Genomic DNA, 72,089 nt, shown 5'->3' with positions numbered 1-72,089 from the left:
TAATAACAAGTAGGAATGTGAACAATGCATTTAAATTAACCTTTAGCAAGACAGATAGAAAACACCAGAGGATATGAATTTTGGGAAAGATAGCACTCAAGTTAGAATTTCCCCCTGCCATATTCCTCAACCCACAAATAATCAATTCTAAATAGATTTAAGGAAGCATCAGGTAATCAGAATGAGGAATAAGAAACAGAATTCATATCCAACCTTCCCTCCCCAAACAAGAAAGAAAAACGGATTTGAACCCTTGCAATGTAAAAGTGACACTTGGAAATAGCTGAATAAAACAATGAATGTGTGCAGAAATCTTTAAGTACAATCCTCTATGGGAGCAACTCTGGAAAGTTACAAGCAATCATAAGCAATAGATTGAGCAAAGCAAGCAATTCGAACATAAATGGAAGGTTTAAAACAATTGATAGTAAAAATAACACGTGTAAAACGTAACAAAATTGCTCATTTCCACCTGAAATTAACGAAACGGTTTTTAATAAAAATGGGTGAAATATTGTAATGGATGTGGTTTTTTGGTTGCGGGTAGCTATGGATCCTAGGTACCATATGAAAGTGAAATGAGGTCTATAACTGTTAAATTGAGTGAGTTATGCAGGATCTCGTGAGGTGCGTTTTTGGAAAATAAAGGCGCGAAAAAGGAACAGAAATCAATTTTTACAAAGACGGTTTTACTTTACACTAGGGCATTCAGGCTAGGCTACCAGCTTGAGACACAGTGAGCTCTGGAGTTGATCCGCGGAATCAACCCCAGCACCACCACGCCCGCCCTGGCGGATTTCACAAGACAAAATTATTAAAGAAGTTAGCTCTAGCACTAGGAATCAAAGCAGGGTTTCAAGAATTATTGTGACAATATTGCAGTTATCAGGATGAGTATTGGAAGACTGAGAGATTGGGATGGAACAACGCAAGGCAAGGTTTACTATGTTTCTATGGTTCCTATTGATACTCACAGTCCACTTTTAGTTTGGGTTTTGGACAGTCAGCGCTCTGGATCACCACATGGATCTGGTCTAACATAGGGTAGCCGAACAAACTCAGCGGGTCATAGTCATCTGGGCAGGGACGGGATACCAAAGGATAGTTCTTCTGGACTGGAAGTTCTGGTTACTGGATACTATAGGGCATCAGGTTGGCAGGATAGCGGGATAGTAGTGAGTGGCAGCAGCCAGGTAAATTCAGGATGCTTCCCCAAAACACCACAGCGCTTCCCTTGGTTATGGGGATTATTTTAGAATGGAGGCCTAGCTGAAGCATGATCAGCAATTGCTTGGTCTTGTGGTTGGGATCTGGAGTTAGATGGATAGATGCAAGATGAGGACAGGAACAGACAGGAACAGACAGGAACAGGACGCCGGTTTAGGAATCAGGAATCACTGTGGGTGTTTGAGTGCTAGTCAGGGGCCCTTATTTATAATACCAGATGACATCATTACTGTATATGAAAGTGACAGGATTCACTACCCACACCTGTAACAATAGGATTGGGCAAGGGCATAGTCTCCGCCTTGCTCACAATTGGTTGGATATCAGAAAAGTGATGTCATGTTTATGAGGTTATTTTTTCGGTATCTAGAAACTCCCACATTTCCTTTACTGCAAATCTGATTTTGCCAAAAACAGATATTTATGCAGTTGCAACCTCTTAGTAAGTCAGATACACAGGTGACATATTTTGCACTGCACAGGACAGTCCAAACCTCTAGTCTGTGGGACCTTGTTTCACCCTTCTGGCGCATTTTGGTTATTTTAAATATGAAAGATTTGGCCCCCAATTCCCCAATTTTATACACAGATGCAAATTGTCCCCAGGGATGTATGTACAAAATTTGACATTTGCAACATGGATTCCTCTCTGGTAGTACAACATATATATCACTGTTTCCTTCCAGCGTGTGTCAGGACATTCTACCAAGTTTTCAAACACAGCCCACAATTCGACTTTTACAGTGTGAAAATTCCACATTTTTGCCAATTTTGACAGCTGAGATATAAGTTTTTTTAAAGTTCTTTCTACAATAGTCTTAAGGCAAATGGGAGTCATTGGGCCTCATTACGAGTTTGGAGGTAGCCATGCCCTTAATGACCAGGCGTCCAGAGCGGCACCCACGAGCAAACTCAGAATGTTGCGGCGAGATAACAATGGTGCCGGTAGCACTACCGGCGCTGTTGTTGCCTTACCGCAACACTCTGAGGCCCATTGTCAGTCATTTTTTTCTTCCCAGTTAACACCAACTAGCAGTTTCTTTCAAGCAGGATGGGGGTCTCTCTCTTAATTGAAGGTTTTATTGCCCTTTACATTTGACAGGTGAGAGTCCCAGGACTTCTATTGTCCTAGCCTGGAGCAAAGACGAATGTCTGATGAGCATTTGAAGTCCCTTTGTCCTGGTCCATTCAAAGTCTTTCAAGTTGGCAATTAGTGCTTTCCTGTGCCAGGAGTTTATGGTGTGCCTATCTTCCTGAAGGAAGTTACAGGGCTGTAACTTGAAGAGCAGGTTTTTATTTTTTTTATAGCTTACTAACTTAGCCTATGAATTTTAGCCTACATTCTCTCATTTTAAATCTTGACTTAAACAAAATCTGTGGAATCAAAACAGCTCATAGGTGTACTTTTAGTAGCAACACATCCTTTACATTGCTAAGTAAGCAGGCCTTCATCCAACAATTTACTTTTAAATAGGCACATTTTTCGTCAGTAAGCAAAAGCACATTTTACCACATGTGTTAACAACTAATAACATTTCTTTCTCTTTAAATTCGACTTGGAAGCCCCATCTACCTTTGAAACACTGCCTTTGCAATCAAAGTAATTTTCCTGGAAGCATGAGTTTTATCAGCACAATAATACATGAAACTAACCAGGCTCAGATAGTTAGAAGACAGCTGATGTTTGATACATTGTAGAAAAATACACATGCTTTTCCGTGCAAGTGAAAGCAGAGTCTTTGGTTGTTTTTTTCAAAGTTGCTTTTGACTGGAGCTGTCATTCAAATGAGGCCTGGTTCCTCTGAGACTTAATGAACGATCCTGGACATGGCAGGGCTTTTTCAATCACAGTAGTTTCATGAAAAATTGATAAACTTAGCACCAAGCAGCCCTTTTAATGTTGAAAAAGGTGTCATTTTTAAATGGGAATTTTGAGATTTCAGCAAGGCAATGCTGCTTCTTTTACTTAATTTGTAGAAACATATTGCAGAGTACACTGGCACACTCCTGCAGTGTGTACTGTGTTCCTCCCTGCCTGAAATGTGTGTGGCAGGGTGATGCAGCCATTATTTTGGTGGTTGTAAAAATGCAATTTTGAGATCCTGGCGCGCACAGGAGTTAGCGCAGCCATTTTGCTGTTTCTTGCACCAATGAGCAAGTGATGCGGTAAGACACATATGAGTGGGTCAATATATCCCACAGATATTTCCCACTTCGTCTAGACTTCCAGTCGTGGTAAATCAGGCAAGTGGGATTTTTTTTCTTGAAAAATCAGGTTCAGTCGGGTATGAGTCCTTCCATCAGCGAATGATGTGACAAGGTCCCTTCGCTGCCTCTGGTTGAAATGTGGAACGATACTCCCAGCCTTCTCTCAGGTTTTCTTTTCTGGTGTGGAGCGACACCCCGGATTTGCTTGGGTTTCTCCTTCCGGGTCCCAGAGGTGGTCCTCCTTGGTAAGGACGGTGCAACCAGTACAAATCTATAAAAGAGAATGCAAACCGGTTACGACAATTTCCCACTAATTCTCCTCCAATCGGGATGACAGCAGTGGGATACGTATGCATTCAGTGACAAAATATTCCTATGCTTCCGATGTATCCCCCATTGGTTTTTCAGTAGGCTCCTCTATTTGTCGCACAATGTGCCTGGGGTGGTAACTCTTTAGCTGATTGATGTGGACCCACTTCACTTCTGTAAAGTCACCTTTGGGGATACGGATTCTTCAGGCAACAGGTGATATTTTGTCTACAATTTCAAAAGGTCCCTGCCAGCTAGGCAAAAACTTGCACTCTTTGGTCTGATTCCTTTGGAAATTGTACAAGTAGGCAATGTCTCCTACTTGGTATTCCTTTTCTTTTTTGTAGCTTTTAGATCATACTGAGTCTTCATGCCCTCTGCAGATCTTTCTAGATTCCGCTGAGCATACGCGCAAGCATGTTGAAGGTGTTTTCTTAGGTTCTCAACATACTTGTGAGTTGTGGAGGCGTTAATCAGTGTCTACTCCTGTGTTCTATAGAGCAGGTGCTGAGGTAGCACCAACCTTCATCCAGTCATCAGCTCAAAAGGAGACATCTTAGTTGCAAAAGAAGGTGTAGATCTGATAGCCATCAGGACAAGCGGTAATCGGATGTCCCAACTTGGCCAGAATCTGCCACAAACTTTCTAAAAAATGCTCACAATGGTTTTATTGTACCTCTCGACTCCACTACTAGAGGATAGTGGTATGCAATGTGAAGTTTCCTTTTCCCCCCCCAAGTATCTCCCACATCTTTGTCATCACCTCGCTGGTGAAGCGACTACCTCGGTCTGACTCAATCGTTTGTAGTAAGCCTAAACGCGAGAAGATGTGATTGATCATCAGGGCAGCTGCTGTTTCTACCTTGCAATGTGGGGCCAGGAGACATTCCACCCATTTGCTAAACAGGCATGTTACGGTTAACATGTACTTGTTTCCCCTAGAGGAGCGAATCACGGACCCGATGAAATCTACTTGTAAATCTGACCATGGCAGTGTCATCCCCTCTTCTGGAGGAGAACTTGGTGTGTGAGTGAAGTTGGCTGAAATTGTGTACACACAAGACACCCCTTCAAGTATTGGTCAATGTCCTGCCCCATGTGTGGCCAGTATGCAACCTCTTGCAAGATTTCTAAAGTAGTGTGAAACCCCCGATGACCGGCTGTGGCCGCATCATGGCCGTGACTTAGCATCAGGCTTCGGAATGAGGTAGGGACCTCCCACTGGTCACAGTCAGTTATGGATCTCCTTACCAACAATCCATCTTGGATTCAGAACATTTTTGGACATTTCATCAACACCCTGAGGGCCTCTTTCCTGTAATTGGTATCCGTCAGGGGAAAGTTCTCAGGGTCCTCAATGTGTTGATAAAACTTCACAATAATCAGATCCCCTTTTTGTGCCATGATTAAATCAGCATCTGGGGTCTCCTTACTCCATTGGGTAGTTGAGAGTTAATTGTGAGCATTTGTCTGGGACCTAGTGATAGCAGTAAGCTGGATTTCCCCCAACAGGGACTCATTCTCGAGGAGAACACCCTGGATGGCTCCGGTTTTGGCCAGCTGATCGGCTAGGTCATTTCCAGTTTTGTCTGGCCCCTCTATTCTGGAATGACCCTTGATCTTCTTCCAATAGATGGTCATCCCACTAGAGGTGACCAGATCAACAGTATTTTGGATGAGTTTCCCATGTTTGAGCGGTTTGTTGTTAGCACATAGCATGCCTCTGGTTTTCCAATTTACCAGGTGCTCCACGAACCTGTTCCGGACATAATCTGAATTGGTGATTATGACCAGTTCCTGGAGTTGGAGTTGGACAGCAGTGAGGATGGCTTGATGAACTGCCATCAGTTCTGCCACCTGACTACTATAGGGACTGATTTTGTACCCAGCGGAGGGTTGCAGGGCATCATTTACCCAGGCATTCCCAACGCCGGCCACCAGTTCCTTTTCCCTGTTGTTGTCAACATTGTAGGAGCACCCGTCCACATAAACAGTGGGCATTCCCTCGCACTTGTCTTCTTCATAGACTTTGTGCGGGGAATTTAGTTACGCCTCCATGTTGTCCTGGGTTTCAAGACTTTCGTCCTTGAGACAGTTTTCTCTGGGACAATCATGCAAGGCAGCCAGACCTTGCGCGAGGGGATTCGTCTTGTTTTGGCCATATCTGACCTCCACAGGAAAACCTTGCATTGACAGAATCCAGGAAGTAATTCTGGAATTACTCACATTTCCAGCCCGGATTCTGTCACTTTGGAGATATTGCAAAGGCTGGTGGGGAGTCTCTACTATGATGTGTTCCCCCTGGATGAAGAACGGGTGGTAATTTTTCAATGCCCACACCGTTGCCAGGAGTGCCTTCTCACAATCGTTGAATTTTTCCTCCACAGAGGATAAAGTCTTGCTTGCATAGGACATGACTTTATTGACCTTGTCGTGCTTTTGATATAATACTGTGGTCAAGCATCTATTCGAGAACCCTGTCTCCAAGAAGAACTCCTTGTTTTTGACAGGGTAAGCTAGACAAGGCGCTTGTGAGAGGCTTCTTTTGAGTTGCTTTACTGCCTCAGCTTGTTCTGGACCCCACTCCCACTTGACTCCCCCCTTCAACAGATGGATCAGGGTCTTGTGATCTCTGCGTAGTCCTCAATGAACTTCCTACCGTAATTAGTCAGTCCAAGAAGGCTTCTTAGCTCACGCAGAGTTGTGGGGTCTTTAAGTTTTAGGAGTGCTTCCACTTTCTTTACCTGCGGACAGAGACCCTCCGGGGTTAACTCATGCCCAGGAAGTTGACACAGGTTCTGCACCACCTTGCCTTTTGAAAGGAGAGTTTTGCTCCGGCAACCCTCAACTGTGTCAGAACATAACGGATTTCCACTATGTGTTCCTCCATAGTTGAGCTTTTGATCAGGACATCATCTACATAGGCCAGGTTACCCCTTTCACCCAAGTCGGGCATGGCCTTATGCAAGAAGATGGTAAATTTGTTGCTTGAGTTGATGTATCTGAAGGGAGTCCAGGTCCATGTGTACTGCTGCCCCCGAAGGTAAAGGCCAGCTTGTATTGGTCCTCCCTACTGACAGGCCCAGTCCAGTACCCATTGGTCAGGTCAATGGCAGTGTATACCCTTGACCCCTGGATCTGGGCCAGCCCCTGGTCAATGTAGGGGAGACGCCACCGGCACACATGGACCGGTTTGTTCAGCTCCCTCAGATCAGCACAGAGTCTCCACTGGCCGTTGGGTTTTAAAATCCCCAGCACCGGATTATTAAAGGTGCTGTGGACTGGACGAATTATCCCACTGGACTCAAGGTTTTTGATTATTTCTGTGAGGGACTCCATGGATGCGAGAGGCAAGCGGTATTGCTTCACAAACACTGGAGTCATACCAGGGTCCGTGGAAATTGTTGTTGTATGGATTTCGGTGCGATCACAGTCATATGAGTCCACCGCAAACAGATCTTGAAAATCTAAGAAAACTTGTTTCAACTTCTGTTTTTGCTCCGGAGTCTCACAGGTATCAGCTAGGTTGACTCGCTCTTCAACCATTTGCCTGAAGCCTGGAAAGGCTTCCATTTTTGCTATCTCAGCGGCCTCCTCCAGCTGGGTGGAGAGGTCCCTGGTTAAAGTATTGACCTGGACAGAGGGTTTAGGCAAGGGAGGTAGTCCTTGTGAACCTGGAAGTTCTCCTCATCCCGCCTGATGTCACAGGTCACTTCTGCCTCACTGTAAGGACAGGAAGAGTACACCAGGAAATTCCCCCTTGCCGGGTGAAGGTCTTGTCTGGTGTTGTGTCATTGTCACTATCACTGTCAAAACAGTCATTGGGGATTGGTCCAATCAGTTCATTACCTAGATCCATGGAAAAATGTTGGTCATCAACCGCCATTCCAATAATGGTGCCTGCGCCCAGAGTGATACTCCTATGGTCACTGTTATCCATCAATATTGGAATGCTGTTGTGTTCTACACTGAATAATGGTGTTGGGTTTAACCCCAACCCTTGCTGTTGAAGATGGGCGTTGAGGCGAACATATGTGTCCGAATTTTGCAGTTTCTGTCCTCTTTCAATTTCTAATTCAAGTGGGAATAGTTGTGTCCGTCCTGGGATGGTGACCTCCTCTCCAATTTGAACTTCAACTGCATACGGCAGCAATTGGGTTGACCGAAATGCTTTCTCTGAATCATCAAAGTCCATGGGATTGCCCCGTAGTTGGGACCAGGCTTTGTAATTGATCATGTCCAAATTAATGGCAAACAGATTCAGAATGTCACTGCCTAAATAGAGCAGGGACATCTCGCACGACCCAACAATTTTGCACTATGCTTTTGTTTCCGATAGAGATTTTGAGCATACACCCGCCAGGCTGGAGATGTTTGGAATTGGGAGTTTCCAGGCCCATTTCCCACTTATTGATCAATTTAAATGTGGGAATGGCTGGATCTTTTGGGAGCTGTCAGAACATGGCTTCGCAGATACAGCTCTTACCGTTGTCCATGCACACTCGGGCGAGAACAGATTCCTTCCCCTCATTTAACTGAATAGGGATGAATAGCTGTTCTCTAATTTTCTGATTGTCAGCTAAACTTTCAGCTGGTTTTTCATCACTCTTGACTATGGAATTGGGACTTTCAGATTGTGAATTGGTATAGAATTTCAAAGTATTTCATTGTGGAATGCCACTTGAAACTGGAAGGAAGGTTGACTGTCAGAAGTGGAGAGGAGTTCCCATCACCAGTTTCTTGTCCTATAGCAATTAGTGTCACGTGAGGTACTTGGTTATTCTGGAAATGAAACTCAATATGATCAAGTTTTTGTTCAACCATGTGGCATGTGCCATTTAAACTAACATGGTTGACACTATGTTTTAATTTTATTGGCCTTTTAGTCTGGGTCCAGAGGACCTTGTTCACACAGTCTATCAAGGGGGACAACCTTCGCAGGATGTCATTCCCTAGTAGACAGGGTGTGCCGTCTGGAGTTACGACTGTGACAGAGTGTTTCACCTTATGTCGCCCAATTTTTATTTCCAAATCCGCAGTCCCCTCGACAGGAATTTAATTCCCATCAAAGTTCTGAAGCTGTCCACGAAGAGGGGTGAGAGGGATCTGGTATCTCTCCCCCCTTCATGAATTCAGCTGATCAAAGGCCCTCTTTGACAGAAGAGTGGCATGGGATCCCTTGTCCACCAGTGCCGATAATGTAGATTCCCCTTGCACTTGGACTGGGGCATAAAATCTACTCCAATGGCAAAGGTAATGGGCATTCTGGGCAAGTTTAGTGGTCAATTTCCTTATGTTTGACTCTGATACAGGGGTGGTTTGATCATGATTCGGTGTTGGAGTTTGGGGATCTGAAAGGAGAACTTAACATTGGGATATGTGGGGAGTTTTGGGCTCCCCTTCCTCTGATTCTGGGCCGCCCCCCCAACTTTTTGGTGGCAGTCCCCAGACTTGGTTTGGACAGTGTGGTTTCCTTGATGCTCATTCTGGGGTTCAATGATGCGTGATTCTGACTCAGTCCCCACATTCACCCAGTCTTCATTTGGATCTCTTGAGACCCATTCTTCTTTGGGAGGAGTTCCCCCGTCCCTGAAGGAGAAGATTATTTTCCCAGAATCCTCTGAGGATTCCTCTCATTCAAATTGGAGGGCACTAACCTCCTCCACAAAATGCTTTTTTTTGGGTTCTTTATTTCTCCTACCCGCCCTCTGTTCCTTGGGTGGCAGGTTTTTGGTGGCAGGAAATGTTGGTTCCGGTTCCTGGGTCTCCAGGGGCTTATCACGGGTAAGGAAGGAAGCTTCCTCTAGGGCTTTACACCCCCTTGCCCTCGTGCCTCCTCCTCTGGAACCGGTGAGTTGTCGGGGTGTTCCCCCCGTCATTGTTCTGGAGTACACAACCCTTGGTTTGTGGGGTTCTGAGCCACCATGTTCATCTGAGGGTTCTGTTGTTCAACATGCGAGCCGGATCCTTGGACAGGTCTCTGATCAACCCTATCCCTTCACCCATAGTGCCTTGGGTATGGACAATTTTAGTAACCCTCCACCATTGGCCTCCCCTCTCCCGGGTTGGGCTGTCTGGGCTCCTGAAAGCAGGGTTTTGTAGGAACCGGGGAAAGAAACTCAACCCGGCATTTGGGGGATTACTGCCCTCGAGGGAAAGTTAGGAGGGAAGTTTCCTGGGGCGGTACCTACCTGGTTGTATCGCCCCCTTGGGCTGGGGGAGTCCATACATACCCCAGGATGGCCCTTGTATCGGGGGCTAATGTAATCAGGGGAGTTAGGGGTCCCATTTGTGGGATTACCTCCCTGACTACCACCTGTCTGGGATTGGCCCAAGGGCCTTCTGGGTCTTTGATTGGATGGATTTGGTACAGGTATATTTTTATGCCCCCCATGTCCAGATCTAGAATGGGGGCAACCTTCACTTTTGCCACCTTAGCAGCAACAGGAGTGTTGGCTGGTTTGGGGTTTTTGTTTGTGTTTTTGTTATCTGCCGGTTTTTGTACCTCGTAAATGCGGGTCGCCTGTTCTATGACCCAGTCCAGTGATATTTTCTCAGGAAAGTCCCTCACCAGCTGGGTCATTATCTATTTTGGGAGGGCATGAAAGAAGGTGGTGATGAATTCCCAACTATCTGTGCGCACTCTCCTGGTGGTCTGGGGCCTGATCTTCCCCGCACTGCAGATTGTAGGCCGCCTTGAGGGCCTCTTGGGGGTTTCTGTGGGCAGAGAAATGTTTTAAGATGGCCGCCCTGTAGGTGGACCTTCTTGAGTGGTTCTGGTTCTCCAGTCCCGCAAGGAAACTGAAGTACTCAGGGGAGAATGTCCATTTCACACACTCTATGCGATTCTGGCTGTCCTTCATATGAAAAGTATCCATCATTTGCTCATATAATTCTAGGTGGTCCCAGACAGAATACTTTGCATTTTTATGATATGGAGTTATCACACTTCTAATGGCCTTGATCTGCCTAATGGGATCTTTTTGCATAGCTCTCTTAATTTTGTTTGCCTTCTTGCTTTTAGTCACCCGAGTCCACTCACCCTCAGACTCAGAGGCACTGATACTGGAGGTGGCTTCTTGATCCTCTAGGCACTCCCTGATTCTGCGAGCTTGGGAAGGGCTTGCAGAATGTTGGGGCCTAGTTTCTCTACTCCTGTGGTGCTCAGAAGAGTCTTCTGACTCTCCCCTGCTCCCAGGGTTAGTAAAGTATCCCCCCCACGGCCCTAACTGGGTAGAGGTTTTTAGGATGCTCTTCTTGGGCCTTTGTCATGATTCCTGCCCCTCATGTCCCCAGCCCTCCAAGATGTCCTGCTGGAGCCAGGCCACGATCACCTACATGGCCCTCAAGGGCCTCTCCATCCCTCCAAAGACCCACTTGGAGTCAGACTTGGCGCTTGTGGCACCAGACTCACTCACTCCCATAGGATAACTTTGGGGATTGGACTTGTAGTGCATTGATGGGGGCAAGATGGATGCCCCCACATATTTCGGTTGCCAGGACTGCATGTGCAGTCTCGTCTTTTGGGTGTGGTTCAGCCCAGAGAAACCTGGGAAACCCAGAGACTATTTAAGCCACGCCCAGTCTGAGAAACATGCTTTGTGTTTTCTGCACCTGCGGCGTGACACTCACCGTGTTCAGATTGGTCTCCAGTAGGCCTGCATCTTTATTCTGCGCTCAGCTCCTGCAAGAACAAAAACACCGTTAGGAACAGCCTTACCTTGTGGCGCTTCTGCCCCAAATTCATCGCTTCTTCTGTTCTGCGGGCATCTTCGGCGGTGTCATTCCCATACCGGCATGCCGCTTCCTAAGGAAAAGGGAAAAGAACAGAAAAAAGGCATTAGTAAGCATTCAGCAAATCTTCGCTTATTTTTAAAGTCTGTACGAGCTTGCGCTTACCTGAATCCCAGCCGATCTGAGGGAACTCTGTCTCTGGAACTTTTCATCCATCTGCAAGAGGGAAAAGACACTCCAGGTTAGCGTGGAAACATCTAAAGGCGCCACATACCGCGCTTACTCACTGCATTTCTTCTTCATAACCGGCATCCACGCTGAAAACGTTGCAGCACCTAAAAGACATAGAAAAAGAACTCAGTTCAATGCAAATACGAAAGGGTTGAATCGCGCTCTCACTCACCTTCAGCGCTACTCATCTCATCAGCACGTCGCCATCCCCAGACACCTACCATCATCTTAGGAAGGAAAGGAACGAAGTTAGAGAACTGTTCAGGAGACTCATTATACTTACCTGTCGGACTCTTGCCAGTGAAGTAACTAGGCAGCAACAAGCCTGCATCAATCAACGCGCCCCTGCGCTGAAAGCAGGACGGAGAGCACACTTTCCAAGAAAACAAGGCCCAGTCTCCAGTTGAGTGGACTCCAGGGAAGGGTTTGAGGTCGTAAGAGGTCAGAACAGGCTGAGTGATGTCCCCGTGGATACCAGGTGAGCGTTACAGCCTTATTTCATTTAGTTCCCAATCAAATTTCACAAGCTGGTCCCTTGGAAGTCAGTATTTTAATGGATCTGATTCCCTGACCCTCCCCTCATAGGAGTCTTCCTGGTCAGGCATATCAGCCCTAACATTTGGGTATCTGTACAGGGACAGCCGTCCATCAATTTCTGGGGGGCGCTGATCTGTCAGTCCCATTTAGCCAACCCTATTGAATTCTGCCATCCCCATGGCCCCTGGTTCATATGAGCCAGTAGAAATGAAGCTGACAGTGTTCATGGTATTGAAGGGGGTTGAGTCCCTTAGTACAGGGGTTCTTATGTTATGATCAGGGGTTGCTCTGTCCCTCTCTATCGGTTCAGGGTCCCTTCAGTTATAATTCAGTCTATCACCCTCTTTCTCCAATCTTGCTACCTTTTCTTTTTCAGCCCCTATTTCCTGGTGATAAGCACAAATCTGAGCCTTTTGTTCATCTATCAAGGCCTTACTAGTCTCAATGATCCGCTCTTGCACTGCTTCTTGTTGTTGGAGTCCATCAATCTTTTCACAGAGGGCCTCATTGTCCCTCTGCGCTTACTGCATGTTTTGGGAGTACTGGGACATTCTCTGTTGCAAGTGATTAATCTCCTGGGTGTCTTTGGCTTGGGTGTTCTCTTTCAGAGCACCTTCTATCCGTCTGATTTGCTCTAGCAGCTTCCCATGCTCAGTTCTTAGTTATTTCACCTCCTGGAGGGCCAATTTACTTTCTTGTGACTTGGTTTGTAACTCACTTATTTCCTGGCCTAGGGCGTCTTTCTCTTGATTTAGGGTTCACCTTTGCTCCGCCAGGTCATCTCTCTGTTTTTTAATAGTGTAGGATTTCTGGCACTCCTGATCTTGAGAGTGGAGGTCTTTCACAATTTATTTATTATTTTCCTCTTTCAATGTTTCTATCTGGTTTTGCAGGGTAACTATCTGTTCTGCGCAGACTCTATTATAATTTAATTGTTGCACCAGTTTGTGTTGACTCTCTTGCAGAGAGTTAAACCTTTCCTGACACTCCTCTTTTAGTGCCTATAATTGGGTGTTTTGGTCTGCATTATCCTGCTGTTGGCGAGCCAAATTCTCTTTTAATTTGGTGACATAATCTCTAGATTCTGCCTCACATTCTTCGCTCTTCTGTAGCCTTTGTTCTGCTGAGTCTAGATCAGTCTGGATTTTTTCTAATAATTCAATTCGGTTCTGTGCCAGAACTGTGTTTTCAGCATGCTTTTCCCGTATCACTTTTATGTGGAGGTATAGGTAGGCCGCAATTCCTGCAATTTTGCTTTGCTCCCCTTTGATTTTTGGGGCCATGTACAATTCACTAAGAGCTTGTTGTAATGGGCCATTGTCCTGCCATATATCTAGGTCCATGGCGGTGACCTGTTGTGTGATTTCCTGTAGCCAGACATGCTCATCCTGTTCTGATCACTCATCTCTGACAAAAAGCTTGTGCAGCAGGTGCTCCCTAGCCATACTGATTTCTACTGGAACAGCCATTTTGGAGATGTTCTTTCTTTATTAATTATTTCGGTGTTGATTTAATTTTACTTTTACAGACATGCCTGGTTTTGGAGTATTTGTTTTGGGAGGCACTTGTACAGTGTAGCACAGTATTCCAACCACCCAAAGTATTACTACTCTGCAGGTTAGACTGCTGTGTTAGACTGTCATGGGTGGTAACCAAACTCAATCCCAGATGAGCCCCCGAACTTGTTTAAGGATTTCAATCAGGCGATACACCCTGGTCTCAGACTAGTATGCAGCGCACAACTGAAATGCTTATTTTGTTATATATAGGTTCAATATTTGAGAGATACACCATCATAGCACACCCCCTTTTCAAATATCCCGGGTCACAACGGACCAGGAACCAGGCAGGTAGCTAAAGGTAATATTTATTTAGAAATTCAAGAAAATCACACACTTTTTAATATATGGGGCAGCAATCACCAATGGGGTAAAAATAACAAATAGGAATGTAAACAATGCATTTAAATTAACCATTTAGCAAGACAGATAGAAAACACCAGAGAATAGAGATACTTTTGAATTTTGGGAAAGATAGCACTCAAGTTAGGATTTCCCCCTACAATATTCCTCAACCCACAAATAATCAATTCTAAATAGAAATAAGAAACATAATTCAAATCCAAACTTCTCTCCCCAAACAAGAGAGAAAAACGTATTTGAATCCTTGCAATGTTAAAGGGACACTCGGAAATGTCTGAATAAAACAATGAATGTGTGCAAAAATCCTTAAATAAGTACAATCCTCTATGGGAGCAACAATGGAAAGTTGCAAGCTCATCATAAGCAATAGATTGAGCAAAAGCATGCAATTTGAACATAAATGGAAGGTTTAAACAATTGATAGTAAAAATAACACATGTAAAACTTTGCAAAACTTTGCAAAAATACTCATTCTTGCCGGAAATTAACCAAACGGTTTTTAATAAATACGGGTGAAATATTGTATGCGGTCTTTGGGTTGGAGGGTAGCTGTGGATCCTAGGTACCATATGAAAGTGAGGTCACTAGCTGTTAAATTGATTGAGTTATGCAGGATCTCGTGAGGTGCGTTTTCGGAAAATAAAGGCACGAAAAAGGAACAGAAATCAATTTTTACAAGGACGGTTTTACTTTACACTAGGGCATTCACGCTAGGCTACCAGTTTGAGACACAGGAAGCTCTGGAGTTGAACTTCGCAGAATCAACCCCAGCACCACCGCGCCCACCCTGGTGGACCCAGTCCGATTACCCGAGGGAGGATTAAGGGCTTAGAATTTCACAAGACAAAATTATTAAAGAGGTTAGCGCTAGCACAAGGAATCAAAGCAGGGTTTCAAGAATGATTGTGACAATATTACAGTTATCAGGATGAGCATTGGAAGACTTAGAGATTGGGATGGAACAAAGCAAGGCAAGGTTTACTATGTTTCTATGGTTCCTATTGATACTCACTGACAGTCAGCACTCTGGATCACCACACGGATCTGGTCTAACACAGGGCAGCCGGACAAGCTCAGCGGGCAAGCTAGGAATCAGGAATCAATGTATGTGTCCTGAGTGCTAGTCAGGGGCCCTTATTTATAATGCCAGATGAGATCATTACTGTATATGACAAGGGGAGGATTCACTACAGACGTCCCTAAAAATAGGATTGGGCAAGGGCATAGTCTCCACCTTGCTCACAATTGGTTGGATATCGGAAAAGTGATGTAATGTTTATGAGATGATGTTTACTGTATCTAGATGCTCACACATTTCCTTTACTGCAAATCCGATTTTGACAAAAACAGATATTTATGCAGTTGCAACCTCTTAGTAAGTCAGATACACAGGTTACATATTTTGCGTTGCACAGGTCAGTCCAAACCTCAAGTCTGTGGCACCTGGTTTCGCCCATCTTATGCATTTTGGTAATTTTAAACATGAAAGATTTGGCCCACAATTCCCCAACTTTATACACAGATGCAAATTGTCCCCAGGGATGTATGTACACAAATTGACATTTGAAACATGGATGCTTTTCTGGTAATACAACATATATCACCGTTTCTGACCAGAGTGTGGCACGACATTCTACCAAGTTTTCAAACACAGCCCACAATTCCACTTTTACGGTGTGAAAATTCCACATTTTTAACAATTTTGACAGCTGAGATATAAGTCTTTTTAAAGTTCTTTGTACAATAGTCTTAAGCCAAATGGAGTCATTGGGCCTCATTACGACATTCGCGGTAATGGAAAAACAATGCCGGCAAGGGAATACCGGCACCGCATACCGCTCCGGCCTATTACAAGTCAACAACCCGGGATTAGCGCCACTGCTGAGACCGTGCACCCCTGTACCGGCATGCCGCGTGCACGCGGCCCTTCAGGCCTGCAATACTGGGATGGCGTTAACCGGAGGACATCACAAGTCATGCGGACATGCAACTACCGGCATCACAAAGGCGGTAATAAGGGATACCGGAATAGCGGCAACACCGGCATCGCGAATCACCCGTTAACAGCAATGTGCAGTGTTCCCAGCTTCCACAGGTGGACACAATCAGCACAGGTGGAGGCAGTGGAGTCTGGCCCAGCACAAAAGGAGCACACCCACACACCACACCCCTTTCCACACCAAAATTATCCCACTTGTAGTTGCGATATTGGGGCTGGAGGACATGCTTGCATTGCTACACCAGCAACAACAACAACAGGCACCACAGAGGAGACCCAGGAGGAGAAGAAGGTTGAGACCGGCCCAGCAGGTCCCACCAGTGCAGCCAGTGGTACCACACAGGCAGCCTCCAACCACTTGCATCAGAGCCAGTCCATTCAACTTAAGCCCTGATTAGATCCACACCCTGTACCGCCAGTCCGGGACACCATCACCACCATTGTGGACATGATACACAGCAACATTGCCAGCCTGACTGAAATCCGCACCACCACCCTCCCTCTACTGAAGGTAGTGTCTGTGCTCTACTTCCTGGCCACAGGCACCTACCAGCACACAGTGGGGCAGATGCATGGTATATCACAACCCTCATTTTCACACATGCTGAACCAAGTGCTGGATGCCCTACTGAAGCACTCAAGCGACTAAATATCCCTACCACAGACTGCCCAGGAGATCTTTGATGCAAAAGTTGGCTTCCATGCACTGGAGGCATGCCAAATTGTATTGGTGCTCTTGACTGCACCCATGAGGAATTGGTTGTTCCGCATGCCATGGAGGTGGTGTACCGCAATCGTAAGCTATATCACTCCATCAGTGTACAGATGGTACGTGACTCCAGCAAGATCATCACACATTGTTGTGCCCGATTTCCCAGATCAACTCATGACTCAATGGTCCCGTGGAACTCCACGCTACCACGCTACATGGAGCGACATGCAGGATGACGTGCCTGGCTGCTTAGTAAGTTGCATGAAAGGCACATGGCAGTGTAATGGGGGGGGGAGATGCACACACCACCCTGGTGTCATTGGTGTGGTGACTGCACAATGTCCATACTGCAAAACACTGTGACCCAAAGCATCCCAAACTGAACATGACACCCAAACCCCATAGTAATGACGGAAGCTGCACACCAATGACAATATGCCTGACTTTCAACCAGCCCACTTCCCACAACACGTCCACTGCACATCATCAAACCTCACCCTCTGTAACACAATCCAGAAACATGCTGTGAGTATGCACAATGTAAATGTCTGCAGCAAAACACAACACAGGACAAACATCCATGAGTGCGCACAAATCAAGCCAACCAAGGGAATACACCGCTTGTCACTGGGACACCACCACAGTAGCACTGCATGTCACCATGGGAATAATAAGTGCTGAATAAGAAATCATACTGAGATTTGTGCCAATGCTGCTAGTAATTAAATCATTCTAATCACTACACATCACATTATCATACCAAACACAGCGGTATGCATCCACAGTGCATGAACACCAGCAAGGGAGTGGACACCCTGTATCATCTGGGCGATGCAACTCACACCATTAGACCATGGGACAGCACACATTGTGACAAGGTAAAATGTGTTCATACATCCAGGGACATGTGCATGTGTACACAAATATCTGCAGGCATGTGTGATAAGTACAGGTGTCTTTCAGGAATTGACTTAAACATACCTTATTTTGCACCCATGCAGGTGATAGTGGCTATCCCTTGAAGCCGTGGCTCCTCACCCCTGTTTGGAACCCACAGAACAGGCACGATGAGGACTACAATCATGCCCATACCCATACCCGTGTGGTGATCGAGCAGACATTTGGCCTGTTGAAGGCATGTTTTCGCTGCCTTAGCAGGTCGGGTGGGGCCCTCCTGTACAGGCATGAGAAGGTGGCCAAGATAATCATGGCATGTGTCATGCTGCACAACATGTGCATCCGACGGAACGTGCCTCCGCCCCCTGACATTGAACAGCAACCACCAGGTGAGGATGAAGAAGATGGGGTTGCACATCATCCAGGTGGCGATGCACAGGAGGGACGTGCTGTGTGCCAGTCTGTGATAGGCCAATATTTCTAAGACTCATGGATGCAGAGGGTGCCATGAATGTGGGACTCAGGGCACTGGGTGTGGGGGTACATGTACACTATGCACTGTAAACCAATAAAGCACACATACACAAAAAGGAATGTCCAGTCATGTGATTTTTTGGTAGACAATGGGTTTAACACCAAATAAGTAAAAAGTGCTCAGACCCTCCCCCTCACACACCCTCTCCCCCTCACAGCCCCTCTCCCCTCCTCTTCCCCCCACAACTCCCCCACACACCCCCTCCCCCACAACACCCCAGCACATGGTGTGCAATGCTATGCTACTCGATTCTGCATAAGTCTGCACATGCAAGCTGACCCTGCTACTTATGTCCTGTGTCGGACTCCGGGGGTGGCATGTTGGGGCGCCACATGGTGCGCACCGACCTGTGCAGGGGGCTCATCTGTGTGGAGCTTAACGATGAACCTGTGGGTGCTTGCTCTACTGTCAGGGCAGGACGCAGAACCTCCAAGGCATCCGCAATCCTGGCAAGGACTGCCGACAGCACCTCACAGATTTTTAAGGTGCTCGACTCTATGGCCCCTTTCATGGCTGCAGTGTTCTCTCAGGCCTCCTTCCTCGTCACAATCAGAGACATATTGTTTTACAAGCCTGGTCAGCTACTGCTGCCGTGCCTCCATTTGTGTCATTCCGAACTTCCCGTCCTGGACCCTGTGGAGGTGGATGGTACGTGTGGCAAGGGGCCCAATTCAGGTGGGTCCTCTGTGGGGCTCCAGGCCTCTGGTTCTGCCTCTCCTCCAGACTGGACGTGCAAGGTGCCATCAGGTGTGATTATTGGGGTGTACTGGGGTGTTTGGGCTGGTGTGTTCCATTGAGCGGTTGTCCTCCTCAGGGACACATACCACGCCTTGGGATTGTTCTTCATCACCACTCTGTGGCACTGTGGCAGCTGTCTCCTCTACCGAGCTGTTAGCTGCAGACAGGGTCCCATCAGCCACTGGCTCAACTACAGTGGATTCCACAGGTGTTGGCACTGTTGGTGTAGTGGCTGTCCTTTGACGCCCCTGTTCCCTGCCATCCTGTGTTGCCTTTGCCCTCGTAGGCTGATGTGCCTTGCCTGTGCCCTTGGACGTGGAATGCCTGTTAATGTCTTCCCTGTACCTGGCCCTCTTCAATGGAGTGGTGGCCTGTGCAGCAGAGTCCTGTGCATCGCTGTCGGTATCAGGGCCTGTGGGGGACTGAAAGAGGGACGGCATTAGTGATGGTTGTACATGCATCATGCATATAATGGTATTAGTGCAGTTGTACACATTTGATGACTTGCTGTCTTACAGTTGTTGCATACAGGTTGCTTTCCATATTGTGGGGTTATTCAGGCATACGTTAGGTTCACACATGTGTGAGGTGGTGTATGCTGTGTGACATGCCTTTGTGTTGTGGACTGCGTGCAGTGTGAAACATGCCGTTTCCCTGTTTGTGGTGTGTGTCTCAGCTATGGCATGCTGCATGCATCTGAAGGTGATGGTGCTGGGGACAGCATCTAGGCAGGGGTGTGTCCATGTGTGTGTGATGGCCCATGCATTGCCTCATGGCACGGTCACATTGGTGGACCATTATCATACTTTGCATTACAGTGTTTTCTTTGGACACTCACCTCCATCTGCCGATGATGACGCTCCACGTTCCATATCTCCCACTCCCTCTATGGACTCCATTCCAATGATGCTGGTGCAGGTTTCTTCCCAGCGGGTGAGTTTAATGGGTGAGTTGGACGCACTGCCAGTAGCCAGGCCCTGGCTCCGATTAGCATACAAGATATTGCGCACTCAGAGGTGCAGGTTGTCCCAGCATTTTTTAACATCCTTTACGGTGCGGAGGTGGTGCCAACCACACTGACCTTCTGGGCCACAAGCTCCCATACATCTTTCTTTTTCAGCTGTGCAGCTCTCTTGAGGTCTGAGGCAAAGACCACGTCTGCATTCTCTGCCAGTGTGTCGGCCAGCATGTTAAGTTCATCCTCTGAGAATCTCTCCTTTCTCTGGCGTGATGAGCCTTTTTTTATGGCCTTTGGCATTGTGCCGAGGTGTGGGTGCAGATATGGCTGGTGGTGTGTGGCTCCAGGTCCTATATCTCTAGGATTGCAATGGATTGTGTTTTTTAAGATGGCCACAGTGCCATTTCCCATTCCAGCGCAATGACGTTACTTCCGGTTCCGGTAATAACGGGCTCGGTATTGCCGGGCCCGTTATTGCTGGGCCTGTTATTTAGGGGTGGACGGAGGCAGAGAGGGTGTCAGCGCTTTCCATGATGCTGCTAACAGGGGTTTTGGGGTCATTTACGGCATGCCGGTACAGACGATACCGGCATGCCGCAATGCGCATGCATGCATTCTTGTAATCAGCCACAGTTAGAGGCATCATTGCTAACCGGATGCAGTATTACCTCCAGTGCAGTAAAGTTTGTCAGGATGGGGGCCTCTCTCTTAATTGAAGGTTTTATTGCCCTTCACACTTGACAGGTGAGGATCCCAGGACTGTTATTGTCCTAGCCTGGAGCAAAGACGAATGTCTGATGAGCATGTGAAGTTCCTTTGTCCTGGTCCATTCAAAGTCTTTCAAACTGGCAATTAGTACTTTCCTGTACCAGTAATTTATGGTGTGCCTCTCTTTCTGAAGGAAGTTACAGGGCTGTAACTTGAAGAGCAGGTTGTTTTTTTATAGCTTGCCAACTTAGCCTATGAGTTTTAGCCTTCATTCTCTCATTTTAAATCTTGACTTAAACACAATCTGTGGAATCAAAACATCTCATAGGTGTACTTTTACCAGCAACAAATCCTTTACATTGCTAAGTAAGCAGGGCTTCACCCAACAATTTACTTTTAAACATGCACATTTTTCCTCAATCAGCAAAAGCACATTTTACCACGTGTTAACAACTAATAACATTTCTTTCTTTTTAAATTCGACTTGGCAGCCCCATCTGCCTTTTCAAACACTGCCTGCCTTTGCAACCAATGTCATTTTCCTGGAAGCATGAGTTTTATCACCACAATGATACGTGAAACTATCCAGGCGCAGATAGTTAGAAGTTCTTTGAAGACATCTGATGTTTGATACATTGTAGAAATATATGCACGCTTTTCCGTGCGAGTGAAAGCAGAGTCTTTGGTTGATTTTTCAAAGTTGCTTTTGACTGGAGCTGTCATTCAAATGAGGCCCGGTTCCTCTGAGACATAATGAATGATCCTGGACATGGCAGAGCTTTTTCAATCACAGTAGTTTCATGAGAAATTGATGAATTTAGCACCAACCAGCACTTTTAAGGTTGAAAAAGATGTAATTTTTAAATGGGAATTTTGAGATTTCCAGCAAGGCAATGCTGCCTCTTTCACTGAATTTGTAGAAACATATTGCAGAGCACACTGACACACTCCTGCGGTGTGTACTCTGTTCCTCCCCGCCTGAAATGTGTGTGGCAGGGTGATGCAGCCATTATTTTGGTGGTTGTAAAAACGCAATTTTTAGATCCTGGCGTGCACAGAAGTTAGCACAGCCATTTTGCTGTTTCTTGCACCAATGCAGCAAGTGATGTGTGTTAAGTATTTCAATCAGGCAATACACCCAGGTCTCAGCCTAGCATGCAATGCACAAATGAAATACTTATTTATTGTCTCTATAGGTTCAATATTCTGAGTGATATACCACTCATATCACACCCCTTCTCAAAATACCCCCAGGTCACAATGGACCAGGAATCAGACTGGTTGGTAAAGGTAATATGTATTTATTTATTTAAAATTCAAATCAAACATATGTTTTAATATATGGGGCAGCAATCACCAATGTGGTGACAATAAAAATAAGAAAGTAAGTAAGGCAATTGAATTCACTTTTTAGCAAAACAGAATATAAAACACAGGGGAAAGAACAGTTTTGGTGTGTTGAAAAGATAGCGCTTAAGTGAAGATTTCCCCCTGCAAATTTCTCAACTCACAAAGAAGCAATTCTACACAGATGTAAATACGTAGCAGGGATTCAGGAATGTAGAACAGTGTACAGGGTTTGAATACAATCTTCCCTCCCCAAACAAGAGAGGAAAATGTTTTTGGAAATTTTACACTTTTAAAATGACGTTTGAAAATGGCTGAGCAAAACAATAAAAAGTGAGAAAAAGTCCTCAAATCAATATAAATCTCTATGGGAGCAACACTGAAAAGATCCTGACAAACATAGCTATAGTATGAGCAACAGTACATACTTTGAATCAGAATGGAATTTGGAAATACTTTGAATTGGAAATCACACGTGTAAAACTTTGCAGAAATGCACATTCCCGCCTAATTTTCACAAAACGGTTTTTAAGACAAACGGGTCAATTGGGGTGGGATGTAGCTAAAGGTCTTAGGTTTAAGTCAAAGTGGAAATGAAGTCTCTAGCTGTTAAATTGAGGAAGTTATGCAAGTTTGAATGAGAGGTGTATTTAGAAAAATCGAACAGAGAAAAATCGAAAATCGTTTTAAAATGACAGATTGATTTTACTTGAACTAGATTAATGGCTAAGAAAAAGAGAATGCCACTCGTGAATCTCCACAGTTACACACGGCTGTTTGTAACCCTTCAAGTGGTGGATACCTCATTTTCTTTATGGGAATTACTTTAGTTAATCCAAATCACAAATGGCTTATGGTCTTGCAAAACAAAATGAAGATAATATATCGGCGCTAACACTAGGAATCACAGACAAGTTGCAAGAATGGTGCTGACAATATTATAGGCTCTTAAGTTAAAGGTAGCATCGGTTGTAGATGGGATTGAACAAGGCAAGGCAAATATACTATGGTTTACTATGAGTCTATTGATACTTACAGTCCACTTTAATTTAAGATTTTGGACCGTAAAGGGCTCTGGTCATCACAGATCGGGTCTAACAACGGACAGTAGGGCACATCTGATGGGAGAGTTTAGCTGGGCGGTTCTGGTCAACGGGACTGGCACCTCAGCCTGGACTGGATTGGATTGGATTGGACCTTCTGGTTGCTGGACACTTTAGATCAGTGGGATGGCGAGCTTCAACAGGCAAGCATGAATGGTAGCAAGTCCAACTGGATCAAAATTGCTTCCCTTAAGTTTTGGGATGGTTTCAGGGTTTGGGCCTAGCTGAAAAGGAGTTCAGCAATGCTGAAGCCTTGGCTTTGCAAAGAAATCTAGAATCAGGAACAAGATGGAGAATTCAGGAACAGGGCATCACGCAGAAATCAGGATGGAGTCAGGAATCAGTGTGTCCCTGTGTGTTATGAGGTTCCCTTATTTATCATGCCAAATGACATCACTAAGTTTATGGTAGGGGCAGACTTACAACCCACACCCAAAAGACTATGATTGGTCAAAGGCACAGTTCCCGCCTTGCTCTTTGCTGGTTGGATGACAGAAAGGGTTGTCATGTTTTATGATCTGATCTGGAAATCTCCCATAGTTATTGGGACCAAAATCTAACTTTCCCACAAATACATATTTATGTACTTATGCCCTCTAAGAAAATCAGATATATAAATTACATATTTCGTGGGTCGGATTTACATCCAACTCCCAAATCGGTGGGACCTGGTGTTGCCTTTCTGTTGAATTTTGGCAATTTTAATCATAACGGTTTGGCCTAACATTTCCTAATTTGGCACATATATGTGCAATCACCCCTAGACATGGGTACACAATATTAGATTTGTAGCATTAATAGTTTCTGCACAATTAGTCATTTTTCATAACTTCAGTTCCTTATGCAGTAAGAAATCCTATCAAGTTTTCAAATGGCTAGCATAATTTCAGATTTATATGTATATATGTGTCACTTGTTTCCTTATTCTTTCTGCCAAGTTAAATGTCTTGATGTTCAGTGGCAAATAAGCATTTTAAATAAAAAAAATCACTTGTCAGTTTGTTTTTACTTTCTTTCCAAGGGTGAGCAAATGGAAAGTCCTTTGAAGTTCATTGAGAAGCCTCTTCCTTGAGAGTGGAGCATCCTGCCCCTCCCCTGGAAGGATGAGTGTCAAGCCTTCTATTGTCTTTGTCTGGGGCCCAGACAAATGTCTAATGAGGTCCTTTGTTATGAGTATGCGAGGCCTCCCCACAGCAATTAGCCTTTCTTGCCAGCAGTGAAGTGTCAACCTTTCCTAGGCTAAGGACTGTCAGAGCAGAATTGTTTTTTTTTTTAAATAGTTAATTAGCTCAAGACTGGGTTTAACTTTAAGTTTCACCTAAATCTTTCATTTAAACATATAAAATGAACACAGTTTATAGGTGGATTTTTACCTTTAGCAGTCCTTTGACATTCTTAAAGAATTAAGCCTTTAAACAAAAACATGCTTTGACAACAGGCGATTTTGCACTTCATTCATGAAAAAGCACATGAAACTGAGTTCTGTAAATCCGATTTTCCTCTGTAGAACATACCCCTTTCAGTCAGCACCAGCTCTTCCCTTGAGTGCTGGGATTGTTTGCAGTCTGGATACATGTATCCTGCCTTTGTTTAGTGTTTCTCTCTGCACAGCTGATTCTGTTACTTGTTGCAATTTTAGCCTCCCCTGGAAGATGAAAACAAGGGTTCCTGGGCTGCTTTTTCATAAGCTACATTTTATAGAGCTGTCAGTCAAAGAGGCCCGGTTCCTCTGAGCCACAATGGATGATCCTGGGCATTCCAGTTCCCTTTTAATCCCAATAATTCAATGGAAATGAATGGATCTAGTGCCAACACCAGCACTTTTTAATGTTGCAAAGCTAACATTTGAAAAGGCATTTTCAGTTTTCAGCACAATTCTGCTGCTTTGCTCCATGTTGAATGTATCAGAGCCCACTGGCATGCTCCTGTAATGAGAACTCTGTTTTCACCCCAACCCCCCTGACTTTGTGTGGCAGGGTGTGCAGCCTTTTTCCAGTTGTGACCCAAACACAGTTTCTAGATTTTGGCGCGCACAGGAGTCAGCACATCCATTTTGGGCTGTTTCTTTCATCATTTGTAAAGTGATGCAGTGGGGCACATTGAATGGTTCAAAATATCCCACATGTGGTAAGGCACATCTGAGTGGGTCAATATATTGCACACAGTGGGGCTTTACTTCAAGAACAATTCTGGGCTTCTTTCCAACATTTTTACTTAGATGTCAGTTCAGGTTTGAATCCAGACACCAACTAACATGCAGCTCATATCTAGTTTGGACAAATGTCACTCATACTAACTAAGGAGGCACTAGCCATGACCATGTACTGCAATATCGGAAACCCACTCACTTTCTTGTGGGAACAATGTGAAGCTGTTGTAGCATTTACTGGATTTGCGCAGGAGCACGGCCAGCTGTGTAAGAAGACACACAACATGAAAACACTGTGACTTGGTGTTCCCTTGCTCTGAGAGACATCAAGGGTGTTAACTCAGTATTTTTGTCCCAGAACAGCCTTAGAAAAAGCTTCATCAAGGACAAAAACCTGGCAAAACCTTCAGCTAAAATCTGAAATCTTTAGAACCTTGTGCTTGAAGTCTATGATGGCATTTTTGGCCCCATAGCGGGGTAGAGTGTATAATTGAGTGTCTTATGTGAGAACCAGGTGTCTCATCCACTAGTCCCAGAGGATCTCTCATCCAGGTGGCCAGGACACTGCCATTGCTTTTGGATTTCGGGGGGTGGGAGTGGGATGTTGGATGGTGAGACGTGGTATCCCCTTCCCTACAACACTTTTACCCCATTCTACCAGGTAGGATATTTAGGAACTCGACCCCCCCTCCTTTTACAACACGAACACTTTCACACAGACAGCTTGCTATGAGAGAAAACAGACTAACACCCGAGCAGTATACCTGACGTGTCCCAATACAATGGTCAGGCGAGGTCAGGCAATTACTGACCCTCACACACATCTGACTTCTATTAAGCTTTCCCACACAGATAAAAGGCGGGGCACAAGGGCACACTCTGAGCGAGGCAAAGCACATGAGAAAACAGCAGTTTCGAAACGGCAGCTGAATGAGAGAAGGAAAATGGCAAAACAGAAGGGTATCGCAATGAGGGAAGTTCTTGTGACCTTTTCGACAAGGAACCGTTACTTTCCAGAAACCTTTAGAATAGAAAGTGTAAGACCAGGAAACCATGGTGAAGAATCCTGCAATGTGGGTCAGAGACACCCGGGGTCCCGCCCTGTGAATAATCAAGGTGGGGAGAAGCACCAGCCACCGTGGTACCATCCTTGGCTCCAAGAACAAAGCAGCATCAGTGAAATCAACACAGCCGGTGAGTTGTGGAGACTGATACAAGACTGGTCTGTGTTGAAGCCAAGGTTAAAAGCAGCAACATTCTATGGCGAGTGCTGGAAAAAAAACATTGTTAAAATGCTTGTAATAAGAGATGCAAGTAAAGTTGAACTGCTGATGAGTGATTGAACTTTAAAAGCAAGATACGATACCTTTGACAGAGTGGTCCGGCACTGCATGGGTGCTCAATCGAAGGTCTCTGTAAGCTATCCAGCTGAGATGTGGCAACAGTGAAAGTGAGAAAAAGGTTTTATCAAGAAGAGAAAGAGTAATTGTGAATTAAAGTGGTCCTGTGACAGGTCAAGCAAAATCCTGCGCACAGTCGAAAGTCTTCAATTTTGATGAAGTAGAGAAAGTTTGGAAAAGTAGATAATTTTGGTCCGAGCCCAGCGGAGGGAGACCAATTGAAGGTTTCGTGTTAAAGTGGGTCTGAGCCTGGTGTAGGGGGACGAGGGGTGAACTGTAAATCGGCCGAGAAGTTGTATATGTGAAATCCTAAGAAGAAAGGAACTTTAATGTTTGTTATGTTGTATCAGGCCCTCTGACATATGAGACTTTGAATGGAAAAGAGATTTTGGCACAGAAGGCCCTGATGTTGAGGTTTTAAACTACATCCTCATGCTAGAGAAGCCAGAGAGCGTGGTAAGCTCGAGTGTGCCGCCTTGCCCTGTGTTGCAAATGTGGGGAAGGGAAGCCAACAGCTTGAATATCCTGGAATATCATTTCTTGAACACTTTCCTTTTGCATAACATTGTTTCCCACACTAGGTGTATTTAGAAGTAAGGCTTGACAATCGGTTTATTAGTATAGGCCCTTTTATTTTGACATATTCAACTAGGACAGCGTTATTGTTATTTGATGGTCGTAGCTTGCTCGCATCTTTAGCTTTAGGATTAGATAGGCATTTTACAAACCAACTTGAAGTCCAATAAACACCCTTGAACTGTGATCACTTGTGTCTGTCTTACTGTTTGATACCATGCCTTCCTTATACTTATCATGAAGATTGTATATTCTACACTGGGGGAAGCTTGTGCATCCACAGATAGCATTAGATCTGTTCAGGAAGAAGAGAGTCCACACCAGAGAGTAAAACACATAGTTAAATAATCAGAATACATCATGTGGTTGGCCACTGAAGAGCAGGACCACCCAGCTTCAGAATGTGTTAAAAACCTACTCAGGTAAGTTGCTCTTATAATCAACCAGAGGCCGAGCTAAATTCACGCATCAAATCATGAAGGACAGACTTGAACATCACTATGAAGACCTTCAAACCATGGATGTTCTAAACAATGTTACAGTGCCATGTCCTAAATGCACTGCAGCCAAACAGTCCATTGAAACAAGACACTAAAATGAAGACATTCAATGCAAAGAAGACAGTTGCAACTAATCAGACTCAAACAGACAAGGAAAATGAAGCCTCAAGACACCACACAGGAACAGAGCAGAGGACCATCTGCCTCACCGTCAACTCATGCTCAAATGATGATCACACTTCTACAACTTGCTTCTACAAGTGCACAGTGACATACTCTTTATAACGGTGACCTAGCTCTCAGAGAACTGTTGCACACTGCAGTTTGTCATAACTTTGAGATTGTCTTGGTTAAATGTGAAGGAAAAAAGATCAGGACAAATTATCTTAAACAGAAGGAACACATTTCCACTTAATCGCCTCATCATAACTGATTGGGAATTGTGAATCTTTTTCGGGTCACTGCACCATTAGCCATTCTTAACCTTGACCACTCTACAGCTACATCTACTTGAATTATACAACTACGTTTTCAGAATGGATTCACAGAGCCAGTAATGCAACCTCTGGTGGACCGCAAGTGTATCATAATCCTAGAAGATAAGAAAATCTGATTTGAGCAAAGCCCTTAACGTGCAGCCATGTCCCTTTCCTCAAACCTCAAAGCACTGCCCCTCATGCAACTGGTCAAAGGAGCAAAATGCATGGCAGGCCACACATTAGCTAGAGTTTTCCGCTATTAGGGTCTCAAAACAATGACCCCACCTCTCTCCTTGCCAAGAGTGATTACCTCAACATTCCTTTCTTAGTCCTCATTGTTAGGGAGAATTCTCAAAATGTGCTAATTTCCCTTACCGTTTGAGACCCCCAGCAACTTTGGTGGATTTCTAGGATTTGATGTTTTACCTGGGAAGAGTGTGAGCCGTTCTTTCCCACTCTCATTTATTTTGATGTGGTTTTTACATTTGTGTTCTTCGGTAATGGAGCTTTAACACAACTCCCTAGGCATCATTTTTTCTGTGTGTCACACAGCACCTTCAGTACAGTGGCACAGGGGTGTCTTTCAGACTCCCCGAGGTTTTATTACCTTCCCTGGGACTGACTACTGTCTCCCAGGGCATGTAAAGTTAAATTGACTTTACTAGTCTCTTTACATGTACTGACCCAGCACACACTATCTAACTAAAGAGTGCTGGAGGTGTTACCTAGCTTCCCCTGAGTCAAAACACTCATGTAACAGTAAAATGTTATCCTTTCCTATTTTACATGGCTGGTGGCAGTGGTTTAGATCAAATCACCATGATTTTTCCCTACAACTAACAACGGTAGCTAAAAATCGTGTCAGACATGTTTTTCAATATGGCGCCCAAGACCTATCTGCAAAAACAGACTTCGGTCATCTTTTTTCACCATTTCTTTTAGGAAAGGTCCTTCTTATGTTTGTCTCAGCGTGCCAAACCAGGTTTGGTCCCTTTGTTCATTGGCCTTTGGTGGGCTTCAGTGCTGAAGCCCTCCTCTGGCACCTGAGTATCTGGGGTGGATAGGATGTGAGGGAGGTGCCCGAAACTCCCTGTGTTCAGTCTCTTAGGAGACCTGAATGCACTCTGGCGTGATTGGTTGGCTGGCTGTCCGGCAAGGACAGCCACCCTGCTGTGTGAGTGACAGCCAGGCTGAAATGAATGGGGGAAAACTGTTTAAAAGCAGGTCTCTTGGGACTTGGAAAGCAGAGTCGACCACTGGAACGAAAGAACCGAAGAGGAGAGGAAGAAAGAGGCCTGCTGCAACTCCTGGACGACTGTGAAGCCCTGCTGCAGGTCTGAAATGCCTGAGACTCCAACGACAGAGAATCCCTTCAAGGTTAACTTCTTCCCTTGAGTTTGGTGGGGACAGCCAACTCGCAAGCCACCTGGACACCGTCTTATTCTGGTCGAATTTTCATCACAGTGCTGTTGAAAACCGGATAGCCAGAGGAAAGGAAACCAGTTTGTGGACTTTAAGGCGCTCACACCTTAAACCAACGTCTTGCTACAGGTTTTGGCCTCTTCCCTGGGCAGTGCAGGAACCTCCCAACGTCCTCTTTCTTGTCCCCATGACTGGAGCTCAGGAACAGCGAGATCTGCTCGAACTGCCAGAAAAAAATGCCTCAGCTACAGCTAGCTTTCTTCATTGACAAGGTACTGTGCAAACGCAGTCCGGAAATCTTTGCGTGAAACTTTCCACAACTGCGAAGGCTTGTCCTTCTTTAAACATTCGTCAAACTTTTTGTCTAGCCAAATCCTTTAAAAATCCGTGGCAAAGGCTTAACCGTTATATACCAGAACTGTGCTATCCTAAACAAAAGACTCTGAACCATTGACTTTGGCCCAGGCCTTTTGTGAAGAATTGCTGGTTGTATTTAACTGAAACCCTTTGCATGTATTTGGGATGTCTATTCTTATAACCTTGTCTTTTCCCTCCTTTATTAAGTATCTGAAGTGCCATTTTGCTCCCACTTCATTTTGGAGCTAAACTTGTTCATTTACTTTCCGGTTGGATTTTTGTGGTGTATTAGTGTGTGATATTGAGCTGCTTATGCTAGAGTAATGTTTTATAACTGACTGAGTAAATAAATGTATATTCTTTTACCAAGAAACCTTGAGTAAGTGTTTACTTGAATCACTGTCTTGGTTGGTCCTTTGTGTAACATGTTCTACTGCTCACTTAAACTCTTGAGATACATCTGGCAGCTCAGCCATCGCTACCACTTTACTGTGTAGTACGGGCTTGTACCAAAGGTGAAATTGTGCTTACACTTGTAGTCCTAATTGCCTGTAGTGGTCCCCAAGGGTACTGCAGGTGATTTTGCCTAACACTCATACTCTCACACATTGTGTTCACCTACAAGAATGCCAGCCAATACCTTAAACTAGAATAAGCATGCCAAACTCTCAATCTAGACAACTAAAATGCAGCCCTATAGAACCAACCATTGCTCCTTCAAATATTATTGGCAAAGAGGGCCGACCGTGCATGATAAAGAACGGGCTCCTGGATGAGCAGGAAATATTGAAACCAAGAAAATGAAATGGAAATTGTAGCAGGCCTGAAAGAAGTAGAACTACAACAAGAAGGTAGAGTAACAATGATAATGCAACACTACAAGGCAGAAGGACAAAGAGGAAAGTAAATCCAAAAGGATCACATCAAAGAATGTGCAACACGCATTGGCAAAGCCAATATGCCTGGCTGCTCAAAGTGGCTTTTCCAAAGCTTTCTTGTAATACTTGGCACATAATTATTGCCCTAGTCAAAGACTCCCTTCAGCTAAAGTGAGTTTGGGAATATATCAGCCAGTGCACTATATCACTATTGAAAATCTGATTTGAATACGGCATAAATCCTATCTGTAACAAGAAACCTGTTTTTTAAGTTTCATATATTCTTCCTGACATTCTCAAATGACATTGTGATGGGGGCATAGCAACCAGAGGTTGTGACAGAGGCTTATCCCTTCACTTACCTGATGGGTAGCTTTTTTGAAGACGTACCCATCTCAATTTACTGTGTAGAGGATGTATGGCCAAATATCTCACAGGTTTTCCTTAAGTCGACTGTTGTCCTACAGACAAGGGTACACTTTCAAGAGGTGAAATCGGTTTCTGCAGCCATTGAAATCCAAAGGCTATCCATTTGCTGCACTGCACATACCCAATTATTACTAAGAAGGGCACCGGAGGAGACTTTGGAGTTTCAAACGTGGCCCAATTCCCTGTTAATTGTCTGTATTGAAACCGAGCATGTAAGCGTCTCTCTTCAGTGAACTACAAGCTGCTCACTTTGTGCATGTATGAAGATGTTATCAATATCCCTAGTGTGCATTTATGTCCTGGAGTGGTGGCTTTGCTGTCCCCAGTAAAAGAAAAATACCAGTTGGAAATAGACATGTGATTAAAATTCTCATTACAGAATGTGCCATATATGTGTAAACATCAATAAGGAGAGTAAGTATGTTTGTAATGATGGCATACTTTGTTTTTTCCCTTTGTTTCCCCCAGTAAATATAGAGATACATGCATGGCATTCAAGGTACACAACAATACTGCAATTTCGTTTGGATTAAGAGTGGATTTGTCAATAGCAAATCTGCGCGATTTCACTTGCCCCCCACTTGGATTTTGAAACCAGGCTGGTGCAATAGGCCTTTGACAAATAAGGAATCATTGATTCAAAACCTGATGATTAACTGTGTCAAGCAGAACAGAGGCATTAGCTTAGTTGGACTGCACTCCCAGAACGAATGTCAGACTGCACAGTAGAACCATTTAACAGATTGTGGTAGCGCACTGCCATGCACCCAGTGTCACTGCCCCATCCACAATGTTGCCTATTAAGAGTTATGCAGCATTGGACTAACTTGGCTGGTGCAAAACACTGTAAAATTCAAAGGAGCACACATTCATAGCACTGTTTTACACCTGGACAAAAGAACACAAGAGGAGTTTAGCTGCAGTAACATTATTTGCGACAGACTACACTGTCTGTCTGATAATTTGTAGTAGTTGAAAGCCGTAGGCATGTATTAGTGCAAGAATGCATCACTACACCAGTTTACAACCTATGGTACTGCACCATTGTACACCCAATTTGTAAAGTCTGATGTAGTTACTCCTATTAAGTGGATCCACAGTATTGCTCAATGTCACGGTACATAGAATAAAATGGTGAATTGCTCACGCACATTTGGCTGGCTCTCTCGCCAATTACTTGTTAGGGTTTAGCCATGCTTCATGAGGCAGCCTGCTCCCTGTTTAGATGAATAATAATACATATAAATGTAGTACATATGTGAAGCAAATATTAGTGCACTAATCAAGGTATAGGTAACTTTCTACATTTGTATCCCCAACATTCATAGTAGTCCTGGCTTCTATAATGTGTCTGATACTTTTCACTTAGTAGCTGGTTTGCTAATTTCTCAGGCAGATTTCATGCTTCTTTGTCGTGCACCTTTCCCTCTTCAATTGTATCACCCTTTTTTGGTCACAACAAATATGTATCAGGGTTTAGCCACTTGTGTCAACTGCACAGCACCACCTATCAACTAATTGTGGTACTGAACTGTACAAACAGCTTGGAAACAAAACATACACTTAGAAACATCATTCAACAAAAATGTCCCCACTGTATATAGTTCTATAACCAGCACAAAAGTAAAAAATAAGGTCTGTCCATTGATCCGGATTGCCACCACAGGGCGCATTTATATAGCAATCTGACCCATTGCAAAAACTTTGATCCGACCCCAATTTTAGTCAGTATTGACCAAACAAAATCCCAGTGTATTGTGTGAAATGCTTTCTCACAGTCTATCGCAATCACAGCGAGTGGGTCTGGGGACAGTTCAATATGCAGCCTTCGTAAGTTCATTTGTGTTGCCCAATCTGGGAGGAAACCAGTCTGGTCCGATGTATCAGTAGGGGCAGTACAGTCAATAGCCTCTGAGCAGGAATGTTCGAAAGCACCTTTGCTTTGATATTAATTAGTGAAATCGGGCAATACGATGTACATTTCATCAGTGGTTTGTCTTTTTTGGGGAACACCATGATATGTGCCAAGCGGAGGTCTGGTTGGCGTTACCTCTTATCCATGCTTCCTTGAAACATGGCTAACTGGGGCTTGGACACCTCGTCATTGAGCTATTTTGATAGCTCTGCTGGGAAGCCATTGGCCCTTGGGCTTTGCCCAATTATAGTGCTATAATTGCTGCGGTCACTTTGTCTTCCTTGATATCTACCACTAGGGTAGATCAGTTTTTAGGATAGGTACGGGCAGTTCATCTATAAGTCTGTGTAACATACTTTGGGCCAATCATAGGGCATCTGGTATAGCCGAGCATCGTATGCAGCGAAGATGTCACAGATTTCACTGTTATCCATGGCTATCAATCCAACAATTGAGGTAATACACTGAACATATCAAGAAGAATGTTCTTGTTTCTCAAGCCAAGCCAGCAACCTCCCGGCTGGATTTCCAAATAAGCATGTCTGGCGGTGTCTGTCGCACATGTATGATACGCATCTCAGGCTTTGAGCAACCATCCTAGTTAGTATTGTAAGATTAGATCATGTATCATGTTCTAGATGTGTCTACTTCTACCTGAACTATAGTTCCCAGCTGCTTCCGCTCTCTTGCCGCCTGGAATGGAATGCCCTCCCTCTAGAGGACCACCTTGTGTCCTTCCCATAAGATCTCTGGGTCTTCCACTGAGGGGGAAGTTTACTTTGAAGTATTCAGAAGTCTTTTTTACCCAGGTCTGTTACCACCTCTGGTATTCTCAAATAATAAGAATTCAGTCACCAAATACAGCACCCGGCACCCATGGGCGGCCCAAATGTAATAATAATGGGAAATGGTTATTGATGCCTCATGGGAGATACTGTATTGTAGTAGCCCGTGTAGGTAATCGGCATACAAAAGTAGTCAACTCTGGACAGGGAAAGATGTACTTGAAAATGAAATAAGTATGCTTGCTGGTGGGGAGAGAGTACATGCCACACATTGGCGAGGCCAAAAGCCTTTGCAAAATTATTGAGTTTGGTAGGGTAGTGGATACCACTCACGACACCTTGGAACCTATTCCGCGCCGGATCATAACACCATTAAAAATGACCCCCTACAATCCAGAGATCCACATCCTGTTCCACGAGTTACCCCTGGAGCTCCTATACTTGACAGATGGGGAGAATAAACATTTAGAAGTCCTAAAATTTCCCCATGTAAGGCAAGATCAGTAATAAATACCTGACCCTGGGATCCCATAGCATGGATTTAACGCTGAATGGAGCATTCCTCCAGACCATGATCAGAACCCCCTTAGGTCCCCTCGTGAATCCTGTGTGAACATTCTTCCCATAGGCAGTCATATCAAAGACTTTACAGATTTCCCCCACCAAGTGCTTTCCTGGTAAAACACGCATGTGGATTTATGTCGATTAAGTTGTTGCAGCACAGTGCCTCATTTGATCTGATCACAGAGGCCATTAATGTTCCAGGGTATGCATGAAAATGCAGTGTTGTTACCTATACTTGTTGGTCCATTCATTTATATACCGGATGGGTTTAATCGCCAAATGTGTGTGGATATAGTGTGGCACATGTGGCATGTGACATTTGTGTGTTGTAACAAACATTCCCCCTTTCACATCCCAACAAACATCCCCACCCCATTCAACCTGAGAACTATGTATCCATCGGCCGAACATTCAATGAACTAACACAAACATTTGCATAGGTAGAAGCTGAGCGGGGCTGTCGTTCAACCAGTCACCCTTTCATATCCCTTCAAATGTGTCATTGATCAACCCAGAAGTGATATAGACCCTTCTGTTGCGTGGGTTGCACCGAAACACACCGGAAAGTCCATCATGTACTGTATTACTGCATCACCATATTTCAATAAGTCACTGGGGTGGTGTATGGTATTGTGGGCCCTCTCTGACATCTTGACTGCAGTTTGGTGTCTGATCTTCAGCAGTGAGTCCCAAACCAGCCTATCTGTGGGCCCAGTCTTTATCATGGCGGCGGTCAGGGTCCGTTCTGGAGTTACAGCCACTCTCAATCCTGTCGGGGGGTCTATGAAAAACAAAGACCGGCCAACATGAAATATTTTGAGGTTGTATAAGGCAGAGTTTATGACTATGGTGAGCATTGTTTTCTTAATAGTATCAAATGATTGCCTGGCCTTCTGCACTGTTTGGGTAAAGCCTGGGAAGATCGCCACCATGGCCCCTTGCCATTCATGGGGGCTGCTTCATCTGACGGCCTGGAGGATCGTATCCTGGTCCCGATAGTTACACATTTTAGTGATCATTGCCCTGGGCCGGCCTCCACCCGCTCAAAGGAATAGAGATTAGAAAGACCTGTGGGCCCAACGAGCTTTGATAACCAGGACTCCACGAAAAGCACAGCGGAGTGGCCTTCAGATTTTTCTGGGAGGCCCACCACGCAGACATTATTCCGCCTGGATTTCTCCTCTTCAGCTCTTTTTTCCACTATGTTGGTGCAATGTTGGGAGTTCTGTAGCTAGTTACAGACCATGGCTAGGGTATCTTCAATGTCAGAGACCCTGGTTTCCACCTCACCCATCCAGCACACTATTTTATGGAGATCTTGGCAGAGCAGGCCGAAATCAATCCCAGGCGGGAGTCAATTTTATTTTTCATTTATAATCCAGAGTCACTTATTGCTAGCATAAGGTCCTGCAAAGCATGTGTGTCCTGTGTATCCGCTTTGGTTTTCTCAGGCTCGTGGGATGCTCCATGCGGCTTCAGCACAGAGGTATATGCCTCCAATTTGCTTTTTAAGCTCCGTTTTCACTGCTTATCCCATAACATGGTATGTTCCCACATGTGAAAATATTGACTTGTATGATAAGAGAGGGAGGGTCAGCAGGATTCCAGACCACCCTATGGGTCCTGTATATAGTATAGGTGGTCTACCACAAGCCCTGTGTACAATCATCAGAGAGGTGTAATTTAAGGCCCCACTAGTCTGTGTCCAGTATGTAAGTGGTTGATGCCTCTCCTTAATTACTTGATAGCACATGCATGCAGATGTGGGTGTCCTGAAGGAAGGGTTAGGGGAAAGCTCCTAAGCTCAGTCAGCCGCCCCAGGGGAGACGTATTATCAGTAGCATCCAGGAAGGTATGCAGCCTGTAGAATTAATGCAGGACTGTATGTAAAAGGTACGTATAACCCAGAATAGACAGATAACTCACATTTGCCTCACAGAATGCAAAAGTGCTCATGCATGGATAAAGGAGACCAATTGGAAGGAAAATAAAGCTACACATAACATAGCATGGATAGTGGATGCAGATTAGAACCTACCGGGAAGGTGCCTGTATTCCGACACACAGATTAGAAATAGGACATGGTTTTCAAATGGTGTTGCCATTGGAGATCAAAGGAGCAGGTGCCTGTGGTGTGCAATATATAAATGCTCACTATTATAGTGGAAGCAACACTGTAGCCAGTGAAACCATGAGGCTGTTTTCAAGATCATACCCTTACAAGCAAATCACTCTGAATGGCTGACAATTTTGAAAGGTTTAGGGACTGTCAATTTCGAGAGGCTGGGCAATACAAGATTAAATTAGATGCCTAGCCTTACACACACTAGTTAAAGGGGTGAATCGGGATTTGTGCCAACTCTGCAATTTCTGTTTTTGAACACTTTCATTACAAGTTATTACCATGAACTAGAATAATCTAATTTTATAAAACTGACTTGGAAAGTACACCAATCACATTACCAAACATGACAATTTTTAAAAACAAAATATTATAGAAGGGTTTAACACAGAATGATTCTGGTTTCATTCTCTCCATCATCAAGAGAAGTATATAAATTCCAGCATACCAAACAGTGTGATTTAACAGATTTAATCTGGGTTTGTCTTTTGTATTTTAAAGCTTTACATTGATATTGATATTTTATTTTGTGTCATGCTCGTACACAACTGACAAGGCAAGGGAGGGGAACAAAGGAGAACAAAACAAAGTTCTTACTAGGCCCAGAACATTGAGAACGCGTAAGTAGATGGGAGAGGGAAAGGGGAAAGTGCATGGAGGTGGGGAGAAGTGGAAAGTGCTGAGCAAACGAATACAAATAAATACATACATTAATTTAAAAAAACAAAAACAACAAACAGTGGTAGTGCAGACAGCAAACAGCAAGTGCTGGGTTTAAGGCAACAGACAGGGTGTGTCTGATAAGTGCAGAAAAATTAAGGGGGGGGCTGTAGGATTACAGATACAGACCCCAGTGCAAGGGATTGGCAGGAGGCACTGTGGGTGGGTGGCAAGGTGAGCAGGTACTGGGCCCAAAAGTCAGAGGGTAACCAGGTGCACAATGCCGGGAAAGGACAGATCAGCAGGGGCGAGGAGGAGCGAAGGGAGACGCAAAGAGGAAGGTCTTGAGGTGCTCCTGGAAACGGAGATAGTTCTCCTGAAGTTTCATAGTGGCAGGGAGGCTGTTCCAGAGGGAGACCCCAGCTGAAGACTGAGATCTACCCCCAGCTCTTTCTTTAAAAAACAACTGAACATGAGGGAGTTAGAGGTGGAGGAGCGAAGAGCTCGGGAGGGAAGGTATTTGCAGAGGGATAGCTGAAGGTAATTTGGACCCAGGCCCCAGAAAGCCTTGTGGACAATGCAAAGGGTCTTGAATTGAATCCTTGCGGCAACTGGGACCCAGTGGAGAGATTTTAGGGCTGGAGAGATACGATTCCAGGGCTTGAGGCCAAGGACAAGTCTCACAGTCCTGTTCTGGATAATTTGCAAAGGGCAGAGAGTAGAGGCAGGTAGATTTAAAAAGAGGCTGTTGCAATAATCAAACCTAGAAAGAACTAGGGATCGAGAGGCAGTGAGCTTCTGGGGGAAGGAGAGGAAAGGCAAAATACTTCTGAGGAGGTGCAGTAGGAAGTTTGACTTTTTAGAGACATCAGCGATGTGGGAAGAGAAGAAAAGCGTGGAGTCAAAGATGACCCTGAGGTTCTTAGCCTCGCAGGTGGGGGTAGGAGGAGGGCCAAGGGAGGCCATCCTAGAGTGACAGGAAAGGAGGGTGAAGGTGTGCCGATGAGGAGGATCTTCGTCTTGCTGGACTTCAGGCACACATTATTGTTGACCCACAAAACCTGAATGGCAGATAGGCAATAAGAGATGAGAGAAGGAGAAGAGGTGGCCAAGGGAAGCCTGAAAATGAGTTGAGTGTTATCAGCATAGCACTGAAAATTGGAGGAGAAAATGGCAATGTGGTGGGTGAGAATTGCCAGGTATTGGTTGAAAAGCCAGGGTGAGTGGTTAGACCGCCTGGGGAACACTGCAGGTAGAAAGGGAGATAGATGAAAGGAAGGACCCAAGCCATCCAAAGCACTGGCTTGTGAAATTGTCATTTATGAATGTGCACAAAAATATTTGACTTTTACAAACATGCTAAAGGTTTTTTATGTCAAACAAGCAGACTTTAAAAAATGCTTGCTCAAGTCCTGCACCATCTGGTCTGCTCCCTTCTGTCTACCACCCCTTCCACTCAAATGGCCTACATAAGAAGAAAGATCAAGTAATAGGCTAAACGATGCCACCAGCATGCGAGAAGGCAAACTTCACAGAAGACAGGACAGTATTGTACAAGATATTAGATGATTTGTCCAGGATCACTGTATTGTCTGCTGGCAAATCCAGGATAGAAGTGCTTTGGTTCCGAATTTGGATACTTATTCATCTCTTGGACTAACAGTTTATGCTCATCTTGGAGGTGATTGCCTAGGTTTTACAACACCCCATCTGAACATACCCATTTCTAGACCTTCACCATAAGGACGACATGTATGTTTTTATTTTAACCCCTATCTGGTGCAGGTACATTGCTGATTATAACACCTGCTGTGCTGCAAAACCAAGTATATATGCAGGCAGGTTTATAAACTTCAGACATTGGAAAGGCTCAGCCAGCCTTACAGGAATGTGCTATTATAATCATGCATAGGAACACATATCTCTGCAATGAGTTCTTAACACACTGAGCTAACTTCTGAGCCATGCCACCAGCATGCGAGAAGGCAAACCTCACAGAAGACAGTACAGTAATGTACAAGATATTAGATGATTTGACCAGGAGCACTGTATTGTCCGCTGGCAAAGCCAGGATACAAGCGCTTTGGTTCCACATTTGGATACTTATTCATCTCTTGGACTAACAGTTTATGCTCATCGTTGGTGGTGATTGCCTAGGTTTTACAACACCCCATCTGAACATACCAATTTCTAGACCTTCACTATAAGGATGACATGCTCGTTTTTATTGTAACCCCTATCTGGTGCAGGTACATTGCTGATAATAGCACCTCTTGTGCTGCAAGACCAAGTACATATGCAAGATGCAAGCAGGTTTATAAACTTCAGACATAGGAAAGGCTCAGCCAGCCTTACAGGAATGTGCTATTATAATCTTGCATAGGAACACATATCTCTGAAATGAGTTAACACACTGAGCTAATTTCTGAACCATTGTGGCACTCATTTTACCAATATGCATTTCAAAATTGGCTATTGCACATGATCAACATAATTCTCACAAGAAGGAAAGAATGCTACAGGAATTGTGCTGCAAGGAACACACAAACTATATATACCACAGTGAACACAGAAAGCATTACATGATGAATTGATCGAGGCAGAATTTACTTGCCAAAACAGGCAGGCATTAGGTTTAGAGCCTTAGCACCATGTCCTAAAATATCATGATGTGTGCTAATAAGTCTGGTGAACAAAGGAGTCTTACTTCTTTAGATCCGGCAGCCTTGTGGGGCCCCCTCCAAGGTGGGGGCCCTGGTCAAGTGCCCCTTTGCCCTCCTATGAAAACGTCTCTGTCTATCACCCTCCCCCATCTCTCTCTTTAACCTTACCAGCTGTTGGAACCTGGATGGAGAGAGGACATAGTTTCATCGTTTTTGTGGCCAGTGACAGCAGTTAACAAATACACATGTTTTGTTAACTGTAGTGGACTTTAATACAAGATTTACATGGATAATGTATCATTGGAAGGCTGATTGCAAGGATGTCATAAAGGAGTTTGTATCCTTAGTAACTATGAGAGCACCAAAACCACTCCAATCCATAAATGTGCCAGACTTTTCAGGCAAAACCTTGAAAGAAACCGGACGTTTTGGAGATGAACCTTGCAATTTCCAAATCCCAGGGATCCGCTCCTATAAAGAGGGGGAGATGACCCCTCCCAGGCCAGGGTGGGACCCCTACCAGGGTTTACCCCAGAGTCAGTCCTGCCCCAGAGGTGGGGTGTGGGAGCTGGGAGGGCACCAGTACCGGTCCCTTCTCCTCATGCGTGTATTCTTGAAAGTGCCAATTCCAATCACACTATGCGTGCACATCAGCATTCTGGACAGTCTCTTTCTTTCTGTCCAACAGAACATTGAAGTGGTCAAATACACGCAGGATGACGTGATTATTTAAAACGTTATTTATTTACACTAATTGCTTAGTGAAAGTGAATCGGCCCCACCGACCACGGAAAGCAACTGAAATAAAGCGGGTTTGAAACTCGCATTCCAAACATACGTCTTTATATTCTATCCATCCTTCCATCACGAGAGGTTCGCGCAGAGTCTCGTGATGAAAGGATGAAAGGATATTACACATCTCCCCTCCTTAGTCTCTTGCTGTTTATGGAACACAGTCTAGTATCCTTCTTCTGTATATTCGGTATTATTAGACAAAATCCTTCATGTGGTCTGGTTTGCAGATTACTCTTCCTGTTCTTGACACATGCAAAGGATCTGGTTTAGGTTTTGGCAAGGAAATTTTCTATATCACATTTCTATTCAACATAGATCTCACATGCTCACCATTCCTCTCCATGCTTTCATTACCACCCCTACTGGATTGCTCCTTGTGTTCCATTTCACCAGTTCTCACATCTTTACTTGACTCCATCACACATACTCTCTCCATATTCCAGACTCTACCATCTTGCATTCTCACCGCATGTCTAAAAACCTCAATCACACTCACTGGTTTGGACCATTTGCAGGGTCCATCTCTTAGCACGGGGTAATTTAATTCTCACCAGACCCCCCACTCTGGGAACCTTGTTTCTTTTCCCTTCGCTCATTTGACTATCGTGAGCTGCCTTATTCCTCAGCTGGATTTTCCTGATACTCTCTACTGCCTCTCCAAAATCTTTTCTCACTGTCTCTCTCTCCAACCAGGATGGTGTCAATTTGGTGTTTGCTCCGCGCCCTCTACTTAACTCAAAAGGTGATAGACCAGTTGTACTATGGGGAGTAAAGCGGTGAGCAATTATTTTCCTTTTTACCACTTCTTCCCAGTTGAGCCCATTTGACCAAGCCCACCGAATGGCATCCTTGAGCACTTTGTTGAATCTCTCAACCACTCCATTGGTTTGTGGGTGGTATATTGCGCTAGTTTTGTGTACAATGGAATTACGGGTACAGAACCTTTCCATCTCTTTTGACCTGAATTGGACACCATTATCTGTTAATATGCTTCTTGGGAAACCCTCCCTGGTGCATATCTCTGACAAAAAATCTATCACTATTTTAGCATTCATATGAGTTTTGATTAAGACTTCTACCCATCTGGTCAGAAGGTCAATGACCACCAAGCAAAATTGTTGCTTACCATCACAATGAATAGGCCCTAGTATATCCATGCCTACTTCATCCCATACTTTTCCTGGAATATTCGTTATTACCATAGGGTATTTCACACTCACACACGCCCTGTCACTCTGATTACAAAGGATACATTCTCTGATGGTTCTCTCGATTTGCAGGTCACATCCTGGCCACCAGAAATCATCACGTATTCTCTGCTTAGTCTTCACAATCCCTTGATGGCCTTCATGGCCCAGATCGATGATTCTTTGTCTTAGACTTGCAGGCGGAATTATTCGATCTTGTCTCATAATTCTGTCACTTGCTATATTGAGTTCATCTGCAACTCTCCAGTATTCGATGAGAACGGACTCTTCAAACATAACTTTCTTTAGACTTCCATTGCTTTGTATAATTTGCTTCAACTGTTTTATATTATCATCTTGTCTCTCCGCTTCTTCCCACTCAGTTTTGGATATGGATAGCGCTTCAACGTTCAAAACAACTTCTGGATTATTTTCACTTTCATTATCTGCCTCAGAATTGTTGGTAAGCCGCGACAGACATTCAGCAGCACGATTCTTCACTCCTGGTACATATCGTACGGTACAGTTGTATTCTTGCAGAAGTACAACCCATCTTTTGATCCTGTTAGATACATTGTCCAAACCTTTATTCATAATGACATGTATCAATGGTTTGTGGTCAGTGCGAATCTCCACCTCCACTCCCCAGATGAAATTCCTGAACTTTTCTGTTGCCCACTTGATGGCCAATATTTCCTTTTCTATTGCAGCGTACGATCTTTCTGCACCTTTTAACAATCTAGAGGCAAATGCAATAAGAACTTCTTTTCCTTCGACTTCTTATGTGACAACAGCTCCTAACCCTAGGTTGCTTGCATCTGTTATTATAGTCTTCCTCCCACTCTTGAAATTGTTCAATGATGGTGCTCTGTTTAATTCTGATTTGATATTTTCAAATTCTTCTTCGCACTCCCTGTTCCATTCAAATGACTTCTTCTTTAAAAGTTCACGGAGCGGAACAGTATGCATGGCGAAATCCTTTATAAATTTTGAATAGTACTCCGCCATTCCAATGAACGTACGCACGCCTTCCTTTGACTCTGGTCTCGGCATGTTCATTATGGCATCAGCAAGTTGCTTCTTTGGCTTTATGCCGCTAGCAGATATAGTATGTCCTAAATATTTGATTTCGCTGCGATTTATGTTACATTTGTCGCTACTAAGGGTCATACCTGCTTCATATAACTTCTTGTAGACATGTTGTAATCTTTCATTATGCACCTTCTGGTTGATGGCGTGTACCAATATGTCATCTTGAAAACAAATAATCCCTTCATCGCCTTCAAATAGTTTGTGCATGATTCTCTGAAATACTGAAGCAGCTAACACCAACCCAAATGGTAATCTTCTGTATTGATACAATCCATCTGGCGTGATAAAGGCTGTCATTTTCTTAGATTCTTTATGAAGTCTAACTTGATGGTACGCTGACGTTAAATCCAGAGTAGAAAAATACTTCGAGGGCCCAATAGTGGATACAATCTCTTGAATATTGGGGAGTGGATGTCTGTCCGGGATCACGCTCTTATTTAATTCTCTCATGTCTACACATATTCTCAATTTTCCGGACTTTTTTCTTAATACAACTAATGGTGAAACCCATTCACTGGCATCTATTCTCTCGATGATCTTCTAATAATTTAATCTCCTTTCTTACTTCTTCCCTCATTGAGAGCGGGATGTTGCGCAACTTCTGTGCAACAGGAACATGTCCTGGCTTCATTTTGATCTCATGAACAAACCCACACAGACATCCAATTTCTTTCCTGAAAATTTCTTTCATCATATCAGCCTCCCTGGTGATTTCTTTGTTTTCTTGAATTCCTCCAGCGTTGCTTTCAACCGAATATACAGACTCATCCGATGCAGCATCTAACTTCACTTTGAGTTTGCATTGGTGAGTCCAGCTTAACAAAGGCGTTCTCCCCTTTCTTGTTATGTATATTTTCCCATTGGCTTTCCTCTCCTTGAATTTGAGTGTTCCCCAAAACCATCCAATGACATCTATTTTAACTTCGCCATATGCCCTGGGTTTTATGTCTGGTTCATGCAGGTATTCATGTTTCTTCCTGTCCCAGAGGGTCTGTGGTATCAGGGTATATTTTGCACCTGAATCAATCATCATGTGCATGTTAGTTCCATCAACACAAACTACGGCCTTGGGACTTTCTATTTCTTGTTCATTTTCTTCGTCAGTTACGACAAACATGCATTCTTCTCCATCTTCATCACTATTATCATCGTTTCCTATCCAGTTAGTGGAAGTGTTCTGCATTCTGCAACATCGGGCGTAATGCACCTTGCCTTTGCATTTCCCACATATAATTTTCAAGGCAGGACATTCCGGGTTATCCGCCCAATGATCCATGCTATCACATCTAAAACATCTCCCTGCACTTTTCCTTCTAGGGTCGTCTCCTCGCCTGTGCGGACTTTTCTTTCTCACGTCACTGTTATTAACTCTGGAGCTTGGTTTTTTTCTTTTATCATCATTCCAAGGCAATCTCCCGTTCCTTTCTGATTTGTATCTCCTATTGGGATTTCCTGATATTTGAGCAATGGATTCATTCTCTTTACTTGCGGTAAGTGTCGCATACTTCTCTTTGGAAATTTCATGTTTAATATCAGTAGTTTGTATCCTGCTTTCTAATTCTTTAACACATTTCTCAGTGTGTTCCACTTCCTTGGCCACACGTAAGACAGTGTCCAAGTTGGGGTCGTCCTCAGCCCATAATCTTTCGCTTTCTTTGCTACTCCTACACTCCAACATAAATTGATCTCTCAATCTCTCGTCCAATTGAGTATTGAAATTGCATGTTTTGGCTAGCTTCCTCAAGTTAGTGATGTATTGTTCTATGCTCTCACACTCTCCTTGAGTTCTTTTCCCAAACTTATAACGTTCCAAAATGGAGCTCAATTTCTTTTCGTAATGTTTTTCCATCTTCTTCACTGACCGCTCATATTCATTTAGGTCATTATCTTCATCAGAAAGCAGATCTGGTAGATCTTCAAACTTTTCCTGCCCTGCCGGGCCCAAACAATGCATTAAAAGGGACTTCCTCCTCTCCACGCTGCAATTCTGACCACACACAACGCCAGCGTAATGTTCAAATGATTTAATCCATCTTTTCCATGGAATAGCTGGCTCACCAACATCAGAGAGGAAGAACATTGGCGGCGGTACACTATTGAAAGACATGCTGATCGAAATGGGTATGTGCCACAAAATTGGAAAGGATTGACCAAAATTGCAAATTGCAGTCCTCTTAATGTCTCTTTTAAATTCAAATGCAGTGACTTGCTGCAGTACAAATATTTATCTCCTTAATTCTCTGTTTTTTTTTTTCCATGTACTTGCACATATGTGCTGAGAATAGTGGTGGGAGGCTTGAAATAGTTAATTATCGTCCTTTCCTTGCGATACAAATGTGGTAGATTATGCGTCCCAATACAATAAGGTATGCACAGCCAAACATATGACTTTCTGCAGTTTAAACACTTGTCAGTTCAATTTCATGTCTACATTCACTTCCCATGTGTTTGCGCCCCTACACTGGGAATTACGGTAGATGGGAAAGCTTGAAGCAGGCAGAAAGCACCTGTATTCTGTGTAATACAGTAAAATTAACAGCACAGGCCAAGAGGCGTGTCCGGACGGCATACATTGAAAGTAAACACAAGCAGGATGAAAGAAAAACACTCACTTAATTGACCCTGACTCGGCGTCGCTGGAAGTCGAGTTGATTGTAAGCGAAGCAGAGCGGCCACAGCTTTTAGGACAGCTGCAAGGCCTGCTCACGCACATAAATCACAGCTGACGAAACGAGCGTCGAAGATGGTCAACAGAATCAGGTAAGATGAAAGCCTGGGACAGACGGGGGGCGGTGGGGCCTGAAAATCCTCGTCGCCACTTGAAGTGGTCAAATACACGCAGGATGACGTGATTATTTAACACGTTATCTATTTACACTAATTGCTCAGTGAAAGTGAATCGGCCCCACCGCCCATGGAAAGCAACTGAAATAAAGCGGGTTTGAAACTCGCATTCCAAACATACGTCTTTATATTCTATCCATCCTTCCATCACGAGAAGTTCGCGCAGAGTCTCGTGATGAAAGGATGATTATCAGCATTCTTAATGGTGGGACAACCAGGAAGCAACCAAGCCTAGTGAGAGAGATAGCCAGGCAGATGAGATACGGACCAGACCACAAAGCAGCAATCCAAGCTGCTAAATAACCCACAAAAGCACAATGTCAGCATGAGTTAGAGCTTGAGACTCACACACTTAAAGACCGCAATCTGCACTAGCACAATGCCAGCCAAGTGAGGATGTGAAGCGCTCCAACCAGATCCACACACTCAAACATTGTACTCACCTGTGAGGAGGCCATGAACCGGCACCCTCACCAATCTGGTGTCTCAAACTGTCTGGAAATCCATCACACGAGCTGGAACATTGAGTGCTGTGGGTCACCATTGCTGGCGAATAGCAGGACTGTGCATGCAAAGGGACAGGGCTTCAGATCCCTTTTGTATGTTTTCTTGCTTTTAACACTCCCTGGGGAGTGGGCAAGAGAACCATCAGAGAGAGAGAGCCAATGGAGGGGACGAGTGAGGAAAAAAGAAAGGGCAGGCAGTAGGAAGGTATAGGTTGTTCAGGTGAGGTTAAGGGAGGAGAAGGAAGAACAACAGACCAGGAAGAGGAAGGATGGTGCAGAGGAGCGTGGAGAAGGATTGCTGAATGAGTGTGCAACGTGAGGTACTGGTTGGTGGGAGAATGTGGTACTTGGGCATGAGCGTCCATAGTAGGTTTGTGGGTGAGGCTAATAGTGGGAGAGTAGAGGGTGGATGATAGTGACTGGGAAAGTGAGTGGATGATATTGAAAGGAGGGTGGTGGAGTGGAGTGTAAATTAGTGTGGGGAGAGGGGAGAGTAGTAGTATGGAGGGGAGAGAAATGGTAAGAGGGGAGTAGAAGTTGTTTGGGAGAGGAGAGTGTGGAAAGGAGGATGATAGTATGAGGCAGAGGAGAGTAGGAGTAATAACATGAACATTGGATGGGCATATGTGAAGAGCAAGAGAAGAAGTGACCAAAGAGAGTTTGAGGACGAGAAGCAAAAAGTATAGTGTCACAGAAGGCCTCAAAAATACACCAACTCTCATAGTTCAAACGTCTTCATTTTTTAATTGCAGGAAAGGACTATAAGGGCCGTCCCTCACTCTCTTACCTAGGGATGGGCAGACCCACACTAACCCAGGCATCGCTCGATCACACTTTATTGCTAGAGATTGGTAACCCTTACTATCCAAAAGCTATCTGCCTTCTTGTGATGGCTTAAAGGCAAACATCTTATCTGTCTAGACTTCCCCAGGCAGCAATCTAGGTCCAAGGTCTTCCAAGGATATGATTCAAGGTTTGTTCCTTCCAGACACCCAGATCCCACTCTCATGTATTATTCTGTTCCTTGCTGTTCCTTTCACTGTAGCTCCTTGTCCCTCTCCCTTCATCTTCCTACTCTCCACCCTCCTTCATCCAATGTCTCGTCTCTCTATTGCAGGATCTTCCTCCGCTGACCCTACAATTTTCCTCCCTCTACTATCTACCTTCACCCATGTTCTTACTCCCAACTACTCACATTCTTTCTCTACTCACCACACTACTACTCTCTGATCACCACACTGTTACTACTCTTCCCACAACTACTACTCCCCCATCTCCTCACTACTACTCTTTCTTCTGCACACTGCTCCTACTCTCGCCACACTGCTACTACTTGAACCACACCCTTTCCCTCAATAACAACCTGTTTCAGTTTCTCAGTCACATTCTTACTCACTCCCTAATCTCTTCTACCACCTCAATCACCCACACACTTATAGAACCTCAAGTACCACTTTCTCTCACCTATCAGTACCTCATGGGTACACTGTCTGAAGTAGTCTCCTCCATGATCCTCTGCACTGTCCTCCCCCCGGCTGGTCTCTTGGTCGACATCCACCTCCTCTGGCCTCACCCAAACAACCCACAACTTCCTGCTTCCTAGGTATCCTTTTATCCTCCCTGTTTCAACAATTGTCTATCCCCCTGTTGGTTCCCTTGGATAATCTTTCTCTGTTGTTCTCTCCCAGGGGATAGTACAATCACCTAAATAAATAAAAGAGGTTCTAAGTACCATCCTTTTTAGTGTGCCGGTCCACCTGGGTTTTTCAGTGGGGGACCACAGTGGTGTGTAAGGCAGCTTTAGTCCCAGTATGTGTGAGTGCTTTGCAGGGTCATTAGCCCGTTGGTTTGGCTAGGGAGTCATTACGTGGCTCTGTAACAGGTGTTATGTATTTATGCAGTTTGCAGCTTTCCACATACATGCTGGCCTCTGTAGTGGTCTGTTGTGTTGCGTTGCATGGCAGATTCCATTCAAGACATTGCAGGTTTCGGCGTGTAGATGCCTGGCCCCTCTGCTGAGTTTTGGTTTGGTTGGCCTACCACAGGGCACAAACAAGGGTGGTTCTGGGAGTTTCTCTACTACAGGCCTATATCCCGTGTTAGAGTCTCAACCAGAGTCTTTAGCTCACCATCCATTCACAGAAGAGAAATGTCCACCACATATCAGTCTTTGACCTGCCCAAGGGCAGTCCAGCACCGAAATGCCTGGCAATTCCCTTCTGAACAAGAGTACCAACAGCAACTCCAGACATGTATTTAAGCCTGGTTGGGCCTTGTCAGTGAGTTGGAGCGGTGCCTCTCTAAGAACAGTGAGCAAGGGTTCCATGTCTGGATTACCCTAGTAATTTAGGGTGAAAACCCAAAGCTACTTAATATGCAAAAACAAGGGGGGGGCATACCTGGACATGTAGTTTCCTAGAAAGGACAAAAAAATTGGCCAACATTGTGTGAGATAGGGAGTGATTGACACGTGTACTCTGCACAAGCTTACTGGCAATATAATAATGGTCAGAAATCGGGGCCCTCCCAACTGCCATCTTTCCCTTCTGATGTAAGACAAGCTCTGGATTCCACTCTGGTAGGCCTCCCACTGCGCCCTGACAGTGGATCACATCCCCTCTTGACAAGGGCAATTTACTGACCTTTTCACAGTAGAAGGAAATAGAGGCAGGAAAGAATATCAGGGAAAGCAATACAAGAGTGTGCAAGGGTAAGACCGAGTGGACTTGGCTGAGTGGAAGGTACCACTTCTTGATAACATTCCTATTGTGGGTTCCAAGTTAGGATTCACCAACATTGTTCCGAGAAGGAGTGAGAGAGAAAGGACATTTGCTTTTAGGCCATCATGGCCCGCCAGTCAGATATTAGGCAGTAGGGGCCATTGATCTGTAGGGGCCCGTGGGCTTAATTGGGAATCACCCAGGGGAGATGATGGAGAGTGACAGACCTTTAGGGAGCTCTAGCCAAGTATCTTAATACAAATCTTTGAACTGTCTTCGAGAGTAGGGTATCAGGTAATAATGTCCCCATACATAATGTCCCCATACATGTCGCCGGGAAAAGCCATTGGTGACATTATATATGTGACATTATGTATGGGAACGGGTTGCGGGGGATGTCCCCTGTTTGCCGTGTAAACATAAAGCAAAACAATGTTCAATGTAATAATGTCACCGCAATAAACAGAGCCTTTTTTGTCAGGAGACATTTTTGTGGGGTCATTATTACATGTAACCAAGAGTAGGTGTGCACTTAATGCTATCCATGATAAAATTCACTATATAAGAGGGAGGTAAAGACTAGTGCCCCTTCATTTATCAGCATTCAACCATTTCCATTACTCCAGCTCCGACATGGCTGTACAGAAAACACCTATGATGCAACTTCAGGCGCACACAATCACTGATGCATAAGTCAATATATTTTCACCCTAATCTCCCAATTTCCGATGCTTATAGGACAATACTAAGGGCTAAAATTAAGCCATTTAACTGTGGGGTTTTGGTAAACCCCAAAGAAGATACAGAGAAGATTAAACTCACTGTCGCACCAGATTGGTCAGCCTTTCTCAAGTTAGCCTATCGCGAGAGACCGGCAGGCATAAGCCGGCCCCCGCAAAGGCTCACGAACAAGGCTCCTGACTGAGCTGACCGAGCGGAACGAGCTAAGAGTGTGCCACCCCCTAATAGCTCTGCTCCTCGTTCCTACCTCACACCCCAATACAGTCTGTGGCCCTTCACCACCTGCACCTGATGTACTAGTCTTGATCCGAGAGGACTCCTACACTGACTTGAGCACCGACAGCAACACGCCGAACCACTGCACATCGAGCATCTTTGCACCTGTATGGTGAGACCCGTGCTCGCTACTGACCCTTTTGCTCTGTATCCTGCAGCACCCTCGAAATCACCATCGGACCCGATTGCACGTTCCCAATGTGCCCAAGTGTATGGCTGCATTTGCACGCTAAACCCTGTACCACCATCAATATTGGTCTTTGCATTTTGCTTCACTTTATGCCACTATTCCTAGCCGCATGGCCCCCCTACTCAACACGGAAACCATAGCATGTTTCACGCACTGCCATCGCACCGAACCTCTACCCAACAGAGAACCTTTACTTTGTTCCCACACCTGAACTTGCTTGATACCGAAACGTCACTGTGTCTTTTCCTGCCTTGCTTTTTACCTCCGAACCTGCATCACAACTAGCCTAATAGTGTAATAGCAACCCGTTTTATCGCTTTACTGTGTACTATTGACACTCGTAGTGCGCTTTGGTGCTATATCCAAAACTGATTTTACGTTGCTCTAGCCGCACATTGGAAACTGAGTCCACCCTTGGTCATAGTTTTGTATTACAAACTGGCTCCACGCTGCTAGATTAACTAGCCTCTTTTTGTATACAGCTGCTATACTGCCTATAGCCTTACAGTGCAAACTGCCCCTATGCTGCTCCTAACCTGATATGGAAAACTGATCTTATGTTGTCTACTGCCATGCATTGCAAACTGTCTACATGTTGCTCATAGCCCTTCCCTGCACTGCAAATTGGTTTTATGTTGTTCTCAGACTACACTGAAAATTGAAAGTATGTTGCTCCTAGCCTTATTTAGCAAACTGACCTCTTACTGCTACTAGCTTTCCTTGAAAACTAACTTTATGCCATTCATAGCCCTACATTGCAAAATAGCTCCATGTTGCTCATAGCTACGTACAAAAATGTATTTTAGACTGCTCACAGCCCCATATTTAACTGACTGATCGCCTTTCTCAGCCCTCACCCGAACGTGACACTGCACGATCCGAGACTTAGGCCGAACCCTACTACACTGCATACTGACGCTAGCTTACCGCATAGCAGTGCCTTGCAAGGGTTAAACCTAAAACAAGTTCTATATGCTCTCCTTGGCCGCACCCTAGTCATGGCCAAATCACTATCCTTATCTAATAATACCCAGCTGACTGTCCCCCCCCCCCACAAATACTACCACCAACTAGCTGCAAGTCACCCTCACCTAGAACTACCTTGAGAGTTACAACCCCCATTCACCAATATATACCTACCGACCCATTTCACTCATTTATAACAATAACAACTGAAACCTCATTCTTTGCCCTTGACCAGAGGAACAATAGAGTTAGAGATAGGACAAAAATGTACTAATTTACCAAAACTATAGGCTAGCTTTTCACCCCCCTGGACAACCTAAATCTCACCAGCATCACTACTATTAATCGAGCTGATGAAATCATAAACACCCACCTGAATCAGACTAAAAAATCATTCCACTCAGGTATGTTATGGTGTGCTCTGGAGCACCGGAGCAGCTGGCATAGACCCAGGATCACCTGGGTGCACAGCGGCCACTCTCTGCGGGACAGTGAGGGGGCACCCTCTGGCAGCTGGCTCACCTGCTGCAAATGGCACACTGGGGGCACCCAGGACACATTGATCAGGCCCAGTGATCACATGGGCCTGAGACAGTCACAAGGCCGTGATCACACGACAAACAGACACCAGGACAATAAAGACAGGAGACAGGAGTTGCCGCTAACTGGGTCTCCACTTCAGTGCCCCCTTTTATTAACTTCCATGATGCGGTGATGATCTGCATCTCTTGAGGATTCCCCACCTCCTCTTAAAGGGACACTACATTACAAGGTATAGGTCGAAACGCGCCCTAAGTACAACTAAAACTGAACATTCTAGTAACAAAGATGGCAACCCACCTGCACAAATTAAAGGTGGCCTAATTAATGCTAGATTCATCCCAGCACATGCCTTGGACAATTCCGACCTCATCACTACCAATGACCTTGACTTTATTGCCATAACGGAAACCTGGTTGCACGCTGCAGCAGGCCCATCATTAGCCCTTGCCTTACCGGACGGCAACGCGATCATTAGAAAGGATAGAACCAGTGCAAAGGGAGGAGGCATTGCCTTTATCTCCAAATCTAATCTTAACATTAGAGAAATTCCCAACGTTCCCTTCATATCAGGAGAACTTCTGTCCACCAAGATCACCATCTGTGCCACGGCCTCACTAAATCTGCATCTCATCCATAGGCCGCCAGGTCCTATATCCTCTTTTGACATAGACATTGCCGCCCTACTAACTACTAATGTAAAACCCACCTCTAAAGCGATTATCCTTGGAGATTTCAACCTAGGTCTTCACAACAGTTCTGACACTTATGCCTCTATCCTAGCCAAAACCATTGAAACACAAGGCTTCACCCTACAATCCTCCGGTCCGACCCATCCCAAAGGTTGCACACTCGACTGGCTCACCAACCATAATTGCACTACTTACATATACAACATTGATCCCTGCCCTTGGTCTGACCATAATACCATACTATTCACAATCAGCACCAACACATGCACCAGCACACCGATTCGCAAGGCACCCGCCACCCAAGCCTGTAACATGCACAACATTACGCCTGACAACATACTCCCTTTGATTTCACGGCTCACCACACACTCTGAAAATTCTGCCGACCCCTCCTCCTTAGTAACTACCTACAACCAAGTCATGGAAGCAACCTTAGATGCGGTGGCCCCCATGGGTAACTACAAAGCTTAACCTAAAGCACACCTTAAACAATGGTTCACTCCTGAACTGAGACTAACATAGCAAAAAATGAAATGCAGAAAATAACTGGAGAAAAAACCTGTCAATCATTAATAAACAACATTTCACCTCTCTTGCATCCGACTACAGAAAAGCCACCCATCAAGCCAAAAGCAACGCATATAATTTGTGCATAGAGAATGCTAATTCTAACTCTAAACAGTTCCCAGACCTATGTATCAAAGACCAAGCCTGGTGTGAAAACATACAAAAGGCCCTTATGGACAAAATTACGTCACTCCAACTCAATAACAATAATAAAAGTTAAAACTTAACAAATCTCAACAGCCTACAATCGAACATAACCCACCCAAACCATTCCCAAAGTTTGAGTTTTCCACTATTACGATAGATGAGACTACTCAAATTATAAAAGGCCTCAAACCATCACATTGCCAAGGTGATATTTGACCAGTGACTTTAATCAAACATTGCGCAGATAACTTGCCATCTTTCATCACCTCACTTATAAACAACTCATTTGCCTCCAACAAAGTTCCGGACAACCTTAAGGAAGCCTGGGTACTGCGTTTATTGAAAAAAGCAACCTTAGACCCGAATGTACCAAATAATTACCGGCCCATCACAATGGTACCATTCTGCAAAAAAGTTGTGATAGGGTTGCTTATGACCAAATTCAAAAATATTTAGAAACACACCATCTGCTTGGCCTCCGCCAATCAGGTTTCCACCCAGGCCATGGCAAGAATACTGCCTTGGTAGACCTAAAATCGCAAATGGATCAGATTAGAGACAGAGGTGACCTAGCCATCCTCCTCCTCTTGGACCTCTCAGCGGCGTTTGATCTTGTGAATCACAACATCCTATTGTCCCAGGAGGATAGCTCAGCGGCATCATGCTCGACTTGGAAACAAGACGACACGGAGCGACACAGGTTCGATCCCTGGGTCCACGCTTAGAAACCTCTGGGTATTAAGGGAGTTATAAATAACCTATCATCATATATCATATCATATGCCGCCACCTACCCAGCTTTGCCCACTTCTCCAATAACGCGATTGCATGATTTAAATCATTCCTGTCAAACCAAACAATGAGAGTCTTCTCATCATCGGCAGCAGCTAGCCCTACCCCAGTCACCTGTGGCGTGCCCCATGGATCTTGTGTATCACCTCTCTTTCATAAATTAGACAATTTGGGTGTCACATACACAAACACCCAAATACTAATTCATATCATGGGGGACTAAAACACTGACGCTAGAGCTAAAGCACTAAATGCGAACTATCACACTATCAAAGCCTGGATGGCTCAGAATGAGTTATGTTTTAACAAAGATAAGATGGAGGTCCTGATCCTGGACAGCCAAGCACACCTCAAGAATCTCTCACTGTTGTACCAATCCTTTGATATAGATGGAAACTGCATAATGACAGCCAAAGGGAATAAGACCTATTAGTACCCGGCGAGAGTCAAGCAGAATGCAACACGCATTCCGATTGGCTCTCGCCGGGTCCTTACCCGGCCGAGAATCCTTCGATTCTCGGCCGGGACTCCAGCTGCCTTGTCCTCGGTGGGGGGCGTGGCAGCCCCTCAGCCAATGAGGAGGCTCGAAGCGGGGCCATCCCCGCTCCGAGTCTCCCCACGGCTAAGAGGCTGCCTCTGCCCCCCGCTGGGGACTCGGGTAAGCTTTTTTTCCCCCCTTCCCTCCCTCCTCCCTACCCCACCCCACTTACCTTCTTGCTCCTGCGTCCCTGGTGGGGGACGATGGCAGCCTGCAGCAGTTTGGAGACTCCGCGCCTCCACACAGCTGGAGGCTTCCATCGTTTCCTGGCAGGGAGGAAGGTACTTATTTTTTTTTTAATTTTATTTTTTCTTCTCCCCCCTTCCCCTCCCGCCCTCCCAACCCCACTTACCTTCTGCTTCTTTTTTTTTTTCGGGAACGGACGTGCTGGGAACACTTGTGTTCCCAGCGCGTCCGCTCCCGAAGGCCGCCATGGAAAGAGAAAACGGACTCCCGTTTTCCCTTTCCCGGCTGCCATTTTCTTGGTCGTTCTTTATTTTTTTTTTCTGTCCCCAAACGCTGCAGCGTTTCTGGACAGAAAAAAATGCTTTTAGTGCCCCAGTCACGCACATAATGCGGGCCGGAGTACTAATAGCAATATAACCTTCGCGGCGGGGGCATTACCGACTCAGGTAATGCCCGGGGCCTTCCTGAAGGCCCTCGCTTCGCTCGGGCCTATAACTATGGGCCCCGGGGCATTACCTGAGTCGGTAATGCCCCCGCCGCTCGGGTTATATTGCTTAATTAGTCTATCTCACGTCTTCACTAACCCTCTCTCGGCAAGTCAATGCCATCACATCGGCATCTTCTTATACAGCCAAACTCATCACGTCTTGTAGACCCTATCTCACAGAAGAGAACCGCATCACTCTTGCTAGAGCAATAATCCTTTCCAGGATTGACTACTGCAATGCCATCTTTGCAGGCTCTTCATTGAAAAACATTAAGAAACTCCACATTGTGCAGAATAACACCATCAGAGCAGCAATTACATCCCCAAATCAGAACACATTACCACCTTCAGAAGAAACATTCATTGGTTACCAGTGAGAGACCGAATTAAATTTAAAGTACTCACGCTCACTCACAAATGCCTATATAACACTGCCACCCGCTACTTGTCCAGTTTGAAAACCAATCATCCAGACCCACCCAATCAGCGTATCTTGGACAACTGACCAAGCGTAGATATAAAAGACAAAGAGCAGACGGCTCTAGCTTCCCCATCATGGCAGCCAACTACTGGAATGCCTCGTCGATGGATCTAAGGATGGATCCCTCTCTACTATCCTTTTGGAAAAAACTAAAAACATGGCTCTTTACACAGGACACTAAGTTGCACCTCCCTATCACGTAAATAACTCGACCTGCTTAATGGACGGACGTCAGCTACTCAACACCATACTCTGTCACCCCACTACTAGCTATTACTCACTGCGGTACGATAATGCAATTGTCTTTCACACTGTACTGCAACGTTCTAATCAATCTGCACATCGAAGTATGACTTGTAATAATAACCTCAGGACTGCATGACCTGTAACCATATTCTTAAGCCTGCATGATCTGTAACCAAATTTGTAAGCCTGCATGTCCTGTAACCACATTCTCAAGTCTGCATAAGCTATATCCAAACTCTTAAGCTTGCATAACTTGTAACCATATTCATAAGCCATGCGCCCAGATGCCTGAGGGTTAGGCGTGCATTACAAATGTAATAATAAATAAATAAGTGCATGGTCGATCATTTCTGTTTTGTACGAAACTTCGACAAATTTCTGTTGTCTATATATAGCCCAGTGCAGCAGTTGAACAAAATGCACTGGGAATGGCATGTAGTGGCATTCCGTGACTCATTTCCTGAATGTAAAGCACAGTTTCCTGCATAACACTGGGACCATACTGTAATGGTGCATTCAATTACGGAAACAGATACACTTCCCTTCCCCACTTAAGGATGATAGGTGCTATTGGTCTACACACACCGTAGTATTTGAAATCATATTTGATGCTACCATGACAGAGAAATCCTATCCAGAATGTGCCACTTTGAACTTTACATAGCACGTGATTCTTGGCAAGCAAATGATGGTGAAACTTTACACCTACCACGAAGGATTCCTTATCTAAAGTATTGGTTAAATTGTGCCTATTTTCAAAATCCATGTAGCAAGAGAAAAAATATTTTGTATCTGGATTGAGAAGCCCAAGAGGGTACATTGTGGTCTAGCTTTCAAAGAGAAGAAATTGTACTTAATGGTAGCAGGCACATAACATATGCTTCGGATATTCCAACATCATGGAGTATACCATGGAGTAAACTTGAGGAGAACCATCTCCGGTTCCGGAAACACCTCAAAACCTTTCTTTTGCTTCTGCTTTCTCTCCTCCTCTCTCCTGCTGACCTCTTGGCTGCTACCGGCTCGGCACTGGATTTCCTGGACACCCTCTGATTCGGGCCCAGGTCGCTTCCCCGCCAGTCTCTCACACATGCACTGCCTGCCTGGCAACCCCATGCACTTGGGAAATGTTTCTGTATCCCTACAGTCCCCCTACCAGCACTTGACACCCGATGTCTGCACTTACCTTGCACTTGCCACTTGCTGGCCGTTACTTATACTTATTGTTATTATGTATTCCCATGTACTGCACTGTTCCTTCCCCCCGTCCCACGCACTTGCGCGATCTGAATGACACCTGACCTAGCAGGATCGTTGTCTGTCCTCCCTCTGTTCCCCCTCCCTTGCCTCGGCGCGCCTTGAAACACTTCTATATAGGCGCGGTATAAATGCCATATCATATCATACCGTCCAACACATGTAAGAAGAGATGTTTTGGTTCCAGTGTGTAACCTAATACAGCTCGGCCCACCCACTACACTCCACTGAAATAGCCACACACACAGGAAACCTAGACCTTCCTGGCAATATACAAGGTCTTCCAACACCTGACTCACACCGTCCCAGTGATGCAGTATCTACGAGAACATACCATGGAGAGACTCTTCCTCTACTGCAGATGAGCATTTCATTGCCTTACAACACACATTTACTTACTTGGGATGTGATTGTGGACATGATTGGCAGGGTTGTATATGTTTACATCAGTGATAAAACACCATACAGTATCAATGTTTTCAATAAATATTGTTTCCTCTTTTTTTTTGCCATTCATATTCATCCCTCAAATAATGCACTATATTGACTCCCCTCACGTCAAAGGCACACCAGACATTTTCTCCTTGTTGAATGTATTTATTTTCGAGCTGGACTTGTGCAACTGGATACATCAACTGTTTGTAATGTAAAGTGGCAGAGTGGACGCGAGTAACAGGGCCAGGTGTATTCAGATGCCACCTCTCTGCAAAGCATTTTTCGCAATTGGTACCTCTCCTAAATATGTGTTAAGCATTTGACTTAATTATTCAATCATTTTTCAGTGAACACCCTCCCCGAACCCCGCATGTCCCCTGTCCCATAGAAATACATGAATGCATTGATTATTTGATAGTCAGCTCTCATTTGGTCCGCAAGTAGATGCGGTTGTAAAAAAACACCCATTTCCATTACACATTTCCATCTCTAAAGTATCAACAGATGTAAGCATCGACCTCGTGTGGGCCATTTCAAGAGACTAGTTCAGACAGTTATACTTTCAAGACTGTATTATTGTATGTCTCTTTATTTGGGCGGGCCAAAGAAATACATCTCCAAGTTACAAGCAGTGCAAAACTGTGCTCTGTGTACTATTTTTGGCATAAACAAATGTGACCATATTTCGCATGCACGGCAAGATCAATTGAAGTAAAGATTCAAGCGCAGGTACTCATGCACATATGCATAATAAAAAACGGCTTAGCACCACGAGGCGTGGCTCAGAAATATGTGCCCGTCAGACCTCTAAAATCTTTGCCCAAAGATCTGCTGGGAAAAAATGGTGCCGACATTAGGCTGTTTGTGGAATTACTTAATTGCGTTACTCTACATTTTAAACATCAATCGAAAACGTAATTGTGCTAATTTAACATACCTTAATGTACAGGGTACAAGGTTGCTGCCATCTCTGTTATTTGATTCTATTTTATGTACGTTGTTTTCTATTTATTGCCTGTCAATAGTTTTTACAGCGCTTGGAAACTAGTCTTTGTACTGGTCATATGTCTGTGGTCAATAAATATGTTTAATACTACTACTAATAATATAGCTTTCCACTAGTATAGCCCTTAAATTAAAGTATAATGTCCCTCATTACAACTTTGCTGCAAAAACACTGGTAATTCCGACATTCCAGTATTACTCAGTGTTTCTGGAAGGTCGCAGCTGCAATTAGCGGCAAATTACAGGTTCTCGGGCACGTGCACACCCCCCTGACGGAAACAGTAAAACAGGCATGCCAGATGTACCGGCTTCAGCAGCAAAGCACAGCATTACCTGCAGAAATGTGGGGGTAATAGCGATACCGGCAATAAAATTGCCAGAATTTTCGGCCCCGGAAATAGCATCACACCCGGAACGGGAAGCTCTCTGCTGTCCATTTTGTAAAATCAATACACTTTGAAACCCCTACTTCCAACTGCCATCCACCAGAACCGGAAGTGCCAACATGTCTGGGAGTAAGAAATCCAGAGTCCCTGAGGTCCGGCTAACAAAGCCAGAGTTTGCAGAGGCAGAGATGGCTGTACTTGCAGACACAGTGATGCAGCATGCAGAAGCCCGCTTTTCGGCTGGCCACAGGAGGACCAGCCAGTGGAGGAAGATGGCCACCTGTTAGGAGGTTGCAGACAGGGTCACGGCTGTGGGGACAGTTCCCTGTATGCCAGGGACTGCCACAAGCGATGGGATGACTTGTCCTTGAGGGTCCACAACCTCCTAGACACACAGAGGAGGGAATCAGTTGCCACAGGAGGAGGTACAGTGGCACCCCTGAACCTCATGCCCTCAGAGGAGTCGTGCAGCTCCATCATACACCTGGAGGACATAGATGGAGTCAGGACAGCAGAGGCAGGTGCTGGGCCCTAAGGTGATGGTGGTAAGTACAACAACCCCACGTAAATGCAAATGTTGAGTCCAAATACATGCATCCCCATGCAGAGAAACACAGAATGGGCAAGGGAATAGGTCCAACATGCGTCTGTCACGGAAAATGCCCTGATCACAAACACATGTCAGGGGATATAGGCAGATAGAGCCATGCACAAGCACTATTGCCAAAATGTACAGCCCACACATGGACACCTGACGAGCACCCAGTGTGCCATGGGAAAACAGGACAGGAATCATAGGCCCACCGCACACACAACAACAAGCCATCTTGGCAGACCAACAGTCAATGTGCACTCCCACCACCCAAATGTAGAAGCACACATCAGAGCAAACAGACCAAAGAAGCTGCAAGACAAGAGCAGCACGCACACAATGTAGCATGAGTGCAGTGAATGTCTGCAGATATGACTCACAAAAGACTAACAGCATGCTCATCTCTCCCCAAAAGACACATCCTCTGACAGTGACGTGCCTGGACTGACAAAACGTCAGACCCAGCAGGTGCAGGAAGACCTGCAAAGGCCCACCACCACCTCAAGCTGCGCCTGCACCACCATCACCAGTTGTGCAAACACAACCACTTCCAGCTGTGCCACCACCAACACTTCCAGCTGCACCACCACCTCCAGCTGTGCCAGCACCACTACCTTCATCTGCACTAGCACCACCACCCCCAGCTGAGCCATCACCACCACCTCCAGTTGCGCCAGCACCACTGCCTCCAATTGCCCTAGCACCACCACCTCAAGCTGTGCCAGCACCACCACCTTCAGCTGCACCACCAACACCAGCTGTGCCAGCACTGATACATCCAGCTGCACCAGCACCACCACCTTCAGTTGCCCCAGCACCACCAACTCCAGCTTCCGCCATCACCAAACCCATGGTCAGTGACCCGACGTTCCTCCTGTGCTCTCACCCAACCATGGGCACAACAGCCACCAGGCCATCATGGCAGGTACAGCATGGACGAGGAGGAGGCGGAGGGGCACAATGACACACCCTACCCAACCCCATGTTTCAGCCCTACAACACTGCACAGCCGCCCTCCACTGCCACAGACCAGCATCCATTCACTTGATGCACACCTGTATGCAATTGAGGAGTGCTACGCTGAGCAGACCGGACTAGCACGCCAGCGTGCTGGACAAACTGTGCCTCATGCATGAATGCCTGCAGACCTCCATCTGCAGGAGTGGCTGGTACAGAGGCCATGCCACTGCTGCCCTCCTCACCCTTGCCCAAAGAGTGCGTGAGGGCAATGAGATTGCCTCTGCCACAGCAGAGGCCACGGCCCATGCCCTAAAGATAACTCTGGAAAACATACTGGGCTAGGGGGTCTGACCCACCGTCATCAGTCGAAACAACAGAGAGCTCCCTGCATGGCAGCCCAAGGTGCCAATCGCAGTGACTCCAGGATCCACTGGAGTCTTCAAAGGGCACCATGTCAAAGAGAGGCCAGAAGTGATTTTACTATTACTGGGCGCTTCCCTGTGCGTGTATGAGGAGGGGGAGGGTTGTATATGGGGAAGAGGGTGTTTCGGGAAGGGGGAGAGGGTGTTAGGGAGGGGTGATGCAGATGTTTGGGGAAGGGGGTGTTTCAGGAGGGGGTGTTTGGGGCGAGGGGGTTGTGGTGTTGGGATTGTGCGCATTTTAATTGTTTGTTAGTTAATGCATAGTTGACACCTGCTTCACAGACTGGACATTCCTTTTATCAAAACAAGTGTTTTCTTTGATGGTGCATGATGACTACAAATGTTCAAGGGGTGTACAGAGTGGAGGGGAAACAAAAAAGAAAATCTCTCTCAGTTCTCGGTTGGTAATGCGCCCATGCCTGGCCTCTATGAGCATGTCCATGGGCCTGGCTGGCACTGCATCATCATCATCATCCTCTAGTGGACGAATGTCCAGATTTGGGGGCAAGGGTATGTTGCACCTTATGCAGATGGTGTGCAACATTGCACAGGCCAGGACTATCTACCACACTATCTCTTGCCTGTACATGAGTGCACCCCCAGACTGGTGAAAAGTGCCTTCAAGAGCCAAAAGGGTACATCGATGGTAACCATCGTCATCATGGTCCTCACATGTGTCCTGTTGTATGCAACTTCTTTCTGGGATTCCTCTAAGGGGTCATCAGCCAAAGAAGCAGCGGGTATCCAGAGTCACCTACAAGGGGTAAAGGTGTGACTAATGATGCTCAGCAGTTTTGTTGCCTATGACAGTGGAATTTCAAAGGTCAGTCTGTGCATGCATGTCCTATGTCTCATTGTGCCACTGTGTTTCATGTTACAGTCCTTGCATGCATATTGCACTGCTCAGGGGCGTGTTGCATTCTGGTATCTGTAGTGCATTGCATGTGGATGTCCAGTTGGATTTGAAATAGCATGGTCAGTAACTGCTACATCTCCAGTCATGTGATACGTCTGTGTGTTGTGGCCTGTGAACTGATGGGTGCGCTGGTGGGTCCTGCATGTGCAGGGTGCTCTCCATACATGCATTTGTGACATTGCTGTACGCCTCTTTCCTGTTACTCATGCTACTAGGTGGATGGTATTGGACATGTACTCACCCAACATCCAGGTCCTTTGTCCTCTGTGACACTCCATGTAGGACGGCAGCATGATGTTCCGAAGGACCATTGCATTGTTGATTGATCCTAAGAATCAGGCACAGCAGTGCGTAATGTTAAGGTCAGTGTCATAGGTGACCTGGAAATTCCGGTAATGGAATTGCTTCTGGTTCCTGTGACCTCCTCTGAGGCATGGGGGGCCACTAGCTTAACATGTGTGCAGTCCAACGCTGCCACCACATTGGGCATACCCGCAATTGTATTGAAGCGTGCCTTGGTGGCGTTGAACTGTGCCTTTGTGGTGGGAAGGGTGATATGCTGGCCCACAAGGTGTAGGAAAGCTTCCAGTGCCGGCACCAGCACTCTGGAGAAGGCAGGTTGCAAAATGCCATGCAGCTGGCTCACAGAGTGCTGGAAAGTGCCACTGGCCAGGAAGTGAAGGACCAACACCAGCTTTAGCAGTGCTTGTATGGCTGACCTGATGCCGATCCTGCTGTCAGTGTCCTCTTGGATGTGGGTCAGGAGGTCAAGTATAGTCTCCCTGTTTAAGCAGTACAGGGTTAGTATCTGCCTCTCTGGGAGGGTCCAGGTTGTGGCCCTTGTGGGAGGAATCAATGCACACCTCAGCCTCTCCACTTGCATCCCCAACCCCATCATCCTCCTCCTCTCCCTGGCTTCCTATTGCCCCTGCTGGTCCTCCAGCTCCTGCAGCATTAGATTGGCATGTAGCACCTCCAGCTCCATGTTTGCAGCAATGAGTGGCAGCATGGTTGTGTTGGGAAGTGTTTTTGGGGTATGTGTGGCCCGTTTGTACTCTTCCAGTGCGCATAGGGTGCACCTGAGTGGATTGGTGCACCTGCAGCCTTATTTCCTTGACCTGTGTCCATTTACCCGATGCTCTGAGGTGATGTCATCTCTGCCTTGGTTTTACCAGTATTACTGGCAAAAATCTGCTGCTATTACTGGCAAATCCAATCTCATGATATGCTGGTGATACAATTGTGGCAGTATTACCAGCACAGGTTTCAAGTTTTGCTGATATTTTTGTTGCCATTATTACACGCCCTGGTAATTCCGGATGAGGTGATATCAGCACTGGCAATTCCGGCAACTGTGTTTCGTATAACTCATACTTTGCAAGACTGGTAAAAGTGCTGATAAATGGTATTACTGGCACTTTTACCGTACACCGGCAAAGTTGTAATGAGGGCCAATGTCTTTGGGGGCACACATTCCACGCTCCTCCCCTCTCTCTCTTAACTCTCCCACACACCCTGCAGTTTTCCACTTAATCCACCCCTCCCATCAGACAAAGTGTTCTTTACCAAAACAACACATAGAACAACATTATTTGGCAACACTATATTAATACTGCATTCTTTTTTTGCTATGTTTCTGTGAGTGTGGGAACTGATTATATCATTGGTCGCTGATTGGCATAATTAACACGATCATCCTTTAATAAGATATGACCAGCAGTCTGCTGGAAGTATTTTACAATTGATTGCTAAAATAGAGTCACTGTCCTAGCATGTTCCAGACTGAAACTCACTGACCTGAATTATTTGGGTGGGAGAGCCAAATGTGGCTACACAAGCTCAAATTAAAGCTTTCTCAGAACTACCAAAAAGGTGCTAAGCATATTCAGCAAATGCTTTTACTGTCAGCTCAGGAAACACATAATGTTTTAAGCAATACATGGGAACTTGAACCTTTCCATGCCTACTAGACAACTTGTAATCTGCCAAGCACTGAATTTGGTGGAACAGCACCAGTGTGACAGGATCAGCTGTCTGACCATGTCAAGAGCGGACGAGGACCCCTTTCAACCTGGGGCAGAAGGCCTACCACCGAGATTCCCAGAGACAGTCCTTCGCTAGAGGCAGGCTATGGGAGGGCTCCAATCCCTGTCCCTTTGCTTTGTGCCTGCAGGTATGATACAAGTACCATCTAGTCTTGACCATTACCTAGATTACACAGTGCTCACCAGTCTGTTTCCCCTAGAAATGTCCAAGTCCCAGAAGACTGAATGGAGAAGAATGAGCAACCGGTCTGATCATGAGAGAAAGAACAAGAGATCTCCACTAAGCAGAAAGCCTCAGCAACCAGACTTACAATCTGAACTGCCTTCACAATTGAAACATCGCCAGCGACCTCACCAAAGAGCAGATTGTGAAGTGATGTATACATCCATACAACTAGAAGGCTACCTGCCACAGGGCTGCAGAGGGTTCCAGGCGTGAATCCTGAGTTGTAATAGTAGAGTGGAGAAAGGGGTGGTAGTAGGGAGTAGTAGTGGGGTGGGTTGGGGCATAGTAGGAGGGAGTAAGATTGGAGGGTGGTGGTAGATAGATGGAAGAGAGCAGAGGAGCAAGGAACATTTAAGGGAGAGAGTAGGAAGTGCAAGGGAGAGAAAGGAAAGTTGATGGGTGGAGTAGGAGAGAAGAGAAAGAGAGGAGACTATGGTGAGAGACGGGAAGTCTTAGGGAGAGGAAAAGGAGAGTGTCTTTGCAAACAACCTTTGAGGACTTTAGATCAGGGACCATCATTGATTGTTCCCAGAGGGAGTTAGAGAGATAACATGTTTGCCTTTATGCAATGACCGTTATTAAATAGTAGGGGTTACCCATCTGCACCTGGGTTAGGCAGAGACTGTCCATCCCTTGGCTAGATGTAGAGGGGAGGTGATTAGGGAGTCCCTTGAATACAAATCAAATAAAAAGCCTTGAACTGTTTGTGAATGTTGGTTTGTTCTTGAGACCATCCGTGAGGCCAGAAAAAAAACATATTATGATGTATTGTACACACATGCTTGTGTGACATAGGGAGACCCCACTGTTCCCCAGTGTTCCCTCAAAAACTGTGGTAAAATGTTAAGCGATTACAAGAATACAGTCCTGCAAACTGTCCTTAAAACCTGCAGTCTGCACTATGATTGCTACGCGCATTGAGACTTTCATAAGCAGGTTCTACCTGTTACCTAAAGCTAAAGGTTCCTAAACTGAATGATGTATAACACTACATGCTCTGGTGTGTCCACGGGAATTGCCAGCTTGGCCATTGTTACCAGTCAGAGTGCATGTTTTATAATCATTCTCCAATCATCTTTATATGTTGAACCAACAAAACTGTAAGGGCCTGAATTGAGGCTCAGGCATCTTCCATTTGTGCTGTTGTCTGAGGTTGGCAGAATCTGAAAATCATTCTTGCAAGCACATCCAAGACATTCCAATATGCATCAGAAAAGGAAAGGTACATGGCTAAATCAGTACTTGGGGCTGCAACAAATTGGTCAGTTGGTGTGAAAACTCTCCTTAAAATCTCTACATTGTCAGGAACCATTTATGTTCTGGGCACAGCTACCAAATTGTTAACACACAATGTTTTTAATTCAGCCAGGGAGCTGTAATAATTCTTTTCCCTTGTTTTAGGTTTTTGGGATTTTCTTTTTTCTCATTTGCTGTTCTATTTTTCGCATGCAGCTTTGGAACTCGAATTTTTGAATTCAGACTTTTAAACATAAATATTTTTAAAAATATATTTTTACATGGTCTTCTAGCATTTTATTTTATATTATTTATTGGACATTTGTTTGGCACCCATACACAAGTGTTTCCGGCACCACAAGACAAGAAGGGGGGAACTTGGGAAACAAAAGGTAGAGCAACACAATGGTTATATTGGCCTTGTGTAAATCCTACTGTGCAAGTGCATGACAATTAGGTAGTTCAAGGGAGAGTGGAGGGGGAAGGAGAAGTGCAGGAGTGGGTTACCCAAAGGAAGGGGGCAGGTATGTGCTGGGTGGGCCAAGTTGGCAAGGGGAAGAGGGGGAAGGGAGGATGAGTGCGTTGGACAGGGAGGACCAAGTAGGGCTAGTCCAGTAAATGGAGCCCAAGGGCAAGTACTGGGAAAAGATGCTGGGGGGGATTGGTAGGGGGTGGTCCAGCCCCAGTAAGACTCTGAAGGTACTAGGCCTCAGTCTCAGCACCAGATGGAAAGTTAGCAAGTGAGGGGGAAAGGGAAGGAGGAGGAGAAAAGGAAAGGGTTGAGAAGTTTCTGGAACTTAAGAAGATCCGGCTCAGGTCTGAGGGGGGAAGGAAGCCTTTCCAGAGGGAGGAGCCAGCCGAGAAAAGGGATCTACCTCCCACTCGCTGCTTGGAAAAATGTTTGACCTGCAGAGAGTTGGAGCCAGAAGACTAAAAGACTCTGACTAGGAGGTATTTACAGAGAGAAATCTGGATTTAAAGAGGTCCCAGGCTCCAGACAGCCTTGTGGATCATGCAAAGGGTCTTAAATTTGATCCTTGCAGTCACAGGAGCCATTGGAGCGATTTCAGGGCTGGAGAGATGCAGTCCCTGGGTTTAAGGCCAAGGATACGTCTAGCAGTCCTATTCTGGATTAGTTGAAGGGGGAAAGCGTGGACAGGGGCAGTGTGAGGAAGAAGCTGTTGCTGTAGTCAAGCCTAAAGAGAACCAGGGCTCTGGAGATGTTGAGCTTCTGGGGAAGGTGAGGAAATGTAGGATTCCCCTAAGGAGATGCAACTGAAAGTTGGACTTATTGGCAAGGTTCATGATGTTTGGAGAGAAAGAGAGAAAGGAGTCAACGACAATCCTAAGGTTTTTTGCCTCAGAAGTGGGTGAGGGGAGAGTACCCAGGAAGTCTGGCCAGAGAGAGGGGGGGAAAGGGGCAGGCATCCCAATGAGAAGGATGTTTGTCTTACTGGCATTAGGCAGAGATCATTGGCAGAGCACCATGCCTGGATAGCAGTCAGGCAATCAGGTATGAGGGAGGAGAAGAAGGAGGTAGGGGAGGCTTTACGGCTAGAGAGACGTTTGACTGATGTTTGAGATGCACTACATATTTGGGCACAGCACATATCTTAGGCTTTGCTCTCCTTTGCATTTTATTCTAGCTAGGACAACAGTCTCATATGCATTTGATTGGTGGCAGACTGGGGCACAGCAAGTGGATTGCTATAACTTTTAATCTGTTATTATTTCTTACCATTGTCATGGATTGCATTTTGAATTTTTTGCTGAGTAGTTATAAATTTGTGCTAAAACATTTTGAAAAGATTGCAGTTGCTGGAGAAGCATTGCATGAACACTGCCTTACCTTTCTAAACAGCACTAAATTAAGTACATGTTTTAGTTTCACTGAGTCTTATGGTCTTATGATAGATGACTATGCACGACGATGATTGCTTGTGTGGTTTTAGAATGTTACATGTGAAAGCAATGAATGGCCACTAAGGCAACCTTGCAAACCAGGACACAACACAGTCCGCACCCTTTTGGGTTTCTCTCACAAACACCCGGGCAGATAACCTGAGTGAAGGAGCTCAGAATATTGGCTTGAGTTAGGTCAATCCCTTTTTCCATAAAAAAAAAAAAAGAAAAACAGAACAGTAAGAACTCTGCATCATGATGGACAAAACCATGTCAACCCTGCCGCTACAGATTGCAAACAGACTGGCAATTATAGGGTTCAGTATTGCATTAAGCACCAATGAGTGGTGTTCTTGTTAATCTCAAATCCCTTCTCTTACCCCCATGTGCTCAACTCACATTTCCATCTCTTACACAACCTTGCACTATACACAATGGCCACCTTCACACACATCACCGATCTGCATACTAACATCCCATTAACCTTGATTCAGCAAAGCCGCTGATCACACTTGTAACTCTGTCATACACATCTTACATGCCAGCAGCCAATCTGGACTTGCAGCACTGTTTATAACTGATCGTGGACTCTTCCCGCCTGATAAAACACATATCCAAGTGTCACCATGACAAACCATAGAGAATCATACCGACGCTCAGGCCTCAGTTGCTTCTGGGCCTGCACTCACCAATACCTCCTGATTTGCATATGCCTCCCCATCTTTCATACCAACGCCTCAAGACGGCCTCTGTTCTTTCAGAGCCATTTGCAAAGAGGCCACCAAAATGGCATATTACACAAATGAAAACCAGACATCTCTGTCTATAAACATCCTTGAGCAATGACCTCAAACAGCTAGTTAGTTTTAAACGATTGCCCTACATATGTAAGCTTGTAGCTCAAGAATGGGTACAGGTACCAATTTCTAGGTTCTTCTTATGCAAAGGTTGTGCTGTGCTCTCCTCAGCACACAGCTTCTGCAGCTGATGAGTAAGAAACCGCACACCTACGAAGATTGTATCAGCAGTCTATATCTTTTCACCAGCACTAGTTTACGGGCTAAACCAATTGCTTGATGTACAGAGGGCAGCAGACTCTTGTGCAACCAGACCACTGTTTTCTTGCTATGTTTTCTTTACATAGTGAAGACATTGCTATAATCCTAGATCTATTTTGACTCCTATTCTGCAGGGCTGGATTGAAACCAAAAGTGGCCCTGGACATTTTTTTTTAAAGTGGTCCCACAACAAAATGTTGAATAATGTTAGTCCAAATTAGTGCATTTAAAGCATGTTTTAAACATGTATGGGGTAAAAGGCTATGTTTTAAATAAGTTCATGATCTCACAAAGAAGATAGATATTCAATGATAGAGGGACAAACCACGAGTGCAATATCAGTCTGAATAACTTCAATCTTGCCCAGGTTCACTTCACTTGCGCTCCAATTCTCGCACCTCTTTGCTTCCCTTCTGACTTTATGTCTTACCCTGCCTGCCACACTCCTTCATCCCATGCATATGCCCTGCAACTCATACCTCCCGCCCTAAAGCCCATTCACTCACTGCATGTGCATGTACTGTTATAAAGGCATGATAAGTACATTCTTGGAATAATCATTCAAAATTGGGGGCAACATCAGTGAATTTTCAACGTCTATTTAGTAAGATATATTTACCACTGAATGAAGGAAAGTCAGAAATTCAGTGATTACAAAATCAAGACTGCCTGTTAATCCCTCGCTTTCCCAAAATGCAATCATATCTCACTACCCTTTAGGCCAATTCACTGGAACATTTACAGGGGAATGATTGAAAGGGTGGGCGGGGAGGCGACCGCTCATTCTTAGAGCAATCTTTGGAGGATTGGCTTCCTCTAGAAGCACTTCCCCGACGGAAGAAGTCAGACAGCTGCTCTGACTTTACAGGCCTGTTGGATATGTGAGCAGGTAGCACAGGAGAATAGGGGCCTTGCTGGAGCACAGCGTTGCAACACTGACTTCGAGTCTATACTTGTTCATTAGGTGAGCGGTCTTAATGAAGCTATTGAAAATGTAGCAAGGGTATTTGGAGTATTTACTACATGGCAGATTTTGGAAGGTATGGCACCATTTGGGTATGCACAGATTTACTGACGTTAAGAGAGGAAGCCGCTGTACAATAGTGAGTTCTCCATACAATGCATACTGTCCCGCATGGTACGGTACTTTTTGATAAACATGGCAGACAGTACATGGAAGGAGCTACCACTGCAGTGCGACATCCTTCTGTGACCTGCCTAATTATCGCCTCACCAGAAAGGATGAGATCCATAAGCTAAGTCTCACACTGAACCAGGGCTCGGACACCTGTCTCTCAGCCAATCAGAGCCTAACTGTTAACTGTTCTTCCCCTGGCACCTCAACGGTCCCGATCCCTTAGCCTCGCCAGGCTCAGGTTGTGTGTCCACGAGGCAAGAGGTGACAAGATAGACGGGGACAGAAATGAGTAGGGCCAGTGGGTGCTCAGTGTATATGCAGAGGTACGTAGAAGGGGAGGTCAGTAAGTACAGTATGTGCGGTAGTGATGGCACTGGCTGCTATTCAACCGGTCATTGTAAAAAAAACGCCCCCCAACTCATCTAAGGGCTGTTAAGACATCAAATCACTGGGAATTATTACCCTATTTTGCACCCCGTTTTTCTTTGTCCCTCCATGCACTGTGGCGACTTATAGCAGAATTTTATCCCAGTGTGTGCTATAATAAATAGCAAATAAATGAAAAAGAAAAATGCGAAGTTACCAAGTCTAAAGGAGCATCTGCGCACAATTACAGGAAACAAACAGCCGCCTTGATAGTGTTTGCTCAGACATAGTTATTTCCTGGGTTTTGTGGCACTGAAGATTACATTTTCCATTCTAGGTGCTCTCCATATGCATGCATATCAATTTTCTTTTTCGCCATAATCCCCGTCTGCAGACCCAGTGATATGCCTGGCTCTCCATGGGGAAGGAGTGGGGTATATTCATGTCAGTAGGGCTGGAATGTATAGACTTTCCAAGTAAACAATGCAGCCAGAGTTCCTCATTTTACGTTACCGCGTGACTCCAAATAAGATTGCTTTTTAATGTCGGCAGTCCTGTTTGTCTTGTCAAGACTGCATTTGCATTTTATTGCCAGGGCGTCATCAACACGAATTCCCTTCTCTGGAACATTCCCAGCATAGTAGCTTCCCTGGGGCACTTATCCTTTGGGAGGTGGGGGACAGAGGTGGAGCAGTACAATGGCCGTTAGGTAGCTATGCAGTGAACACAGTAGCCAGGTTCTAAGTATGGCTCTCAGCTGAGACTTTCTTGGAGTTGCTCGAGATGTCACAGGCAAAGCAAACATAACCCAAAAAATAAAACCATGTATTTAGTAGTAATCTTTTCGCATCGCACCTGATATCAGTGAAGAAGCAGTAGCGCCATTGGGCCTCGACCTGAACACACTGCCCTGCTCGCCTCGTACTCGAAGCACACAGCAGCAGTAGAGTCAGCAGCACGGACGTTGCCTAGGCTGCGCTAACCTGCGCAATCTGTGTATCATGTGAGGTGAGCACAGCAGACAGTAAGGCTGCAGGGCATGCGCGGTTCCTCAGGCTGTGCCCCCTCACAAATGTGCAGCCAAGCATGGCCCTTCGGCCCCAGGCAGAAAAGAGAAATGCAGCAGCCAGGTTGATAGCGAACCACCCAGGCTGGCCTTGGTGTTCCTGCAACGTTAATAATGCATGTATCCTTCCGCCCAAGACCGAAGCAAGAAAAGTGGCCCTATGCCCTGAGGCCTACCGGGGAAAGTCCTGCTGTCCCAGTTGGCCAGTCCACCACTGTTATTCTGCAAAAGAGAGAATGTCAGACTACTAATAGCAATCAGTTTGGTAGGTAATCTAATCGGTAACACAAATTAACTCTTCATATGCATTTTTTAGAAGCCTTTTATTTTGCCTGGATTATCATTTCAAAAACTGTTCATGAAGAGTGAACGTGTGTCTATGCATCTATCAACTACTAAACACAGCACCCACATTAATTAGCCTTTATTCAGAACACTGAACCTTTCACAATGTGTTTACAAGATATTCAAATGTCTAATCAGGTTGAAATTGACAGGCCGATTCATGTAATTCCTCACAAAAGTGTCGCACGCGGCTGGCGCACAGCGTGCCCGTGCGAATGTCTGCGCCAGCCGCGTGCGATAAAATCAATTTCCGCGCACAGCGTATTCCTGGATTCTCGCCTCCAAATGCAGACGTGGCGCAGAGTGGCGCAGCGACCCTGCAGCAGCGCCAGTTACGCCCCCAAGAACGCCCTCGTGCAAGGAAAAGCCATCAAGATCGCAAAACCATTGCAAAGGGCTGCGCCAACCCTGTACCAGTTTACCGGACTGGCAAACAGCAAACGCAAAGCGGGGAACGCGTATTACGGGTGTCGGGAACACGCGTGCGCGAGAAGTTTCACACGCAATCTGACCTGGGGGAGCGTGTGCGTGTATTTCAGGGGTGCGCGAGAAGTATTACACGCGAATGGCCTGGGTGCGTGTATTTCAGGGGTGCGCGAGAAGTTCCACACGCGAATGGCCTGGGCGCGTGTATTTCAGGGGTGCGCGAGAAGTTCTACACACGATCGCGAAGTTCC

This window comes from Ambystoma mexicanum, chromosome 8, assembly GCF_040938575.1.
Source record: "Ambystoma mexicanum isolate Mex_15411 chromosome 8, UKY_AmexF1_1, whole genome shotgun sequence".
Classification (NCBI taxonomy): domain Eukaryota; kingdom Metazoa; phylum Chordata; class Amphibia; order Caudata; family Ambystomatidae; genus Ambystoma; species Ambystoma mexicanum.
This window is presented reverse-complemented; position numbering follows the sequence as displayed.